Raw genomic sequence first — 72,089 nt, 5'->3', positions numbered from 1 at the left:
ATGCTAATGTCTGGAATAACAGGCATTTCTGTGAAGTAATTCTGGGTGAAATACGCAATGAGGAAGGATCTCTGAGGTGGTGGGTGATGGGTGGGGATAGAGGAAGGGGAGGTGAAATATTTTATATGAGATTTTATTGATTATTATTAAGGCAGCATGGTAACGCTGCAGGTCCAGGGGGCATGGGGTTGTGGGTGCAATCCATGCCTTGAGTTGTGTGTTCTCCCCATGTCTGTGCAGGCATCCAGGTTTCCTCCTGACACCCAACAATGTACATGATAGATGAATTGGCCATGCCACATTGCCCCTAGGTGTGAGTGTGTAAGAGAATGGTTGTGTGTGGTACTCTGTGATTGACTGGCAACCTGTCCAGAGGGGTATTTCTGTCTTGCACCAAATGATTCCGGGTAGGCTGCGGAACCCTACTGCTACCCTGAACAAGAAGAAGCTGATAAAAATAAATAAATAAAAATGGTTGGATGGGTGGTATGTAATCAAAAATCAGAGGACGTGCTGGCCAGTGGTCAGAATAGCAGGATGTGCTGTTGCAGTTTTGTATGCAAGCCTGTTTTATATGGTATCTTTGATTTTTAAATCCTAATTCCAACTTTTGACCTCAAAATAATGAGTTTTCCCTCGCTAAGTTAACGCTAATAGCGCTAATCTAACTAATGCCTGGCCCAGAATACAGGTTTCAAAAATCCAGCACTGCACGATCTGCCCTGAATGAAATACCACACACTTTCAGATCGTGCAAAACCTCACAGCAGTTTTTTCACAAACTGCTTCATTGTGGGAACAGGCGGAAGTCAAACTAGAGCTGTGTCTGAAACTGGGCCTTATTCACTGTCCCCTACATGCAAAAATCCAGATCACTGTTATAGGGCCTTCAGTTATGTCTGTGAGCTCATAGGTGTGTGACTGCAGGGTCAACAGGGCTTATACATAACACAACACAAGCTTGAGGTAAATGCACACACACATATATACATACATACATACATACACTATATGGTCAAAAGTATTGGGATATCTGCTTGTTCAGTGTTTTTTCTAATATCAAAAGAGTTAATGCTGCTTTTGTTGGAGTAACTGTCTCTACTGTCCAGGGAAGAAGGCTTTCTTCTACATTTGGGAGCATTGCTGTGAGGATTTGATTGCATTCAGCGACAAGAGCCTTAGTGAGGTCAGGGTGTTGGATGATCATCATCCCACCTTCATGTTTATCTGCTCCAGAGAGATATGTAGTCCTGTTCTATCGGCAGTACTTCTCTACAGGGACTAGCCAAGCTGTGTGTGTGCATTTGCACATCTGTGTCAGCAATGGGTGCACTTAAAGTAACTAAACGCATTCGTTAGAAGGGGTGTCCACAAATATTTGGACATGAGGTGAAGACATATATAAGTACACTGACAGTGTTTCAGGCAACATCGTGTTCCACACCAGAGATCTTCATTGCCTAAGATCACCCTGATATCGGCAGACCTTTTGCGCTTGATTTGTGAGAAGCGAATCGGCCTCAGAATCGGCCTGATTGTCATGGTGTGTGAGCCAGGCATTAGCAGATATACTAGTAGATGTGTATTATCTCAAATTAATTACTCTTACAGTTACTTTTTTAAGAACGGAAAACTATTTAGAGATAAAAAATACATTATTCTGATAAGTTATTATAATTAAATTATTCTGACATGCTCAGTCAAAATTATGAAAATATTATCTTAACAATAATTACATAAAAAATGTGTAGTATATCACTGCTGCAACAAGCTCCTATTTTGTTGGATGGACTGTTTAATGGCAAAAATAAGATAACAGTCTTAAACGGAGTGCATTTTATATTTAATATTAATATTGCGTTATTATAATCTCCTACCAGTATTTTTCACTTTGAGAAGAAAACTCCTTTAATGTGGATGAAATTATTTAACGTGACACAACCACTAGACGTCTAGAGCTGTGGCACCACATCATTAATTGCATCAATTGTCACCTTTTAAAGCCAAAACAGGGCGCTTGTCACAACGCAGGACCCTTTAGCCCTTTATCTTTAACCCCCTTAAACAGCATATGTCCTGCCGGTGGGCCGAAAGTGTTGTTAAAACTTATATTACCGAAGAACAGCCCCACCAGACTGCGCAGAAGCCCTTGTAGTTACTGAGGGTGTGATAAGTGATATGTCGAGTCATGCTTACGATGACCAGGGAACTGAAATGTCTGAGGGTAAAAAAAAAGTATATTTTTAATTCAGGTTAACTTTAGAACTTCTGCATTCCTTCGTAACTCTCTCTGCTGCAGATAGCATAAACTAACCTTCATTATATGAAGCTTTGAGCTGGTCTGATCATCTTTTACAACCTTATCAGTGCAGGCAGAGAAATAAACAAACAGGTTTGTACGTGCTGTGCATATCTCAGCAGCAACACAGTAACAGGGGATGTCAGAACCACTGCTGTAGGAACAGTCACAGCTACAGTGTGTTGATTTGTGAAGCACATTTAAGGCTATAATAAAAGCTATTCTCTTCAGGTGTTGTTATACAGACATCGCCTTATGATACTGTCTTGTGCTTTGTTTATGCAATATTTCAAACTTTTATATGCATACTCAATATTATCTATTTGTGTGTGTGTGGTGTTAGGAAAACCACTGTCTGCGGATAAAGATCCTGGGGGACTGTTACTACTGTGTGTCAGGCTTGCCTGAGCCCAGAGCGGACCATGCTCACTGCTGTGTGGAGATGGGCGTGGACATGATCGAGGCCATCTCGTAAGTCTGCTGTTTTTACTTGTACTTCGATTAATATTATTATATATATATATATATATATATATATATATATATATATATATATATATATATATATATATTATAAAAACATTTAAAATGATAATACATTATATATTAAACATTAAAATTTGTTTTTGTCTAAATGAATTTAATTAATTAATTAATTAATTAAATTACTTTATTGAATTTTACTATATGGTTATATATGATTGTAATCATTTCTAACGTTCCAAAATTGGTACAGTTCAATTTCCACCTTTAGATCAGTAAAACCGGGACAAAATCCTCCTGGGTTCAGAAAAACATAAGAGTCATTTCTGTAAATAAATAAAATGCAGTAAAAAGCTGCTTTTCAGCAGAGTATCTCAGCATCATCCTGACATTCTGATCTTCTTATTACACCCCCCTGCCCACCAGAGAAAGTCCTATAGTCAAAGCTGGCGAAACAGTAAAACATGACGGTGACTTCAGGAGAATATGGTGTTCTTGATACTGGAGAGCAGCTCAGCACCTCCAGACTCTGCTAGTTATGGAAATACGGGTTGCTGCGTGAACCAAACCTTGCAACCTTGGCTTTTCCTGTGTCAGTGTTCCGCAATGAGGTCAAATGTCATACGGCATATGATGAAACTAAATATTGAGGACAAACAAAGGTTCTGTGCAACTGACACTAGCTTTTGCTCTCTCCTCTCTCCTTTGTCTGCTCCCTCGAGAACAAACTAGACTACCTCCAGTACACTTAAGCTAAACACACATCAGGAGGGGAAGCACCGGCTTATTTTTTACCCATAATACTCAAGAAAGATAAACCTGGGGAACAAATGGGGGCAAAAAGCTAACCCGGCTACAGTGGCTTTAGAGGACAGGGAACACTATCCAGTATTTTGTAGTACAGTGTTAAAACTGTGCTACAATATGCAGCTCCTTTGAGCCATTAAAGTGCCGTAAATCAGCCAACAAATCAGAGCTGGTGTTTTTTTTGTTTTTTTTACAAACCTATTTATTTATCTGTGTTTTATTTTGAGGCAAAACAACAGGGTGGGAAATAGGCTTGTCTAAGTAAAGTCAAATATTCAAAATACTCAATAAATGCATTATTTGGCACCTTTAAACACATTTCTGCTAATAGAGATATGATTTTAATGTTATTATATACAAGTACTCTATTTTCCTGCTTTGTGTATGACATGTGTGTGTGTGTGTCTGTATGTGTGTGTTCGCAGCTTGGTGAGAGAGGTGACAGGAGTGAATGTGAATATGCGGGTGGGGATCCACAGCGGGCGTGTGCACTGCGGGGTGCTGGGATTGCGTAAATGGCAGTTTGATGTCTGGTCCAACGACGTCACATTGGCCAACCAGATGGAGGCTGGAGGCAAAGCAGGGTGAGCCTGAACACCATTCACCCAGAAAAGACCCACTGACACCACACAAGACTGTGAAGGATCATTCGGAACAGACTGACTGCTACAATACGTGCTCTTCTGCTTAACACTTCAGAATCACACACATAAATGTGTCCAATAGTTAGTGGGCATTTAGCTACTTTACGTTGCACTCTTCCTGTCTAGTCCCTATAGAGAAGTACTGCCAATAGAATAGAACTCTTTGGATAGGATGAACGTGAGCCGATTGGCACCATGCTGCCTAATGCCAGGTGTGGGCTAGAGGGGTAAAAAGTTTAGTGGAAGAACTGTGTTCTCTGGAATGATGGTGGTGCTCTATCTAATATTTTGGGATAAGTTGGGGAGATGGGGATGAGGTGTGGTGGTGATCATCAAACATCCTGACCTCACTAATACTCTTGCCAAAGACTGCAATCAAATCCTCACAGCAAATCCTCTAAAATCTAGTAGAAAGCCCTTTTCCCTGGACAGTGGACACAGTACTCCCAACAAAAGCAGGATCAACTTTTTAATACCCTTGATTTCAGAAGAAAATGAATGAGCAGGTGTCCCAGAATCTTTGTCCATATAGTGTTTATATAATATAGCGCTGCTGTCCAATGAAAACCATGTATCTCAATTTTTGTCCGTTTTTAGTTTTCTGCATGGTTTGAACCTTGTAGTTGCTCTACACTGTGTGAATGACCAGGAATAAGCTCTTATTTTACATGAACGTCTATTCAAAGTTAAGACCATGTTTATTTCTCTGGTAAAATCACCATTTTGGAGATACATGTTTGTCATTGGACGGCGAAGATAGACAATAGAGAATTGCTGCTGGTTTAATATGGTAGAATCTTACAATGTTCCTGCAGAAAATGATAAACTTGACCGGAATTATGTAAGGATGGAAATAAACAGTGCTTCAAAATTAGGGTGTAAGAAAGTATCACTATGTAGAAGTATTGCTATATTGAAGTATCGCGATATTATGCTTTGCAGTACTGTATCGATTATTAAAAACACTATCAATTCTTAATAAATAATTTATATGTAATGATTGGTGGTGGACAGTGGTTCAGTTTGTGTTGAAATCCAGACCACAGAGCAATGTAGTAGTCTGTCTTTAGATCCAACTGTTCTGATTGGATAAAAAGTCAACTTTTGGTTTCCCCAGATTTTATGCTAATAATGGTGTTTTTTAATACTATGATGGTTTTCTAAAATTTTATTCTATTTTATCACAATTTACAGAATCATGTACAAGTGATTTGTAACACGTACCGTATTGCCAGGTTCTTACCAATACACAACCCTACTATAAAGGGTTCTTTCAGCAATGCTAGAAATATTTTTTTTTTGAAGAATCTTTACATTTTTAAAGAATCTTTACATTTACTTCCTTAAACCTTTAAACGGTTCTTCACACATACATCTTATGTCTTTTCTTCTTCCTTTGTAGCACCTTTATATTTACGAGTGCAGATGAGTTAAAAAAGAAGAAAATAAGTTGTATCGATCGTTTGATGCTTTCTTCTTGAAATGCTGAATAAAACATCTGTAGTGTGTTGTGAATCTCCACAGACGCATCCACATCACCAAAGCTACACTACAGTATCTGAATGGAGACTACGAGGTGGAGCCGGGATTCGGAGGAGAAAGGAACGCGTACCTCAAAGACAACAACATAGAGACCTTCCTCGTACTCGGCTGCAGCCAGAAACGGGTCCGTTGAGACACCACATGTGAATGTGTCTAGGCTTTCTGACGTACAGGGGTCAGAGTGCTGGGTTGTTGATCAGAAAGTTGTGGGTTCAATACTCAGCTCTGCTAAGCTGCTACTGTTTCACCCCTGAGAAAGACTTTTACCTCTCTCTGCTCCAGGAATGCTGTAGCATAGCTGGCTCTGGTTTTCTGAGCTGGGATCTGAGAAAGCTTTGTTGTACTGTATAAGTGTATATCGCCGCTGTCACACAAACATAATCTTGTATCTACGTTGTTACTTTTCAACATAATGTAAATCTGGCAGTTGTTTTTTATATTTGTCCAAATTTAATGACAAATTGACCACTAAAAATGCTCCAAAATTACTAAGAATAAAACCTTTGGCATTGACTTCCATTGAATGATAAGAATGTTTCTGCCGTTTTAGAGGTACAAGGTTTTTGTCCAACAGTGATGATATGTTTAATGACAATAAAGGCATAGTATTTTATTTATATATATATATATATATATATATTTATTTATTTATTTATTTTTTTTTTGTATGGGATCATTTAAAAAAACATAGTATTGTTTGTATGATCTATTAAATTACAGTGTATACCCGTAGCGGCAGTGTGTAATTTGATTTCCCATGTTTGTGTGTGTGTGTATGTGTGCGCACCCTGCAGAAAGAGGAAAAGGCCATGATGGCTAAGATGCAGCGCGCCAGGGCCAACTCCACTGATGGGTTAATGCCCCGCTGGGTGCCTGACAGATCCTTCCCCAGGACCAAAGACTCCAAAGTCTTCAGGCAGATGGTAAACCCAACACAGGCACACACACTCTCACACACGTACACACTGTTGAATGATGTTTTCTCGTTTTGTAATAACAGAAGCAGAGGCAACAAGTCGTAATTGCATCAGCTCTGAGGCCGTTCCTAAGTGTGAATTACTTCTGCTGGTTGCTGGGTTTTATCAGCACTGGGACTGCTTTCCAACAGTGAGCTGAATCACAGTGACCAAAGCAATAACTCTGTTCAACCCACCCGTTTTTATATATTGCCTTTCTTCATACTTTTACTCCTTTACAGGAGAAAGAAAAAAACATTCTTAACTTTGAATAGAACTTAATAGAGCAAGATATTTATTTCCAGATATTTATTGGCCATTTAATAAGTACACACTATATATACACAGCTAAAAGCTACAAGATGTTCTTATTTTGACAGTAGTTGATATCTAAAAAGCTTGGTTCCAGGCTTCTCCTGTACACCCCCCAGTCCAGTACAGCGTGGACATGCTCAATTCCATCAGCAGCAGCATCAGCAGCTCACCTGATTTACCATCATTAGTGCCTAATGATGGTAAATCAGGTGAGCTGCTGATGCTGCTGCTGACCAGGTGTTGGAGGAGAACTCTAAATAATACTAGAACATTGGAGATGTTTTAATGAACACAGTGAAGGAAAAGCACGACTTTCTGTAGTAATATTATTAGTATTTATTCTAATGGTAATATTAAATATTATATTATTAATATAAAAAATAGACTTTTAAAATGTCATTTTATTGGTAATGGTGTATAGTGTATCACTTATGGCTATAGCCACTCATGGCTATACAGTCCATGTATAAAAATATAGTTATTTATATAGTTAATACCTATTTAGTCTACAGCAGTTTAGCTCCGCCCATTAATACAGAATGTATATGTTTAGATACATACATATATATGTAAATAAGCAAACAAAGAAACATGTTGCTGTATAATATGAATCACGGAACTGATTGCGTAACTATAACATGACTATATGAATGGCTTTGAAAGAAATGCTTTTGGCAGATTACAGCACTCACAGCAGATCCCTTAAGAACTTCAAAGATCTACAAGCTGTATGAATGAGAACAAAAACGAGGGAGTTACAGCTGAACCCCTGACTACACATAACATATACACAATATATACAGCCACTCTCACTGGACCACAGTGACGAAAACTGCAATTTGCAAACCCCTGCCTTAATATTTTAGTATTAGGTACTGAAAATCATAAATACATTCAGATGAAGCTTATTTTCTTACTCATATAGCTATATCACTACAGTCAAATGTGAGCAAATGTGACAGATGCGAGGCTCACAAATAATGACAAACTGTTTGACAGCTCAAGTAATTGCATAGCATTACTAGTAATTCTACAGCAAAATGAAAGCAGTCCCTCGACTTGAAGAAGTTAGCTGGTAGACTGTTCCATGATTTGAGGGTCTTTTGTTCTGCTGATTTTTAGACTTTTACTATGATACTCCACTGTGCTGAAGTCCTGTGTGTCTTTTTATCATTCACTATCTTTGCACTGGCCACTGTAACTAATCTCTGCGTCCCGCTTGTCCCTAGGGCATCGACGAGGCCTCCAGCAAAGACAAGTGAGTAGTGCTTTTATTAGTGCTACACCCCCCTCTCTCCGCACTCTGGCCCTGCTGTAGACGGCGGGTTAGATTTCTGGACTATTACTGTAGCGGGCCGTGGCTCTTTTGCACTGAGTCTACATGATCTGAATATTCATGTCTGGGGTTAAGACCAATAAAGCCTTCCTTTGTGCGGCTTCGTGCAGAGCCAAGCTGACTGCTATTAATAGTTAAATAGCTTTAGCAATATGTCAGAACACTGATGTGAACCACGCTGTGACATCACTGCCATACAGTGCGGGATCATGATTTGATCCCTCGCAGCTACATATGAAGCTGTTTCAGACAGCACCCTCTAAACCCTTGACTACAGGTGTGTGAGACCCATTACTTTCTCTTTGGGGTGTGTGTGTGTGTGGTCTGATTTTTGTAGCCGATGCGCTCAGGAGGCCCTGAACCCTGAGGATGAGGTAGACGAGTTCTTGGGACGTGCCATTGATGCCCGCAGCATCGACCAGCTACGCAAAGACCACGTCAAAAAGTTCCTGCTGACGTTCCAGACGCCGTTTCTGGAAAAAAAGGTCCATAAAAAGCCATAAGGACTATATGATTGAGATACTAATAAAAAGGAGATGCAAATGAGAATTCACTTGATTCAAAGAATCATTTTCACATGAATTAAATAAAATATAGTCTGATAGTTAAGTCTATATATAGTCTTTTAATTTAGTCTTTTAGTTAAGTCTATATATAGTTAGTGTTTTTAGTGTAAACGCTAATTGAGACTATTTTTGAGAAAATAATGTGTTTATTCACAAGTACCCAAGCAAACTACAAATTTAATGCATATGCTCATTCATATTGCTTTCTGTCTGTGGTGTTAATAGAAATTTCAGTGTACTTGTGTTACAGTGTGTAATGTTCAGTTGTGGTATAAAGAGGTGTAACGGTTTGTGTATTCGTACCGAACTGTCACACACGGTGCGAGCTGTTAGGGTAAATGTGGTTTATTTACAAGCACATGTGACAACCGGAAAACTTTAAGATGTACGCTGGATTTGCATGGTATTGTAGAAACTGTGGTGGTTTAGGAGTATAGCTGTGGTAACTGTAGTCTTGCTTGCCCCCCAAGCAAGTTTTGTAAAACTACAATGGCCTAGTTGTTGGTTTTAGGACTGTTTTTGAAGTTTGCTAGGAATGCCAAAGTCAGGCAGATAGCTTACGTTAGTTGTAGCAAAATAAGCTACTGAAGTCCAATACCTGTGGTAACTGTTATTAAATCATGAATGCAATGGAGAAACATGGACTACACAAACAGAGATGACAAGAGACTCCTGAGTGGCACAGCTGTCTAAATAGTGTCCGTAGCATCCGTGGCTGAGGATTACAGAGAGCAAGATTACCCTCACTTTTGCCAGGAGAGTAGGATAGCTAGCCAGTAGCCGATGGGACAAGATTAGTGCTCTCCTCCAAGCGTGCTGAGCTGTCCAATGAACTTCCATTACAGGAGCTGTCACCCTTCCAGAGGTGCTAGCATTCTGTGAGAGGAGAGTTAGTGGAAAAATGATTATTTCATTGTAATCTTGTTCATTTCCATGAAGTCCATGAAGTGGCTGTATTCATTAGTCTGTAGACCAGTAGTAGCAGTCAGGATTGGTTGAGGGATTACGGCAGGGTTTCTCAGTGGAATGCATGCTGGGTATTGTAGTGAGAGAACACTGATGAACGAACACCTACATTCTCTCAAATGAATGAAGCTGATTTATGCAATGCTGTGCTGCAGAATACTGCAAAACATGACAAACCACATACTGAACACTACAATGTAGGCAGGAATGACCCTTTACCATATGTGCCTGTATGCCCACAGTATTCTAAGAAGGTGGATGATCGTTTCGGGGGTTATGTGGCCTGTACCCTGCTGGTCTTTTTCTTCATTTGCTTCATTCAACTCACTGTATTCCCACAGTAAGTATATACAATCATAGCCAACGTTCATATATCAAGATATATAAACCTCACACATTTTGCATGCGTAATTATATTCTGTACCTTCTCTTTTGCAGCACGACGCTAATGCTTGGCATCTTCATCAGTGTCTTCGTCATTCTTGCCAACATCCTCTTCATATGTGCCATCTACTCCTGTGTTAAGGTTAGTCTTACACTGTTTCAGACAGTCATCAGTTAGTTTGACATTATTAGCTTTAAAATGCCACTATGATGGTCATGCTCCATGCTAGCAGAAGTCGGAGCCGGAGAGAGCACAATTTGCCTTGGGGGTGGGTAGGTATAGTCCTAATGAGTGGATTGGGTAATTGGCTATCTAAAATTGGGGAGAGAAAAAAAAGCTGATTTTGGCTTTTAAGTAACTGCTGACCGTTTTCCTCACATTTCTTTCCTGTTTCTTCTTTCTCAGCTCTTCCCCGTTGCCTTGTGGACAGTGTCGCAGAAGATAGTGGAGTCTCGTCTCAACAGCACTTTAGTGGGGGTCTTCGCTGTCCTACTTTTGTTCATCTCTGCTTTCGCCAACATGGTGGGCAATCCATGAGTCCCTGTTGTTCAGGGTTAGGACGGCTATTCCAGCGTTTATGGCTCGTGTTTGAAAATGATAGCAGCATAGATAGTAATTATCTGACTTTGGTTAGAGGGGAAATGCTCAGATGTAGTGCTACAAGCCTAATTAGTATTTAGTAGTCTAGAGTCTTACCAGATCTGCTGAAGATTTTAGCTTTCCTGGATTGGCTTTCTCAGGTCTTAACAGTAACACATATAACCCTAGAATTAAGCCAGTTCTTTCCCTCCTGATGTGAGTTTAGCTCCAGTTGGTTCAGCTGAGGCAGTTTGTTTTCGATGGAGAGAAGAGATGGTGAAAGGCTAGCATTAGCTTTTAGTCTAGCATAGATCCTTGCATGCAGAGTTTGAGCTCCCCTTCCATCCTTCTACCCTTTTGCGGAAACTGGCACAAGCAAAGCCGTGGGCTGGTTCTCATTGCAACCCGTATTCCCATAATTTTTTTTGGTTGGATTTAAATTTAGATTTTTGAATTTACTGCTGGATCAGGCATGCAGGTTGTGCAATGCTAATTGGTGGCTATAGGGTTTAATTGCTTATTAGCTGCAATAGCCTTGTAGCTTGATTGCTAAACTAAAAGATCAAGATTCAGGCACTAAACTAAGCAAAACAACGGACACATTGTGTTCATTTGTCTTTTTGAAGGATTACTGTGAAGTATAGTAATTTAACTCTACCGGCTTCTGATGAAGTTAATAAAATGCGGCTTTATCTTTTGGCAGCTTACGTGCGAGAGGGAGGGTGTGATTGAATGTGTCGCTGAGGAGCTGAACATCTCTGAGAGCGCTGTGACACTGTGTGTGCTGCACAACCTCACACACACAGCAGGGGACACACTAACTCTCTGTCCCAGCCAGAAAACACCCTGTCCTTTCCCTGAGGTCAGTGTATATGTGTAACTGAATGAGCATGTCAGTGTTAGCATGTCTTCTGTTTATCAGTCATATTTCTGCATTTATGTCTGAAAATGATCTCCAGGGTCTCTGCGTGTGCCTAACTGCTTTTGGTTGTGTTTGTTCTCCAGTACTTCACCTACAGTGTGCTGCTGACTCTGCTGGCCTGCTCTGTGTTCCTGCACATCAGCAGTATAGGCAAGCTGGCCCTGATGCTGCTCATTCAGCTCATCTTCCTGCTGCTGCTCGAGTGGCCTCTGGTGGTCCTGTATGATAACGCTGACCTATTGGTCACCGCCAATGCCCTGTGAGTTCTCCACTGGACCTGTTAACCCTTTAAGGGCCAATGTAAACAAGACAGGCCTTGTTACTCAGGCCTGTCTCTTAGTCAGACCTCTGTCTATGAAGGAGGGGATCAGCTTCCTAACTCAAAGCAGAAACAACACTGAGCTTTATTAAGTTTTCTCTTACAGTCATACATTCTGTTTTCACACTAAAACCTTATCGACTAGAACTGTGTTTTTGCACAAACCTGGAGGTACGATATATATCATGATACAGGGGTTATGATCTCGCGTAACCCCTGCAGGGTAATATATTGATTAAAATAAATTAAAAGAACTGCCCTCGTATAGAAACATCTGCATCTGCATACAGTCTTGACTTTTTATCCTATCAGAACAGTGAACTATTCATTTTGAATCAATACTGTGTTTTTGAGAATCGATACCTGTATTGCAAATTATAATATCACAATACTACGATGTATTATTTTTTTCTTATACCCCCAATATCGACCTTCAACCTCCATATTTTTAACTTTACGAGAGACGGAAAAAACCTTCCTAACTTTCATTGGAAATCAACATAAAAAGATTTCATTCCAAGTCATTTTGGAGCATTTCTATTGGTATAGGAAATTTTGTCTCAATGTAAATTGAGTCAAAATTTTAATTCTGTCAAAAAGTGGAAATAGAAGATAAAAGATTTTTCCTGACAGTGATGTTATGTTGTAAATTGGTCTGAAATTGCAAACTGCTTCCTGGTTTCTTAATACTGCTATTGAAATATCACCTAGAATATGATCTAACAAACCTACAAAACATTAGATTTCTATTTAATTTATTTATTTGTTGTGACTCTGGTAAAAAAGATCATATAATGCTTATAGTAAGCATTTACTAATTTAAACCACATTGTAATTTCCCAACAATATAAGGCATCTTCGTCTACCATATAAATAGGAAGACAGTGAAGACAGAAGCACACTAAAAGCTCCAATTACACTGCTGATCCATTTCGCAATGCCAGTGTATTTATGTACATTATATCTATTCAGCTCTTGTGGCAGCAGATTTAATCAAGCTCCAGTGCACATTGTGACAGTGTGTAAATATATTGCCAGACTGATATTTGGTTTGGGTTAGAAGACATGTTGTAAACACAGTGTTGGAGAACAATATTTTATTTGTTAATTCTCCACTGGCCTTAAGCTTTAGATATGGTCTTGCATTCATTGCTATAGTCACTGCAGTGTTAGAGAAACATGCAGTTTGGATGTGTTAAACTTAGCACATTAGAAAATGATAAATAGGCTGAATAGGCTGTAATTTTTTTCTATCATCACCATTTCTTTTGTCAATACTGAGACAATTGTGGGAAACTCATATCAATTTATGTTATGAGCAAGCTGATACACTATATGTCCAAATGTTTGTGGACACCGCTCTTAGAGCATGCATTCAGCAACTTTAAATTGCATTTATTGCTAAAATTGGGGACTCTGAAGCAGATAAACATGGACCTATTATGAACCTGTTGGCACCATGCCTAATGCCAGGAGTGGGCTAGAGGGATATATGCCCCCCAGTATTGAGCTGTGGAGCAGTGGAACTGTGTTCTCTGGAATGATGGTTGGTGCTCCATCCAGTACTTTTGGGATGAGTTGGGGAGTTGGGGATGAGGTGGGGTGGTGATCATCCAACATCCTGACCTCACTAATGCTCTTGTCGCTAAATGCAATCAAATCCTCACAGCAATTCTTCTCCAAAATATAGCAGAAAGCCTTCTTCTCTGGACAGTAGAGACAGTAAAATGTAATGCCCTTGATTTCAGAAGAAACAATGAATGAGCAGGTGTCCCAATACTTTTGTCCATATAGTGTATATTGTTCAGACCCTAGTTTTGCTGTGTTTCATGCTCTGCATGATTTTCAGTTCCTTTCTCTTAACAGACTCTTAACAGAGCCTCTGCTGTGTTCTTAGCTATGTGTGTGGGTGTTGGCGCGTGTGTGTGTGTTCTTTGTGGGTCATGTAGGCCACTAATGGGAGTATTTCTATTTTTGTATACAGGTCCGGTTTCAATGGAACACATTGGTAAGTTCATGACACCAGCTTTGATTGTGTGCTCTTGTGAAATATGGTTCAAAGTCAGAGCGACTGATAGAATGAGCCCAAGTCATTCTGCCTAACCTTGAGTCTAAATTTGTCTTAGCATTCATTGTCTTTCCCCTCCTAGAAACTCTGCACTTTTATACAAAGCCGTAAAACTGATTCTGAACAAAAGCAGAACAGACGTAAACTGTAACTGCATTGACTGTAAAGATAAACATGCAATATTCATTTTACTGCGTATCAGAGGCTTCTTCGGCTGCTGTTTTCCCTCTGAGAATATACGGCCTGTTTACTGTCTGTTCTTTATGTAGCCATGAGAGGATGAGTAAGGTGTCCCTGAAGGTGATGACTCCAGTAATCCTCACTGTGTTTGTGCTGGCGCTCTACTTGCATGCCCAGCAGGTGGAGTCCACTGCACGTCTGGATTTCCTGTGGAAACTTCAGGTACATCTCTCCTTGCCATTGGGAATTAGACTGTCCTGGAACTGTGAGTTAAGAATAGATATGGCACAATAGCTTTTTTTTTACCAATATTCTCAATACTGCTCAGACACCCTACTCTGACAGACCATAAAACCATAAAACATTTAGTTTTTTCCATAAGATGTTTAAATATTAAATATTTAAACTAAATTATATATTTTTTATATATAGGTGTTTTTCACATTTCTGCTACAGAATACAATGTAAGTTTTGTTTCCAGCACCTGCTGTTTATAAACAATGTACAGCCTACCCTATAAGTATGGTTAATTGATTTAAAAATTATGGATTCACCAATACCACTTTTTTCTTTCCGATAATGATACCAGATTTTCAAGTATCTGCCGATACTGAGTACCGATATCAACTCTCACTGAAATACTGGATAGACAGCTATAAATCCTAGAAAAAAGATATTTATATTGTTACACTTTTTATAGGTTTTACTTTTTTATATCTGATCCCAATAAGCTCATAAGCTTGAACAGCTGGTTATATATATATATATATATATATATATATATATATATATATATATATATATATATATATATATAAATGGCACAATGCAGAAATGTGCACGTACATAAGCATAATCTTGCTAGGCTCGAACAACAGCTTTTTAACTGGTGTTCACATTCACATTTCAGAGCAGTGAAAAAATGCCAGTTTGGAAACAAAAAGTGCTTATGCAGTCATTTCACATTCAGAATCAGAATCTCTTTATTTCACCAAGTATGTTACACATTCAAGTACACAACTTCAGTGTGTGGCCTTTAAACAAGCAGCTGAAACTCAGCTTCTCACTCAAAAACTAAAAAAACACTACATGGAAACAGAAAGTGCTAAAGTAAAGGTCTAGTAAATGTCGGTTCAAGGGTTATAACTGTTTATGACTGGCTTTTACGGATTATTTAAACGTTTGGTTTCAAAACAAAGTCTGCAGTCAAAAATGTTTGCAAATGTAAGCAAAAAATGTAGGACCTCAAAAAGCTTCATGGTATCGGATCTCTGTATTACTGATACCAATACTGTGTGTAAGAGCCAGTATCTGCGTTGATATTTGTATCGGTGCAACACTAATGAAAACAGTCACTAAAATTTGGGTAAATTGATTACAAACACATTTAATAAGAAAAATATGTTTTCAGTACATGAATATAGAAATACTTATGTGTGCATAAAAAATATAAAAACATGATTAATAAACAGAAACTGTCAAATATTCTACATGTGTTTTTGTCCACAAAGTGCAGCAATAAATATCAGGACGATAAAACTGAAATATATGTATATGATGTACCTGACTGATTAGTCTTTGTATAAAAACACCCTAAAATGACTGTTCTGAATTTGTATAGAGGAAAATGGGCTTTACTCACTTGAAGCTTAGTTAGAACAGCATGTTGAATTTTTTATTTATTTATTTATTTTTAGCAACCACTGTGGGTTGCTTATCTACATGGTCCTTGAATTACAGCCACCAAGCAGGCATTAAGCAGGAGCAGGAATGTAGGATTGAAGTGGAGTTATGAATAAATTTCATCTCTAACTTGTTCACATGCTGACGACAGGTCTGTGCAACCCACCACTACCCTGTCCTTCCCCTGTTAGCACTGTCATCTATCATTTCTGGGTCCACATATCAAGTAGGGGGATTGGTTTCCTACCACAAGCAGAAACCACCTGAACTCCAACCCAAAACACCTCTTCCGCCACTTCTTTCAGTCCCCTCCCAAATCATCTCCCTCCCAGTCATTTCAAACATTTAGTATTAACGTTTCTTTCATTGTACAAAAACATGGTCTTAGAAACTTGCTGGTGATTTTGTTAAGGGAACACAAGACAGGTGTTTTACTTGAATCTGTTTAACTACATAAAATGTCTATAGTTATAATTGACTCTGCATTAGATTGTACGTCACTCTCCTCTACTCTAAAGGAAGAAATCCAACAATATGACGGTTAAATTGTCTCCTGAAAAAACATAAATTGTGTAATTTTAGTAATACTACTCAGCTAGTTACTTATTTTTTGAGTATCATTAACCCCTTAAACAGCTTGTGTCCTGCCGGCAGGCCAAAAGTGTTATAACAAACTTCTGTTACCAGTGAATAGCCCCACCAGTTTGTACAAAAGTGCCTGTAGTAATAAGCCTTGCTGTGTGAAGGGGTTAGTTAACCTAGTTAACCTATTAAACGTTTTTACTGTATTTGTGTTTAGCTATATCTGTTCTCATTGAGTTTTTACAGTCACAAACACTGGGATAAATTATTGGAAGCCCCAGTTGTTGTAAGAATAGCCCCACCAGTTTGTACAGAGGTCCCTGTGGTTACTGAATAATACCCCTTAGTGTTTAATAAGCCTTGGGGTTAAGTATTGGCTTATGAGTCTAAAACCTCTGCACTGTACTGTGTTATCAACACAAACACAAAATCACTCAAAACACCTTACATCACTAAATGGATGTATTTTACTGTACTTTTTAACCCCTTACAGATCAGGAGCTTTCAGCAAGTCCCGGCTTGCATTCCTCACCTTTGTCAGTTTGCCTTGTTTTCCTCGCAATTCCTGAGAAATAGACCTGTGCAGTAAACGCAATGAGCCCAGGAATTTAAGGGGTTACTAAAGATGATGATGATGACGACTTATGATAATAAGTAAGCTTATCAGAGTTTTTGTAGCGTGTCATGGCCTGGTAGTCCTTATTTGAGGTGTGTGTGTGTGTGTGTGTGTGTGTGTGTGTGTGTGTGTGTGTGTGTGTGTGTGTGTGTGTGTGTGTGTTTTCTGTCGACAGGCTACTGAAGAGAAAGAGGAGATGGAGGAGCTGCAAGCCTACAACCGTCGTCTCCTTCACAACATCCTGCCTAAAGACGTGGCTGCCCACTTCCTGGCCAGAGAGCGTCGCAACGATGAGCTTTACTACCAGTCATGTGAGTGTGTGGCTGTGATGTTTGCCTCCATCAGTAACTTCTCTGAGTTCTACACAGAGCTGGAGGCTAATAATGAGGGCGTGGAGTGCCTGAGACTGCTCAACGAAATCATCGCTGACTTTGATGAGGTAAGAAGGTGAACTCAGGACGCAGTGGTTAGCTGAATTGACCGATGTGCTGATCAGACTCAGACTGATGCTCATATGTTGTTTTTGCTCAGGTGTTTGTTTTTAGGCTCTAATTCCTGTTCTTTTAGGATTCACATTTGAGTGAAGTAACGGTGTTGACATTGTTATTATCTCATTTTTATTATCTCAGCTTTGTCACATAATCTTTCATGTGTTTAGATCATCAGTGAGGATCAGTTCAAGCAGCTGGAGAAGATTAAAACAATAGGCAGTACTTATATGGCAGCGTCAGGGCTGAATGACTCCACGTATGACAGAGAGGGCCGCTCACACATCTTGGCACTGGCCGACTATGCTATGAGGCTCCGCGAGCAGATGAAGTACATCAACGAGCACTCCTTCAACAACTTCCAGATGAAGATCGGTCAGTAGCTCTCCTCAGTGTCTTTTCAGGTTGCAGTTGAAGTCCTCGTCTAAGACATTTAACACATTGTGTTTCTCTAATAATGGTGGTTAATGGTACATAAAGCATCATGATACAGCACTGCAGTTTCTTAGTGTGTGTAAGCCTAACCTCCTTACTGAAAAACTAGATGACCAAAAAAAAAAGAGACCAAAATGGCATTTTGGACCCGAATCCTTCAGTTTTAGCATACTTGGCAAAATGACAACATCATAATTCCTGAATACATTTTTATGACATACAGCACATTTGACCATACTTTTCTGAGATTTGATACTGGAACCAACCCAGTGCACCAATAGGACCACACTAAAACACTAAACGGGGATATTTATGTTTGTAATGAAATAAACAGTAAATCAGTATTCTGTCATTACTGACAATATTCACAATATACTCAGTAAAGTAGTGTGATGTCATTTAACAATGAAATTGCTTTATTGGCCATCATTCATTTGTAGTTTCTTATGGGGATGGGCATTATTATCTATATTCTATTAAATATATGTTATATTATATGTTCTATTTCATTCTGTTTTATTATTTTTAGTAACATTTTGTCATTACACAAAAACCTTGTATCTCCCTTTATGCTTTTTTCACATATTGGCATAATGTCAATCTGGCAGTTGTTTATTATGTTGTGTCAATGTAAATGTCATGAAGAACGGACCAATAGAAATGCTCTAAAATGACTTGGATTAAAATTTAAAAAGGGTTTTCATTCTTCTCTGTTAAGTTGCCTTTTTGGAGATACAAGATTTGTTGTGTGACCGCAAATCTATGAATAATAAAAAATGCAAAACAATGTACATCACAATAAATAAAAACAGAAGCATTAATATTACAATATTTATTTATCATGTACAGTTAGCACACAAGATGAGCTACACCTGATCATTGGGTGGGTTTATTGATTTAGTCATATTTAATTAACCTTCATAATGACGATTTGCATTTACGGCATTTACAGCATTTAGCAGACGCTCTTATCCAGAGCGACTTACAAGATATATGTATTACAGACGTGGGCCAATGTAGTGTTAGGAGTCTTGCCCAAGGACTCTTATTGGTGTAGCGCAGCATAGTAACCCAGACCGGGAATCGAACCCCAGTCTCCAACATGATTTGGTAGCTCACTGGCAGGTAGGGGTGTTATCTGTTGCGCCACACCAACCACCTACACTGTGCAAATTGTTCATCAGTTTTGTTTTGTTTTTTTGTTTGTTTGTTTTAATAATCCCATTTACTGCTCTGATGTTTTACCAGTACATAATGACATATGCGTGTGTCCTCATGTTTGGCTACATGGTATTGAAAATTTGATTTGATCTGCTTTTCTTCATTATAATAAACAGTCTGACAGATATTCAGTATAAACACACACAGTGAGCATGTATGTGTTCCACAGGTCTGAATATTGGGCCTGTGGTAGCTGGGGTCATCGGCGCTAGAAAGCCTCAGTACGACATCTGGGGAAACACAGTAAATGTGGCCAGTCGCATGGACAGCACTGGAGTGCCAGACTGCATTCAGGTACTATTTCTTTTAAATTTTAATAGATTTTAAATTATCATTCAGTGATCAAATAAAAATCCTCATTGTCAAAGCAGAATGGTTCAAAAATGGTTCAAAGAATTACCCCAACTATAAATCTGATCGTAGTATTTTCTGTAGGGAATTAAGGGTACAAAGTCATTTTAGGCAGCACAGATTACAAACAGTGATTTCATGCATGCAGGTGCACTGCCATCTGCTGTACTGTGAGTGCAATTACAATGCTACAATAATTTAAGATGCAGTCAAGATGAAGTTTTCTACAGTCAGAAATTGTTTAACTGCACATAAATGTGTTCAAACATTTTTTAACAATTGTGTCCAACGTCTGGCAACCTTTAACTACAATATCTAAACATTTCACAAATTGTTCATATTTTCTGAAATGTCACTTGGTATTCTGGTTTTCCCTACATATAGAACAAAAACATATAATATAATAATAACAATATAATAATAATATGACGTAATATAATATATTATGTGTGTGTGTGTTTTGAAAAATGTTTTATATTAACAACAATTTATTTTAGAATATTTGAACATCTCATGCATGTATGTTTAATAAAATAATATTAAATATAAATACAAATAAACTAAATTAAATTAAATTATATTTAATATAAATGTTTTTGAAAACATACTTAATAATCAACTGGAAAAAGGTTTTCTGGTTGATGTACTTACCTAAAGTACAGAGTTCTGCAGTTAATTCCATTTACTTCAGCATGGCCAGGCCTGAGTCGGCACTTCAGACTTTAGTTTCTAAAGTTTGAAAAACGACCTACACTCGAAAACTTGCTTTTAAATGGTTTAAAACTCCGCATAGATGGAAATTATGATTATATAGATTGGTATTTGTGTCAAAAGTGTTATTATAGCCCAAGGTTTACATCTATATATTGAAAACACAGCCTCTCTCAGTGAGTCAGTAAAAACATAATATGGAAAACAGAAAGTTTATCTTGTAGGATTTTTTCCCCTTAACACTAAATAATAAGACCATGAAAAAAGTGAAAAAATCTCTTGCTTATAAACACAAATTTGCTTTAGAAAAAAAACTAAAATATGAATCATTTGTGGAAATTTTGGATATTGTAGTAAGATTCAGCACAATTGCCAAAGCAAAATGTATTTCCGTCAAGTTTGAACACATTTATGTGCAGGAGCGCTAAATACACAGTTACACCACGCTGCTCTTACTGCTGGTGGTAAAATCCAGTGACTTCTCTTTCCCTGGAACTGATGATAATAGTCCTTTGTTTTCACAGGTGACCACTGACCTGTACCACGTGCTGGCCAACAAGGGCTACCAGTTGGAGTGCCGTGGCCTTGTCAAAGTGAAGGGGAAAGGAGAGATGACCACTTACTTTCTTAACAGTGGCCCATCGAGCAGTTAACACTGACCAAACACCTGCGGTTGCACTGAAACGACAGGGAGGAGGCAGTATGCTCTGAAGGGTACCTGAAGCGGACTTGCTGTTTCAGAGTATAACCACTGAGAAGCTCACGCTTGCGAGGGGCCTAGCGGTGGTCATCTATATTGTATTTGAAATATGCACACAGCGAGAACATGTTCTCATCCTCAGCTGCTCTCATAGACTGCCTGAAAGAGTGAGCTCCCTAAGCACTCTTGCCTTAGACGGAAATGACTTTGGAAGAGGCAGTTTTTCATTTTTGTGTTTTTGTTAGATGTCGTTCACCAAAATGTGGGTTCTTTATTTATTTTTGGGTTCGACTGATTTTTAAAGAAACACTTTAAAGGCAAAAACACAGAAATATAAATATGCAAAGATGAAGAATAAGAATGCAAATGACCAAAGAACAACAGCGTTTGATATAGGAACACTACATTCGCATTTGATTTGTCAGATGTCTGATTAACGTTTTCGCTTTTCTATGATTTTTGAAGACCTACGTTTTCTTTGACGGGCACTTAAAACTCTTTTCTCTCTTGCAACACACCATCAAGACTTCAGAGACCAGAGAGAGGCTGTAATCTGACATGGCCTGTCAGTCCTGTTGATGTTTTGAAGTGTTTTGAGGACTCTATGAAGTGAAGAAACTCTATGAAGGACAAGTGTTGGCTTTGGACCCAAGAAATGTATTTTATTCTTTATGATCTTATTGAACTTGTAAGTAAGTTAAGCGTGAGTGTGTGTGCAAGGGTGTGTTTATGTGTGTGAGAGGTCATTCTGTCATCTTTAAAGGGCATAACTGCTCACTGTGAGATTTCTATAATCTATGTGCAATTACTTTCTTGCCAAATTGACTGCTCCCAGGCATGTCTGACTTTTATTATCAATATTTCTACATGTACATACATATATATATATATATATTTTGTCTTCATTCCTCTTAAATGGTTTCATTTAGTCCCCTCTCACCAAACTTTAGAGTTTTATTCCAGTTCCTTGCTCCATTCCAAAAGAAATCGCTAGTAGAAGCAGAGCAGAGGTGCTGCTTAACAGCCTCGCAGTATGTCTCTTACTAACGTGTAGTTGCTGGTAGTAAACAGCTGTTGAAGTCACTAATGTAAAGTGTATAACTAGTAACTTAAACTAGTAAAGTAATAAGTAAATCTATTAAAGCGGCTCTCAAGTGCAGATCTTTAGTGTAGCACACAAGTAGAAAGGAACAGTTCAATAAAAAATCTCATTTACAACAGTTTTCTCTCCTTAAAACAAATGTAATCCATCAGCCAAGACATCCACTATACGGACAAAACTGCTCACTCATTGTTTCTTCCCAAATCAAGGGTATTAAAAAGAGTTTATTCTCATTTTGTTGACGTGACTTTCTCTACTGTCCAGGGAAGAAGGCTTTCTACTGGATTTTGAAGCATTGCTGTAAAGAGATGCGTTAGTGAGGTCAAGATGTTGGATGATGATCACCACCCCACCTCATCCCAGTAGTATTGGATGAAGCACCATCATTCCAGAGAACACAGTTCCACTGCTCCACAGCTCAGTGCTCAGCTTTCCACAAAAATGCTTATAGGCAAGTTTGTTCACTCGACAACCATATTTGCAATGTTGCTGGGCAGTTATTTCCAGTCAGACCAGACTTCTAGACTAAAATACTGCAAACTGAAGTTCAAATTACCAAATAATCACTGATCTGAAAAAAAAAAATCTGATAAAAACCTCATGAGTTTGTAGAGTTTTGTCTCAATAATGCTCAAAAAATGTGATTTTATTTAGCTTGTTCTGGATACTGCCCTGGATACACAGATCTCCACATCAAGGTGGGGGTTCCTACATGCATAACCAGCAAGCTGACTGGCCCATTTTGTTAAAAGGCATGACTTTATCCGTAATCCGGCACTATGTTGAGTGTCCAATTTTCAATATTTTCATTTTTTATACCCCTTTAGCCCACATCTGGCATTAGGCATGGTGCAAATTGGTTTATCAGGTTTGTATGCGCCAGAGAGTGCTATTCTATTTGCAGTACGTCTCCACAGGGACTAGACAATCCATGTCAGCAATTAATGCATTCGTTAGAATGGATGTCCACAAACATTTGAACATTTAGTGTATTTGGTGCCGGAGGTTTGCTACTTTAGATTTATCTGAATTGAATCTTGATCAGATTTTAGCCACATATGTTTACACTGGATAGTCAAATGCGTCTCCAGGTGGTCTCAGGTTGAAATCTGATGGACGCGTGGGACGGAATATGCAAATTTGCTTGTTATAATTATTATTTACATTTACATTTACGGCATTTAGCTGACGCTCTTATCCAGAGCGACTTACAAGGTTACTCGTATTACAGAGGGGGGCCAACGTAGTGTTAGGAGTCTTGCCCAAGGACTCTTATTGGTGTAGCACAGCATAGCCACCCAGACCAGGAATCAAACCCCAGCCTCCCACATGGTGTGGTAGCTCACTGGCAGGTAGTGGTGTTATCTGTTGCGCCACACCAACCACCAACCACCAATCTTGGCCTGGTCCAGATATAATCCCCATACTCAAGACGCATGAAGTGACCAGGTGTAAACGGGGTCTGTGAGACCCGAATCTACAGATCTGGAGTCCAGAAATTTAGATTGGACTAGGGTTGAATGGTGTCCACTTTTTTCGGTTTGCTCACAGGATTAAATCAATCATTCAAGAATGTTTAAACCATAAATCTCAATTACAAACATTAAACTGCTCTGAATCAGGAGAGAAGCTGGTTAGCATTAGCTTAGTTAGCAGCATAACAGTCTGCTCACCACAGAACTCCAGTCTGTCTGACTGAAACCCCACTTATAAACGTTTAGGCGAGAATGACTCGAGCGACTGGTGACTAATGCTCGCGCGGCTGCTGTTGTAAGGAAGGACAGGAAACTAAATTATTTTTTTTGTAGCCCACTTGCTCAGCTAACCTTTGCTTAACAAGCTCAGCTACAGCTCCACCGAGTATCAGACAGTCCAGTGCAGCTGCTGTTGACCACTAAAGTGGAGCGACTGGTGTCAGGTGGAGGAACAGAAAGAATAAATGAGAGATGGGTTCTGCTGTGTTTGGACTCGTAGCCGACTATCTAGTCCTAGATAAGTTAACTAGCAGGATAAACAACAGCACAGGCCGTGTTCCAGCTAACTGAGACTCAAATCACACAGGTTTAGAGAACAAAGGTGGTCTTAGGAGTGTTTTCAGTGAGCTTCCACAGCGCCCCCACCCTGTGTCTTTCTTTAATGCACATGGGGGAATGGGCTTCTTTGACCATGTGCTGGATGGACACTGGGCAGAAATCTAACACATCAGACATATTGTAATTCTGAAATACCGTCCTCATGTTGTACAGTATATCATATATTATGTATATTATACAGCCCAAGTCCAGATTGGACCTACATCCCCTGAAACTCCAGGACAAAACTAAAGAAGCAAACTTCAAACACCAAGCAGGTCTTCACTGGTCTACATTTGGGCTAAGAGAAAAGACCTGAAGTCTGGTTTCTCTGCAGACTATTCCTTTATATTGTAATGCAGTCTATCAGTGGAAGAGCTGGTTCATCAGTTCTGTAAAGTTTCGCCATCAGGACAGAATCAGCCTCGCTGGATTAGGCCTCCTGCAGTAGCTGTGTCTTTACAATAGTGCTTTTAAAAAGTGTTTCATGATCCATTCGATCTCTCACCATTGTACTCTGGTTTCCATGTCAGTGTAAGTCTACTGTCCTTTTCTCCTTTCATAAGAAACAAACTTCCCTTTTTAAGTTTAAACAGAAGGATATTTCCCCCCTAAACAGGATTAATCAAAGACTGAGTACTTTATTCCAGTGTGTTTATTCCAAACGGGATTTGTATGCTTTTTTTGTTGTGTCATGCTTATTTATGCATTTACCTACAAGGTAAATGATTTCATCACAGTTCACAGGATCTAAATGCTGTATACCAAACACTTCACCAAACACCTTATGAGATCAGATTCAGACGTGTAGCTACATCACTTCCACATTAACTGAAAGTGAATGACTGCCAAAAGTGAGCAAACTGTTGAGGTTCTGCCTTGTGGTTCGTCATGTGGAAATGATGTGCAAAAAATCAAGAGTGGGCCTATAGTAGTAAGCTATTGACAAAAGTACTGGGACAGCTGTGTGTTCACTGTTTCTTCCTAAATCAAGGGTATTAAAAAAAAAGTTTATCCTGCTTTTGTTGGAGTAACTGTCTCTACTGACCAGGGGAAAAGACTTTCTACTGGAACATTCAGGGATTTGACTGCATTCAGAGACAAGAGCATTAGTTAGGTCAGTGTGTTGTATGACCACCATCCTGTCTCTGTTACGGTGTGGTGTGGGGTATGGACTCAAGTGCAGTTAATTGATTTGTTTAAATTATACTGCCCTTTTTGGGGGGTTTTATTTTATGGTATGTGTAACAGATGGTAAACAGATTGGTGCTTGGTGAGACTGTGGCTGTGGTGGGGCTCAAACTCTTTACAGCTTGAACTCTTTCTCTTTAAACTTCAGCCTTTACCCACTGTTCCCAACTCAGAACCACTGTTACCGTTCGCCCCTCTGCAAAGGTGCGATGGGGAATTGTGTTTGGCTGGGTGTATTTATAACCTGCCACACAGGTGGGTCTGGTCAGCATTAATTACCGCTTGGGCTTCTGGGGCTTGGAGTTCTTTGCTCCAGCTCCACCAGCTTTCCTACTGTGCTGGCCAGGCCCCCTGCTGGTGGCTGACGGTACACGCTGCCTGCTCACAGCCTCATCCTAACTCATCCCAAAAGTATTGGTTCAAGCACCATCCATCATTCCACTGCCCCACAGCTCAATGCTGGGGTTTTTATACCCCTCTAGCCCACACCTGGAATTAGATGTGGTGCCAATTGGTGGGTTCAGAAGGGGTTCACAAACATTTGGCCATATTTGGACAGTGTATGTTCAGTATTTTATACAGCTCATTAATGGTCACTCATATTACTCCAAAGAGCTAGTGCTTTTGCTCTCTGCTCTGCTCTCTGGTATGGCTGGGTAGATCTGGATTAGATAAGCTTACACTTTTATTACGTAATTTTTTGTAGCCTGCTGAGTTTAAACATCTGTGGAAGACTAGGTATCAATAGTACTATAAACTAGCTACTGTAGGAGCCGTTGTAGGACTGTGGCAGTGTATGTGTGTGTGTGTGTGTGTGTGTGTGTGTGCGTGTGTGTGTGTGTGTGTGTGTGTGTGTGTGTTTGTGTGAGGTTGGGAGAGAGGTAAGTACTTCTAAACCTATTCAACTATATGCTAATGGAAATTATTACACAAACATTTACTTACTAAACACTAATAAATAGCATTAATACCCTATTAATGCCTTTATCAGCTTTTACATACCATTTTACTTTCATAGCAATAATAATAATAATAATAATAAACATTGATAATGCCTATTATAGGATTGTAGATGAGGTCACTGCTTGCAGAGAGTTGTGCAAATGGGGTAAATGTGAGGTTTGGCATCTTTTAGAATTCCAGTGTGAATTCCAGCCTCTCCACAGCCTGTCTGTTCATGCAGGAGGTGAAAACTCTGACTGTAGATTTGAGCGTGCTGATATGAAACAAGTCTGTCCTCAGAATTAAAAACAGGTCAATGATTTATCAGTAGGGGGCGCTATAAGACCGGAGTCTGTGCTGATTTCTAATGCAGCTCTATTTGGCTCTCAGAAGGTAGCCCGTGTAATTGACTGTTTATTACAGTTAATAAACATGAATTGGAATAATAACAACAACAACAACAACAACAACAACAACAATAATAATAATAATAATAATAATAATAATAATAAAATAATAATATTGGCAATTTAACAATTCATCAAAAACAAAATAGAAACTTACAGGGATAGTTGTTTAACATGCTATATATATATATATATATAGCAGAATATAATATATAATATAATATGTATAACATATTAGAAAAAACAAATGCCCATGATTAATAATAATAATAATAATAATAATAGATAGATAGATAGATTAGATTAGATATTAGATTTATTATTATTATTATTATTATTATTATTACTATTATTATTATTATTATTATTATTGCAATGTGTTTAATTGCAATGTGCAGGGTTTGTCTCTGGGCTTATTTTCTCTTAATTTTACATAGAAAATTGATCAACGCACATCATTTGACCAATGATGTCCCCAAACATAGACCTTATGTATTTAGGTATGTAATTATGTAGGTATGTATTTCCCTAAGCTATGTGGGTTTAACTTGACCAGGACAAAAACCATAGAGAACCTGAATGAACCGGTTGACTTTTTCCAGTTATGGTCAGTTAAACTAGATGTTCCTTTTGGTTCTGTGAGCACTACGGTATGAGCTTTACTGGGTAAATTACATGAATTAAACAGAGCCGTTATCAGTGCTGCTGGACCGTTTAGTGCGTGACTGACCCTGTGCATCCAGTGGGTCCTCAGTGTCAACATACTGTGCTGCCTGGGAGGGCTTGCTCAATAATGCATGCGCGTCATTAGAAACCAGAGAGGGCCCGTTAGTTCACTGTTATTTCCTGGGAAATGCGAGTCAGGGCGAGGTGATGACAGCCCTGTGCTTGGTGCACCTCACGTTACACACAGCAATCTTTGAAGATTGAGAGAGTCTTGCATAGATGAGCTGGATTAGATGATTTCTCATTCATTCATGCCATAAGACATATTTGGCCTATCTGGTTTAGGGGGCAATAACTTCAGACAATTGAGGAGTGCTAAGTGCATTATCCTCTCATGGCCTACTAGTGGCTTTTAGCCCTGAGCAGAGGCGTCACTGGTGTCACTTCTACTTGACCCAGAAGTCAGAGCCTCATCTTTTATTTAGGCTGGGATTTGCTGGCCATCACAGCATTGGCACTCCTGATACAGCGATACGGGTGGTTAATAACAGCTCAAACACACCATGCCCCTATTCTCAAACAAGTGGGCTTTGAATCTCACCGCTCTATCTGATCACAACTGTGTACGATGTTTTGTAAACAGGGTCCAGAACATTTGGGTCAGTTTAGCAATGTGGCTTGCAGTCAGCCAGGGGACGGCCATTGTGGTCATTTGAGCAGCTTGTTTTTAATAGGTAGTCTGTTCAGCACTAAATGAGTTTTGGGTTTCTGGTGGGTTTGGTTAATAGGAAACATCTCTCTGGTACACAGGCTTTTTATGTGCACAGGGGTCGTGAATGGTAAATTACAGCTGTCTAATGATTTAATATTTAAGCTTCTGTGTTCTTTTAATTCTGTGGGTTTCTTGAGATGCCACAGGCAAGTACAGACATGCCCTGGTCAAGACGCCAGATGATAAGCAGATGTGATGTGCTGCACCTGCCAGAAACAAACAAGCAGCTACTTAAACCTCCACTGACGGGCCTAGTGAAGATTCAGCGGGGTTTGAAGGGTTAATAAGTGTTAGAAACTCCTATACAGAAATCTGAGACATAAAAACCTCAAATAAATACATAATAAACAATATTCCAATAAATAATATTATATACTGTATATTATATAATACATTATTATTATTATTAATATTATTATTATTCCCATAGAGTTAACTGTTTAACAGTAATGTACACACAAATCAATATACACCACACAGACACACACACACAGTTCCTCAGCTCTTATGGGGAAAACTCCTCAGCTGCGGGGGAAGTTGGCAAGTCTGTTAACTTATAACTACATATTTCAGTTCTGATAACCACTGAATATTCAGAGATCAGTCTGGCGTTATAAATGAGCAGAAATAAAAAAAACATTTCATACATTTATTTTCACATCTTAGAAAAACAAACAGGGTCATACAAACGACAATGACCACAATGACCATAAAATAAACTCTGCAGCCTCTTACTTAGTCAACGCTGTCCATTTGGACATTGGTTAAACTGCAGCTCTGCTGATTTTTCAAACTTTCTACAGAACGAAGTGCTTGGAATATCCTTCCACCAGTGGTTTGGTGGAAATTGGTGGTGGAGGAGAATGGAACCAGGCATCACAGTAAGCTGCTACATGGAAAGATCAGTTAAAAAAGAGGACAGTTTGAGATGTCGCCTAGTTTGAGATGATATTTTGGGCAAAAAATAAATAAATAAAGAAATCCATGCAGGAACGAGAGGCGAAGTAGTCATTCCTCAATATTTCATATTTAATATTACTGTACAGTGTACTATTAAATCATGTAGTTTTGAACAATAAATAAATAAAGTGACTTGAGTGTACTGTAGACCCCTAGTTCCCATCACCACTACTGTAAATAGATCAGAGTTCGTGTGATTTTCTTTTTTAAATACTGAACTAATCTTTCAAGAATATTTACTAGAAAGCTTAAAGCTGGTCTCACATTGTTTTCCAGTGATGGTTCAATTACATTAGATATGTCTGATAGAAGTGTAGCAGTAAAACTAGTCCTGTAAAATTACCACTCACACAGTTTTTATGAAGATTCTGACAGTCACCAGTGTTTTCTTATTTGGGATTTGTTTGGTGGATTTAGGACAATGGGGTCCATCATTATTAGAACAGATAAGATGGGATAAGAGCAATTTCTGCACTTTAAAAGCAAGAACAAATTTAATACATTTCTTAAGATGTTGGTGAATTTGTTTGTTTTTGTTTAATGATGTTAAATCAAGGGCAAGAAATACATTTTTGGATGGAAATCTGATGGAAGTCGTTTGGAGGTGATTTCAGCTTGTAGAATGTAGTCTTTAGGGTAGAGTGGTCTCCTGCAAGTACATGCATGTGGTCTTTTCTTTTTTTTATAAAGATTTTATAAAGATTTGAAGAAGACACCCAGACACAAGTCTAAATGTAAGGACTTATTTAACTTATTTGTTTGCATTGTGAAAAACACTACACTCCTAAAAATGGTCCAATGTCCGAAAGGTGTACACAAAGGGTGTTTGTGAGTGATGCAATGGTTTTGGTTATTTGGTTAAAGAACCCATTTTTTTGTAAAAGAAATGGCTGAGTATGAAGTGGTTCTTTAAAGGTTCTTTAAGCCGTGAATAGCTCTTCACACTCATCACTTTTATAAACATGACTCTTTTTGAACCAAAAGTGGTTCTTTCACTGCATCACTTAAAGAACCTTTATTTTATTTTATTTTTTTTTAAGATTTTATAAGCCTATAAACATCAGCTGTGTGAGCTTATAAAAGGGCTATGGTTAATAATCTATTACTAATGTCACCCTCCTTAAAATGTGATATCAGATAAAAATGAATGTATAGAACTAGGACTAGAGTATGGAACTACATCAGTTTATTTAAAAAAGGCTGTTTCCAGATGTGGCTGTGGAGGAGGCTGTGATCACTGCTCCATGTTGTGAAGATCACTGTTGTATAGAGGCTGACTATATGTTGGAAACCTTTACTTCTGGTTTTGAGTGGATTAGAGAGTAAATTCCCAATGAGACTAACAAAACAGCAGGATCAGACAGACATCTCAGTCAGTCCCCTTCATTACACACACACACACTCCCTCAAACATGCGCCAGCCCACTCAGCACAGTATCTAGTGGCACAACACACTTTCAATTATTCATCAGCTTCTCATAGGCTGAAAAGAGGGAAAGATTCCTTTACCCGTCTATTATTCACAATGGAGTACTATGAGCCGATGTGTAACACCCATTACGAAACACATACACACACTTGCACACGCACACACTCTGCAACCATGGTTAGATGGACAAATGTGGGACCTTCACATTTACGTGTAGTGGAAATTAGTATAGCCTCAGTAATGAGCTTTTAGCTGTTATAATCAACTGGGTAGACATTGTCCGGTCCACAGGGGCACTGCCAGGGATTGTGGGCCCCATAAAAAAAATAAAAAAAAACATATTACACTGGGACCCACAAATCTAATAAGTCTGCCAAAATACTCAATTATTACATTTAGGGCCCCTGTCAATCACAAGCTCTACTAATCGCTCTAACGCCCCATATGCCGCCCCTGCTTGTCCATATACTGTTGCGTGTATGCAGTTACAGAGCTGGGCTGACAGTTTTGGAAATGGAAAGGAGGACGTGGAGAACATTGGTGGCTGGAAGTGTCGATCCCAAAGCACCCTAGACACCATTTGATCTTAAGTGCATGCATCTTAAGGAGTGGCACAACATGTCTAGATCACTGTGGTTAGATCAGCGCTGTCATATCTAAGGGCTTTCTTTTTTCCCCCAATTTGAAAATGCTCTTGGGTCACTGTTCTTCTATCGTACATTACACTCTTAAAGGAAAAAGCTTGTTATCTTGTAAATCATTTAGCAAAATGGCAAAAACACACCTGATTTATGATCCATCTATCCAACTTCTTATGCGCTTCTTCCTGGTTAGAAGCCTATATGGAATCAATCAGGCAGGAATACCTGCTGGAAGGGCTGCCAGTCTATCACAGATACCACACACAAGCATTTATTTACACACTCAAAACCCAGGGCCAATTTAGCATGGCCAATTAGCCTACCATGCTGAGGTTTCCCGTTCCGATCCAGTGACTCACAATCAGAGCTGATATTGGCATTTTTAAATGGATCGGTTATCAGATTCACTTCCGATCCTTGGCTTTGTTGTAGCAGAGTGCCACCTTCCACAGTGAGGACCTTCAAAACTGCCCTAAACATTTCATAAGGTTAATTTGTGAACTTAATTCAGTGAACAAAACAAAAACTGATAAATACATTTCCTCTATTGTCTCCACGAGACCCAGACGTCTAGCCATCACAGTTTGGCCCATGTCCAAGTGCCTTCGATTCTTACACTTGACCATTTTTCTGGCTTCAACACATCACCATTAAGAACTGACTGTTTACTTGCTGCCTCATATATCCACCCCTTGACAGGAACTTTTGGAATCAGATCATTAATGTTATTCACGTCACCTCACCTCAGTGGTGTTAATGTTATGGCTGATCAGTGTCAAGGACAATCACAATAATAACACCTTCTTAACATAAGGTGTACTAAAGACATCCTTTTCTATCTCTGTTAAGTTAGAATTTCAAACATACAAGGTGTTGTAACAGCAGTAGTGATACACTTTCCGAGAATCTTCTGAGGAACGGCGTCCATCGCTTAGTTAACTGGGCGTTTTTAACATTTGACATTTAACGTATAACCAAACGGCGCTCTGACAAAGGCTCTGGCTAACTGAACACTGCCCTCGCTCTGGGTGTTCAGTGAATACCCCAGCACTCAATGGCATATTCTTGTTTATTATCCAGCATCAAGGAATAACAATTGAAACGTCGCCTTTTGGCATCGACTGGCACAACTGATTGATGCCATTCAGCGACATTCATTCATAAACCGCAACGTGATACAGGCTTAAGAAAACAATGGGCGTCAGTCAGACCATGAGCAGATCATAAAGAAGCTCAAGTACAATCAACTTGGCTTAAGAGTAAATGATCAGAGAAGAGAGCAAGAGAAAGGGGGTAGAGAAATGTTGAGAGCTACGTCTAATTGCTTGCCTGGATAATCCTCCTGGAACAAAAGAGCTCATGTCCTGTACTCAGAAGATGTTCCTAATGGGTTCGGTTCTTTTGACTTTGACCCGAGTGTTCTTATGGTGTGCTTGTTTTGTGAAGTCATTGCACCTATAGCTTCAAATTTCTCAGTTGATCTTGATCAACTTCAGAGAATGCCTTCTTTAGAAGCTTTTTATTCCAATTTATATGAAAGTATAATTTATTCCTAATCAGAAAGCCCTGCTCTCCCTCCAGACCTGACCTAGTATCCGCTCATAATCATATTTCAAAAAGTAGTTTGACGACTGATGAGTTGAGTCAAATCAAGTAAGTCAGCCTTGTTTGGGACTTTTTTTGAGTGATTTCAACTTTACTACAGTCTAAACTTCTCACATTTATATCACCCCATATTAATGTGGCCAGTAAAACAGGTTAGGCTGAGCTTACCTGAAGAGCAGTGAAAGTAGGTTCCTCTTCATAAACTGAAACATGCCGGATTGTCACTCATTCTCCAGCCTCCCCCAAATTTAATCATAGCTTATTCCCATGACAGAGCGCTCCAACTTTCACTATCACAGTGGCCCAAGCCTGGGGGAATGAGGACTTCCCAACCACAGAGGGCCAAATCACCAGGATTCAAAGGCCCACAGATACTGAACAGCACTGCTACTCTGAAGCTGAGAAATTACACAAACAAATGAAAACTTATCAAAATGTTTATTAAATCAGATTAAAATTTAAGTTTAGCAACAAGAAATGTACTTGCTTTTGTACCTTATCATTCTTACTCAGACAGGAATGTAGGCAACTTGTGGCTGCAGAGTATCCTATCATGAAGAGACCATGAATTTGAATTTCAACAATGCCACAGTTCTCCATGGTCACAGGTCTAAGTGTAGGAAGTTCCCACACTACAATGCACTGTAAACTGAGTTTACTTAGGTGGAAAAAGATGGAAACCAATTGCCTCACTATATTAAGATTAATTACTAAGAAAATTAACAAATTAATTTCAGATTAGTATAAAAACTCGTTTAAACATAAACTGTTCATTCTTGCTTAAAGCACATTCTTAAAGTTACTGTATCTAACTAATATTTGCTAGAAGTTGCTATTTACATTCACAGTATTTGGCTGATGCTCTAATCCAGAGTGACTTCCCTCTGAATCAGGTTACACAAGAGAATGTAGTTAGGAGCCTTGCCCAAGGATTCTTACTGGTGTAGAGCGGTGCTTGCCTGGCCGCAAGGGAATTGAACCCCAGACTGTCACTGGGAAGGTGCTGTTGTGCTGTTGTTACTCATTTTAGTTGAACTTAGTTGTGTTTCTTTTCTTTACTTTAGATGTGAATAAATATTAGTATGATTAAAACTTGAGTCTGGAGAACTTTGGGCAAAGGTAAGTTGCCATAACCAAAAAAAAAGCTCTGCAGAAAATTGACTTCAAACCTCAAGCTGACCTAACTTTTCCATACACTCTGAATGCTTCTTAGCTTGGATGTGCAGTTCCAGGAATGGCCTTAAATTGTTGTAGAACCGTTACATTATGCAGAAGGTTCTTTAAACTTTAAACAGGCCCTTCACACTTGAGTTTTTAAATAACCATCAACTGAAGGGTTCTTCAGAGAACCAAATGGTCTCCTAACACATCAGCCCAAAAGAGCTCTCACCAACATCAGGTGTACTCGGGCAAGAGACGACCCCTGGTTTTAGGCCTGTGAGGTAACATGGAACTCCCACTTTAGATAGCACCTCTCTCCCTTTATCTGTCCTCTCTCTCTGTTTCTCTCTGTCTCTCTCTCTCTCTCTCTCTCCATATACACTACATGGAGAAAACTATGGGGACGCCTACTCATTCATTATTGCTTCTGAAATCAGGGGTATTAAAAAAGTAAGGAGTAACTGTCTCTACTGTTTAAGGAAGAAGGCTTTCTGCTAGATTTTGGAGGCGCATTGATGTAAGGATTTGATGTCAATGTCAACGTTAAGAGCATTAGTGAGGTCAGGATGTTGAATGATCACCACCCCATCTCATCCCCCTGAAGGGAGCACCATCATTCCAGAGAACACAGAATTGAGCCTCACCTCATCCCCAACTCATCCCAAAAGTACTGGCTGGAGCACCACCATCATTCCAGAAAACACTCTACTGCTCTACAACTCAATGTTGGGGGGTTTATACCCCCCTAGCCCACACCTGGGCATGGTGCGGATAGGTTCATGTTTATCTGCTGCAGAGAGTGATATTCTATTAGCAATACTACTGTACAGGGACTACACAAGCTGTGTGTCAGCAATGGGTGCAACGTAAAGTAGCTGAATGCATTCATGAGAGGGGGTGTCCACAAACATTTGGAAATATAGTGTATATCTCTGTTAACCAAAGTCCATCCTGAGTATTTCAGTTTTCTTATCAGACTTGTTGTGGAAGGTGGAGGGGAGCATGGGCAGGTTTAGGTCTGTGTCTCTGCGCTGGATAAACGTCCGTAACTGCACAGAGTTCCTTTTCCCCGTGTTTCCCGGGACACTAATGGACCCTCCTGTCACTCCGTTCCTCTTTTCCTTTGTGTGTCTCAGGCTCTTGATGACCAGAGCCTGCTGTCTTTGAGATGGAAACACTGGTGGCTTTGAACCGCTGACCAGAAAGGGGGAGGAGCCTGTGGCTGTCCCAGCGTGATGTTTAAGCCCCACCCAAGTTACTTTCCTAGGCGACACAGTTCCGTGACGCAGTCGTGGTAACGGGGAGGTTTGAGCTGTGGTTTCCATGGCGCTTAGGTGACGGACAGGGTGTGTCTTTTCCTCTATGGCCAACAGCAGGTCCTTAAAACGCTGCCCCGCTCTACTCTCCAAGTGCGTCCTTGGTGATACAGCCTTTTCTGAGTAGAACGTCTGCAGCTTCTCCAGCTTGTCGTCATGGTGATGTGTTAGGTCCTCTCGCGAATAGTTCTCAGAGTGTGTGACTCTAAGGTCGTGAGGTTTCTGTGGTGGTTTGGTGGTCTGGGAGTCCTTTTTAGTTTCTGCACTTACTGGAGCATCACAGGGGGTGGAGTCACACAACTTTGAGCCACTCCCTTCTCTGCAGGAGCATTTGGGGGGCGAGGCATGGACTAGCTCCCTCTCACCAAACACAGAGACTAAAACCCACACAAATACACATATAATGAATGAATAATAAGTACCTAGACATGTGAATAATAAGAGTGTTTAGAGGGATAACTGAGCAGTCAGAAGAGTGGACATCAAGAGTTACAGGCTTGAGCCTGTTTTATTACTGTATGTTTAGTAAAGTGCCATTACATTTAAGAAACAGTGACAACCAGAGATGGTAGAGTAGTCTAAAGCTATACTCAAATAAAATTACTGTAACTTTTGTGATATACTAGCCCAAGTAAAAGTATTATCCCAAAAACATCTTAAGAAGATGTGCAAGTACATGTACAGCTCAGAAAAACAGTTATATAGTTATATATATATAAACAAACACATACTTAAACAGAAGTATTATGATGATAAAATACTCAGGAAAGTACACATCCATCACATTACTTCCTGAGTACATGTAAAGTAAATGTAACTCACAGGAGTGGAAAGTACTTAAGTATTTGAGATTTAAGGCTATGATCACACAAACGGCTCAAACCTGAGTTTTAGTTTTTAAATGTGACCTATATCCAACTTTCGTCTGAACAGTTCACTCTGCTAAACTGATGTCGACTGAGGTCTCGGTTTTATCTTTGCCAGCATCAGGAGGTCCAGTGGCTGACAGCTGGGCTTATCACTAGGGAATGCGTTTGAGCTCGGTATAAAAAAGGCTATGTTAAGGCCACTTCTTTGGTTTGTGTCCTTTGCTTCTTTGAACTTTTAAGCTTTAAAGTTTTTTCTTTTCTTTTAACCCCTCAGTAGCGCCCCCTTGTGGTTGATTCAGCCATTGCTTTAGAAATTACGTCTTACATGGAGCTTTATATGAGCCATCTGATTTAGTTCGAACATCACCCTATATATTTATGAGGTGTGTTAAGTCCCTCACTTCTGTCGTCCTTTTTCCATTCTTCCCAGAGTGCATTTATACGTACAAGTCGCATGAATTCCGACCTGGCTGTTCAGACTGAATCACATTGCCACGTATCGGATTTTAATACCACATATGAAAGTGGCCTAAATCGTAATGTAAGTAAGTTACTTACTGTGTGGATTTGAGATTAGAACTTCACTCAAATAACTTTATATTACTTGTTACAAATCTTGTTACTGACTCAAATTTCTGTGAATTGGAATGTATTGGTTTTGTTAAACCATGCAGAGCTATTACTTACCTTTTAACATCACGGGAAACTACTTACTAGCCACATTTGGACCTACATTTTTATAAATTGTGAAATGCACTACATGATAAAATATCTAATTATATTATAGACTCATTAATTAATAGCTTCATTAAAAATCCTCCTCTGGGCCACTTTTATATCTATTACTTTAATTTTGGAAATACATTTAAATACATGTAGCTTTTAAGATAAAAATAAATTCTATGTAAGCAAACCTCTGACTGTGAAATTGAAAGTCTTTAGAGACGCTACCTTCAGGAAACAGCCCTTCTCTTGTCTCCATGCTAATTGCGAAGTTATCATCAATGAAGGTGTCCGCTAGTGGGGTGGATGGGGAAACTGCTCTGTTCCCCTCTGAGGTCGACTGCTTCTGTATGATGGCCTCCTCTGGTCTTCTCCTCCCACTCAGAGAATCTCTGTCCTGTGACTGGATGCGCTGAGTTTTACTGGACTGTCTGCGATTTCCTTCACTGGTAGTCACGTTCTGAGGAGACTTACAAAGAGATCATTTATGCACATAAACCCAGTAAAACAGTGGTGCCCAACCCTATCTAGCACACCTGGCCCAACTAATTAACTCATTACCAAGTCCTTACTAAGTTAAAATGGGTGTGACAAAGCAATGTATAGTGCCAGGCACTATACTTAGCAGGTGTCCAAATACTTTTGCCTTTTTTTCTTTTTAGTTTTTACTCTTTAAAATTTATCCCCTATCCTATTTATTGTTTAGTGTAATTTTCCTTTAGTTTAATACTGTAAATAATCTGTGTTCTGTGTTTTTGTTACTTGTCATACGTGTTGCTCTCACCAAGACAAATTCCTTGTATGTGTAACATACTTGGTGAAATAAAGAGATTCTGATTCTTTAAACATCCTTTACTAGATTACCTGCTGCTGACTCTTCGCTGGCGTGTTGTTCCTCTCGCTCCACACCGGCTTATTTTGGTTCCACTCACTGGTCTCCAGTCTCTGAAGGAAATGTGTCACAAATGATCTGAATATAAATCTGAAAGTGTGTGTGTGTGTGTGTGTGTGTGTGTGTGTGTGTGTGTTTGTGTGCACTGTAGATAGAGTAAGCTTGTTTTGGTATATTACCTTCATAGTCTTGGCTCCTTTCTGGTGCCTGATCAGTTTTTTCAGCAGTAGTTGGTAGGTAGCCAAGATGGCAGAGGGTTTGTTGTTGATCACAGTGTGGATGATGTCCGAAAGGCCGTAGCCAAGAGACTCGGTCATGTAGTTTAGCACTGATGAGTTCAGATCCTCAGGACGCAGTCTAAGCAAAGACATACAGTACATTTCCTACAACATACCCCAGAGTGCATACGGATACTTTGAAGACAGATTACTTTTTGTAAGTCTTGGTCAGTGAAATGCACCTGTTCTTGTAAGTCATAGTGTGTAGGGGCTTCTTGGCATAGCCCTCGTTAAGCCATTTCTCCTCCATGGCTGCTTTCACAGTAGGCCTTTTCAGTGGGTCTGGCTCCAACAGGGACAAAACAAACTGTACTGCACCTACAAACAGAGAATGAGCGATTAGTAGAATTTACAGCATTTTAATTTGATGTTAGTGAGGTCAGGATGTTGGAAGATCACAACCCTCCCTCATCCCTAACTCCCCAACCCCTCCCGAAAGTATTGAATAGAGTGCCATGCATCATTCCAGACAACACAGATCCACTGCTCCATAGCTCAATGCTGGGGGGCCTTGCATGAGGCATGGTGCCAATAGGTTTTGAATGCAAGGCGTGTAAGGGCGTGTACAAACATTCGGACATAGTGTATGTCTGATTGGAGCACATTAGACTCTATACAGATGACTGATGCATGCTAGCATGAAAACGTTGGTTGGAAAAGATGCTAATACAGTTAAACGACTGACGATTGACAAAGTAAGCTTGCCAACATGTGTGAGGCACCTGTGTTCCCTATTCATCAATATAATAATTAGACTAATCAATATCAATATCAATAATTAGACTAATCAGTAGCTTAATGTGCAATCTGGGGTGACTCAGGACATTTCTAGCCATTTTCTCATTTTCCAGAAGTTTCCATGACTGGAAAATTAGTCTACATTTACAGGGTTTCCAGATTTGACAAACTGCAAAGCCACTGAAGGTCTCCACGTGGTGTTTCTAATAAAATGGCCAACGTGTGTAGATATAATGAAGGAGTACCTACTGACCTTTCTCTCTCTCTTTCTCTCTCTCTTTCCCTCTCTAATGTCTACTGGCTTTAGCTGTCTTGCATCATGGCAGATCAGATTAAAGCGCCACACTCCTCTTTCTTACCACCGACGCCAGCCCAGGGGTGACCCAGGATCAGTGTGTCAGCTTGGCACTGCACATGAGGCTGTCTGTGTGTGTGTGAGAGAGTGTGTGGCCGGGCGAAGGTGTTGTTAGTGTCGGCAGACAGTGACGATCACATTTACCCATTCACTTAGGGTTCTACACCTGCACTCTGGGTGCAGACAAGGTCTGGTCTGTGAAAAACAGGCGTATCTGTTTACAGACATTTAAATGTCGGAGCAAATCTGACTGAATTCACGCCCAAAAGGAAAGCCTGGTATCTTTTCCAGAGCACCGTTAAGGCTTTGACGCGAAGGCCTGCTAAGAGTTCCTTTGTTCTTGTTGTTTTGTAGCATGGCTATCTATATTTCATGTGCTTCAGTGTTGTGCTGGAAAGACGTTCCTCATGGGCCGTTATGTAAAAGGTAGGGTGTGCGAGGGTGTGCCTGCATGATTGTGATTGCTAAATCTCCACTGTGACCTTATCAATATTTAATGCGCTGTATCAAATGATCAGATAATCACAGTGAAGAAGAACAGTTTGTAATGTACAGCTTCTCTCCACATCTTATCTCAGACACCCTCTCACTCTCTCAGTTTAGCCTGAGTGCATCTATATTTATTTAACTTTTTGAAGAATTTGTCAGTTGTTTTTTATATTGTGTTAAACAATGTCATGATAATTGAACCAATATAAATAAAAAAATAATTTGAAATATGTTTTTTACACTGACTTCCATTAAGAATGAGGTTTTTTCCTCCTCCTGTAAAGTTGCCATTTTGGAGATACAGGTTTTTTGAATGCCTTTGACAATGCACACAGTATAGAGATAAAAAAACATAAAAAAACATAAAAATCATAAGATCATCTCAGGTTTTTTTGCATTTAATTTAAACAGCCAGTTGTGCAAGTTGCAGTTTGAGTGAGAGAGGGAGAGAGAGGAGAAAGTGGAGGATTGGAGTTTTACTAGCAATACTCCTAACCACTACAGTTCCCACCATACCTTACGCAAATCCAGCGGCTTACAGGTTATAGTTTCTGGGTGACACACACGCTTGTGAAATGACCATATTTACCCTAATAGCACATGTGGCTGCATGCACCGAACCATGACCCCTTCACTGTGTCGGAAACAGCCCTGCTGGCTTCCTAAAATGCTAGTCCCTAATGCTAGTCCAGATTCTGCATTTAGTAAATGTATCAGCATCTATGTATCAGCAGGGCAGATATGCACCTGGAAAAGGTGGAATATTGGACCGACCTACAATTCCCATATTGGTGCATCCCTAATTCTTTTCATCTGCCAGTGTATATCATTAGTGATCCTTTCTGAAGATGAGTTCTGTCTACAGAGCTAACTGTAGTTACGTCCAATCACAGAGAGAAGTGATATTAAGAACTACACTATTAAAAATGAGTGATGCCATAGAAGAACCATGTTTTGTACCAGAGAGAATCATTTTTGTAAAAGAATTGTGAGTGTGAAGAACCTTTAAATGGGAAGGAATCTTTAGATCCACTTATTTAAGCCTCTACAATGTTCCTCTCACTCATCTCTTTTACAAGCATGTCTCTTTTTGGAACCAAAAGGGGTTCTTCTATGGCATAAATCAATAGACGCATTTAAGCACCTTTATTTGTAGACTGCACAGCTTTAAAAAATAGGTCAAATATATTAAATATCTAATGAAAATAGTATGAGTTGAGTTGAACACTTTTGGTTTCAAAAAGAACCATATTTGTGATAAAGATGTGTGAGTGTGAAGAACCTGTTAAAGATGTAAGGAGCCTTTTTCATTTGATTTAAAGGTTCTTGGGGTTAAAGGTTAATGGTTCCTTTTGGATAACCTTTTGTAGCCCCTTTATTTTTAAGAGTGTGAGGCGAGTTCTGCTGTGTGTATTACCTTTACTGATGTCAGAGGGAATAGTGCTGATTTCGCCATTGACCATTTTTTGATGAAGCTGTTTAATGTTGAAGGGCTCCACCGTGAAGGGTAGTGTGCCGGTCAGCATAGCAAACATACTGACTCCCCTACACCCACACACACACACAATTAATAATTTACATAATTATTATATTATATTGTACCTAATAACACGCTTCCATTTTAACTGCATTTAAAAACTGCACATTAAGACACACAGCTTGATTCTTAGTTCCTTAATGCTTAAATTTGCAGTGGCTAGTACCTATCAAAACAGCAAAGGAAGAACAGCTGGGTCAACTGGTGATATTACATGTATACCACAGTCTATACCCTAAACACTATATAGTCACACTTTTGTAGAGAGAAACTAGCAGCGACTGACTGATGTTAAACATGCACAGTTTCTGCACTGTGTTTATTTTGCTAATATACTGCTAATGTTTACATTATTTTTATTTATGTCACTCTCTGTCCCTACAAACAAACACACACACACACACACACACACACACTTATGATTTGTACTCACACAGACCATACATCCACTTTAGGGCCATACTTTCTGTGTGCCAGTAGCTCAGGGGCAGCATATGCTGGGCTTCCACACTGAGTGTTCAGCAGCTCCGGAGAGAGAGAGTCCACCTTCAGAGTGTTGCTCAGACCAAAGTCTGTCACATATACACACATAAAACACACACACACACACACACACACACAAACACATCATGTTAGGTGTTGCTGCCGCTGTTAGGTGTTCAGAATGGCTCATCAAACTGCATGCACTAATTACATTTTTTGACAGGTTGGTGGTTGTAATGTTATTTGTAGATAAATATTATATCTATATTAATAATTGGACCAACAAGCAATAATATGATACCTCATTCCATTCAAAATAATAGAAACTTAAGACCCCTTAAGACCTAAATTGGTGTCTAGTGTCTCTGTCCTGCTGACATGATGCTGCCACCCCCATGTTTTACTGTTGGTATGGTGTTTGTAGAGGAATCTACGGTATTTGGTTTGTATGTTTTGTATGTATTATGGTTTTGAATGTTGACCAAAACACTCTTACAATCACAAAATTATATCCGCTTTCTTTCAAGCGAACATCCCATTCAGGCCAGTTGTATGTAGGTGAATGACAAGTGTACTCTGGTGAAGTCCTCTGGTATAGCACCTTTAAAGTAAATACTAGCCTCTCTTTTCCAGGCAGTGCCTGGGCGGTTCAATGCAGCTTCCATTTTCTTACAATTGATCCAACTGTACTCTATCAGTGCTCAACAGCTTTTCCTGTCTTGTGCATGTCTTCTTTGGTCTTCAATTTTACAGCTTTCCTTCAAATTCACAGTCTCACTAATGGGACTTGAATTATGGTGGTCTTCTATACAGCAACATCCAAAACAAAGCCCTCGAACAACTGTCTTAGACCTATACACACAAAAACACACACTCACCAACAATCTTAATGTTGTTATGTTCATCTAGAAGGAAGTTCTCAATCTTTAGATCCCTGAAAAAGCAAAAAGGAAAACACAGTTAACTGACCTTCTATACACTATGTACTTGACACGAAGAGCACTGATTATCTGGTTATGTTGGTATCTGCCAAGGGGTGGAATCTACATATTAGGCAGCAATGAACAGTCAGTTCTTGAAAGAGATGCGAAGGAAATAAAGATGTGAGGCACTCTGGCAAGGATCAAACTGTGATTGCAAGACAACTGGGTCTGAGCATCTCCAAAACATCAAGCAGGTCTTGTGGGGAGTTTGCGCTACATGCAGTGGTAAGGATCTACCAAAAGTGGTCCAAGAAAGGACAAGAGGGGAACCAGCGACAGGGTCAAGGGCACCTAAGACTCACTGATGCCGTCCATGGAGGCCCCCCACTTCAGGACTTAAAGGATCTCCTGCTAACGTCATGGTGTCAGATCGCACAGGACACCTTCAGAGGTCTTGTGGAGTCCTTGCCACAACTGGTCAGATCTATTGTGGCAGTACATGGGGGACCTACTCAATATTAGACGGTTTTTAATATTGTGGCTAAAACCATCTGCACAATGTTTTATAAATAAAACAAATACTCCATACATACATATCTGTTTGTTTCTATTTTTAAAGACATTGGGCCAATGTCTTAGAACATACTGGGTGGCTTTCTCACCCCTCCCAAACCACATGCACACATACATGCTCTGTCAAAAGAATTTTAAAAGAAAAAAATCAGTTGAAAATTATATTTGAAATTTAGTCATACTTTGCATTATGAGGGGCTTAATACAACTATTTTAGTCTACATCATGATTCTACATCATTGTGAGTGTGTGTGGGAGAGAGAGTGTGAGAGTGTGTGGGTAAGAATGAGTTTACATAGGTTAGCAAACGTGGTTAAGGCTTTATCAGTGTCAAATCGACCAGCCTTTGGTTTACCCTCAACATACACCACTGTTACTATGGAGGACATCTGTGTACTGACCTGTCCTGCAGTGTGACTGGAACTTTCCCTTCATTCTGATGGATTTTCAGCCAAAAATGCAGTGTGTGTACGTATGTGTGTGTGTGTGTGTTTGTGTATGTGCACACACTTTGGTCAGAAGAGTTTCCTTATAGAACCAGGGACTCTCCGTCTCATTAAAGAGAGAGTGAGTGTGTATCTGATTTTTGCATTAAAGGCTTCATCGTGGGACTCCATTAGTGCGGAAGTGTGTGAATGATGTGTTAACCATAGCGGCAGAGAGTGATGAGGTCATCGAGAAGCTCAAAGTATTCCCACTCTGGCGCCCTGTGGAGCTCTTCTGCAAAAGCCAACAGCCTCATGCCCACACACACACTCATGCACATACACATTGCAGACAGAGTTCACACACACACACACACACTCACATATGCAGCACACTGCAAGACCTTACACTGTAGTTACTCCTTTTTCTCCTCTTTTTGTCTTCATCTAGTTTCTTATGAGTTCTTCACTCCTATTCTGTTATTCACTCCTATTTCATCACTCTCTGGTCTTTTTAATGCTGTTTGTTGAGGTTTTGTGACAATTTCTTACCCACTATCTATCCCATCAACCCCACTATCTAAGGTGACTATTACAGGACCACCACTGATCAAATATTATTCAGTACCTACTGAATCATTTACAACTGTTTTTGAATCATTTATTGTAGATGCAGAATAATTTACGACTGACTCATTTATAGTGCATATAGTATTATAACTGGTTGGTATGGTGCAACAGATAACACCACTACCTGCCAGTGAGCTCCCACACCATGTGGGCAACTGGGATTCGATTCCTGATCTGGGTGACTATGCTGTGCTACACCAATAAGAGTTCTTGGGCAAAACTCTGAACACTACATTTGCCCACCTCTGTAATATGAGAAATCTTATAAGTCGCTCAGGATAAGAGCGTCAGCTACATGCCGTGAATGTAAATGTAAATTTATAGTAGTAACTGAATCATTTATAGTAAATACAGAATAATTAATATGAATGATTAATATAATGAATGATTAATAAGTTACAGAATAATTTCTGACGGACTCCTTTATAGTGGATACAGAATTATTTTAATAGACACTGAATAACAGTATAACATATACTGTAGCAGTACTAGGGGCAGTGAGCACACACACACACAGAGTGCTGGGCAGCCAACTCCAGCACACGGGGAGCAGAGAAGGTGAAGGGCCTTGCTCAAGGGCCCAACAGTGGTAGCTTGCCGAGCCCAAGTATTGAACCCACAACCTTGTCAGCAATAGCTTGGAGCTCTAACTGTTGAGCCACCACTGCTCCACTTTTATTGAATAATATGTCTTCAAATTAAAACTTGAAATAAGCCTAGAGATCAAGGAGTTAATAAAGGGTTAGAAGGTGTCTAATACAAACTGTGCATGAAAAGGATGAGCCATAATGTCTGTATTTCAACAAGGTTCCTTTAAACTGATGGGTGGAAAACAGGGCAACTGACAAATGAGCTGCAGATGGAACAGCTACAGTCGGGATTTAAAAACCTACAGTTTGCACTTACACAGGCCAATAAGTGTTGATTCACAGTGGAATTATCTGGCAACTCGGTACGTTGTTCACGTTGTGAATTGAGACATCTGTCTTGTGCATGTTCATATGTGTATGCATCAGACATTACCTGTGCACTATGCCGTGTGTGTGCAGATGGTCGACGGCGGACAGTATCTGGCGTGTGTATCTGCGGACCTCTCTCTCCTCCAGGCGTTTGCGATCGCAAATGCGGTCCATCAGGTCCCCCCCAGAGCACAGCTCCATGGCCATATAGTAACAGTTCTCAGTCTCCAGCGTCTCCAGCAGCAGTACAATGTTGGGATGACGGATCATCTGGTGGATTCTCGGCTCACGCTTCATATTCTTCAACACGTACGAGTCCTGCCGTGCCTTTTTCTTATCGATCACTTTAATCGCCACCTGAAAGACAAAAAGACAAAAAGACAAGCAAGAAGATAAGCTGTGTGTATGTCTGAATTGTCTGACATACATACAAGAGAATACACTGTCCATGAGAACCTTGTCTTCTTCCAGAGTGATCAAGTCCATGCAGATGGAGTGTGTTGACTAGCTGATGGAGAGAGATGAATACTGAGCTTTCAGTAAACAGCATTCTGACAAAAGTGGCCTGTTGTCCAGGTGTGATAAGGCCAGGTGGTGGTGAAGGATAGGGCAACAATGGAGTGGTTGTGGTTTTATGCTTACTGGTGAAGGTCCAGTGTTGATTGTATGGAGCCCTTCACATGAGCCCTGACCAACCAGTCAAAGCACTTAGGCTTAGTGCAATAATGTGGTAGCCATTAAGACATGACTGAGAACTTGTTTGGCCCTGGAATGATGGTGGCTGATTTGAAGCAGATCGGCATCCTAGACCCTGGAAATGTTGAAGTCCTTGAAGACATCAGCTAGCTGGTGGTGGAGTACTGTTAGGCCTGGCAGTGGTACCAAAGTCAAATTAGGACCATTTCAAATTACTCTGAATAAAGACCAAAGCTGAGGGACTTCACATCACAGCGGAGGAGTTTGAAGAAGCCTTGGGCTCAGAGACTTTACATCATGTCTCATGTAAGACCCCTGTTGTGAGGTCCTTACATCATGGTCTAAGGACCTCACAACAAGTGTATTAAATGTGTAGACCTTGATATTGTACCTAATGTAGGAAAACCTTCTCATCATTCTCAAACAGCCAGTTGTCCTGAAACTTCTGAGAGGCAAAGGTAACCCCTTCTGATTTAGGCTCTTTATTGTGGAAGAGCTTCTTGTAAGTTCTGCACTTGTAGCCCTTAGGAGCTGTCTGGAGTATGTGGCAAGCCTGTGGGAATACACAGCCTTATAAATGAGCCAAGGGGCCCAGCACAGAACAAACTGAGCCCTTCCGGCATCTGTGAGTTCAACTGGCACTTCCAGCATTAAACAGCCATGAATCCACAATGTTGCTATACATCTGTGTTGCTATAGGTATGCAATATTAATGAAGGGTGATGGGCAGTTAAGGGCAGGGGGTAAAGACCCAAAGGCCAGAGAGGGAACTGATGTGCATGCTCTTCAATCAAACTCTTGGTCATTGCTATAGCAACGTAAACAGAGCGGTCAGAGAGGGCTCAGTGACCCATGCTAGATATGTGCGTGCACACACACAAGGATATATTGACCAGATTCAGTGACCCATAAAATAGCTGATCACCAAGGTGAGGTGAGACAGCATGAGGGAAAACATGTAAAGGACATAGCATACAAATTCATGCTAAATGTTTTACACACTCACACACACTCATTGGGCAGTAGTATGCATGAGAGGTGTTCTTAACCCCTTAACGCAGCAAGGCTCATCACACACTAATGTGTATTACTCAGTACATACAGGGACCACTGCACAAACTGGTGGGGCTGTTCTTTAGTAAGTGTTTGTCAAAGTTTGTAATAACACTTTGGGTCCGCTGGCGGTCCGCAGGCTGTTTAAGGGGTTAACTGACACTGTATATTTTGTGTAGATAAAGATATCCATTATCAGCTTTAGACACTGTGTAAAAAGTTGAGGAATACTGGAAAACCACTAGTGCGGGAAATCACTTACTTTATCACAATAAACCAAACTGGGTTAACTGGTTAAATGATAGAAAACACATTAAAAGTAAACCAGTTTGTGTGAACCATAGTCTAGTCTACCTCTGGCTAGTTTAACCAGACCCCCATCTCCCACCACCTCAATCCACTGCAATGCATAAAATAATGAGCCCTCAGAAGTCTAGACTGACCACAAGGTACAGTGTAATTACAGTGGCTGAGTGCCATCAACAGAGTCACTGCTTGGTCATTCGATCTTCCAGTTGGCCACAAATCTTCTTTACTGACCCTTACTCTGCCACACATTGATGGACTCAGAGTTGAATTTCACATTAAATTATATTTGTCAGAAATCCTTAATTTGCATCTAAACATCTAAATAAATACATAAATAATACACTCAGTCTCATGACTGAATCTGAAGAGTTTGAGGAATTTAAGCTGCAACACTTAAGAAATCTGCTGCCTTTCACAGCGTCGGTACGGTCTTGCGTTATTAATGCTTTGTGTATCAGCCATGAGGGTAGACAGAGTGTGTCTCGCCGTAAACTGAGAGACACACAGCATGAAATATGGATGACAGCTCTTCAACATAGCGATGAGTGGCACATCATGATGTGTGATGCTGCTGCTCTGATTGACAGGACTGTGTGTGTATGCTTTTTACTGTTTGTTAGCAATACTGTATTTCCCCCCAATTACCCAACCCACTCATCAGTAATTTTTCCCATCACATGCGATTCCCCACACTGGAAAGTGGAGGACAGACACATGCATTCTCCAACACATGCAGAACCACCAACCACCTCTTTTCAAACTGCCACCAATGCAACTGGCAACCCATGTCCTAGGAGGATTTGATGTGGGGGAAAAGTGCACCAATTGTGTATTCTCTGGCTCTGGCTGCTGATGACACCAGCGATCCACAGGTCACAGCGGCAGTGCCTTAGTCCGCTGGACTGCTCAGAGCCCCATTTTAACAGCAATAGCTGCAACCAAAGGCCTTCCAGCATGCACTGTGTATTTCAGGTCCTGCCACAAGATTTCAGTAGTGTTTAGGTCAAGGTTTTGATTGGGCAATTGATTGATTGGGCAATTGCAAATGTAATAATACCATTTTGTACCATTGATCAATAGCCTGGCTTCTGTGGTTTGGATCATTGTCTGGTTGCATGACCCAACTGCACTTCAGCTTTCACACATCACAATTTTTGTGACATCTAAACAAAACAATCAAATCAAAGCAAGTTTCTATATTTGGACTACTTGGATTGGGATTTGAGTGTGTGTGTGTGTGTGTGTGTGTGTGTGTGTGTGTGTCTCACCTTCTCCCCCGTGCTAATGTGCATTCCTTCCATCACTTTGGCGAAGGAGCCTTTGTTGATCATCTTGCCCACCAGGTAGCTACCCACACGCTTGGTGTGTGGAAAGTTTCTGACCAGATCTCTGGGCACCTTCCCCAAACAGGGGGGCACTGACTGCTCCAGCTCCCCCGAGTCCAACATCATGCTGTCCAGAGAGGTCTTGACTGCAGTTGGCATGGTGCCAACCTTTAAAAAACAGTGTGTTGATCAATGACACGCTTTTCTACGCTGTGGCTATTTTAACACATTTCGTGTCAGACGACAAGAGCTCAGCATATCTCTGACACACACTGTGTCATTACACCGCATCCTAACACACTAACACGCAGGCTGTCTTCCAAGTCTAACACTAAACGTCTTGTTCATAAGTGGACACACAGATGAGCTAAAAAATGTACACACTCTGTGTTGCCTTTAACCCATCTGTTAAAAGGTGCACCTGCACCTTTCACTTCCCAGCTACTGAAGGTGGTAAAACAGATGGAGGGATGGAGGAAAAGGAGGACAACAGACTGGACAGGTAAGAATGTCCTGGTGTCCCTCGTTTGTCTTCCTTCATTTCTCCTCTGATGTCACAAATCCAGTTCAATATTCGCTGTTGAGTCCTTCAGAAATGTCCAACATAGTCCTTCAGGATGAAGTTTCCTCCACGTGTTTTTCCTCAGTGTGTGGTCCTCTCCCACTCTCCCTCTCCCTCTCTCCCTCTCCCTCTCTCTCTCTCTCTCTAGGGGAAGGCTTCACTGTCAGTCCGGTTGGTTCGTGCACCCCTCATGTGCTTGTGTGCATGAGTGAGTGAGTGTGTGTGTGTGTGTGTGTGTGTTTGTGTGTGTCTGTGTGTGGTGGATAATTAACTGTATCTGGTCTCAGGTTAGTGCAGTCAGCCTAGAGTGCAGACAGGATATACTACACCATAATAACCCTCACCAACTCACTCACACACACTCACTCTCACACACAAACACACACACATATATATTCATAATGCTCCACATGTAATCCACCAACCCTTTAACAGTCCTGGATCCTCATTTTTTAACTTTTTTAGTCATTTAGTGTAAAATGCTCTTCTATGAGGCTTAGCTATGATGGCTGTTTACCCTAACTGGGCAACTCAACCGAGTGGTCACACATGCTTTGCGATAACACAGAGGTACATTTTATTGCCAGGTTTCTACCATTCAACAAAAATATAATTGTTAGAATTGTAAAAAAAACCCACAAAAAATTCATCATTATTTGTACGTCAATGTTTTGTGTAGCTTGTTAAAGTTTTAAGAGACGCATCAAGCGAATACACGTGTTATCTATTAGCTTTTAGGCAAGGAGATGACACCCAGTGGATAAAATGTGTTTTTCTGACATTTTATTACAGCAGTTTAATCTGTTTGGTCTACCATGCAATGTCTGTTAAAGGATTATTGTCCATATGTAAAAATGTAATAAATACACTTTGCATGCAAAGGTTTGGGCACATGTGGTCAAATTACATGTATTGTTGATTTTCTAAGCAAAACTAAGTGAAAAGGAATTGCCAGCATACAATACTAGCCGAACAATAATATTTATTCAGTTTTCTCCAATGTGATTCAAACATCCCAATGAAATACCAGCAACTTATCATCTGTTTTAACCTACCTCAGTATGAAAGTGTGTGAGTCTTTGTGAAATCAAATTCAGTTTGGCCACATGAGAATACTGATTTTTAAGGCAAAAAATTTGAAACTTGCTTGAGAAGTATAAAAACTAGAAATTATAACATTATATATATGAGCTCAGACGTTTGCCTTTGCAGTAGCAAGTTACCAACTTGCCAACACTATGTGGACAAAAGTATTGAGACGCCTGCTCATTCATTGTTTCTTCTGAAATCCAGGGTATTAAAAAATTATATATAGCATTTCTTGGAGTAACTGTCTCTACTGTCCTGGGAAGGCTTTCTACTAGACTTTGAAGCATTGCTGTGAGGATTTGATTGCATTCAGCAACAAAAGTGTTAGTGAGGTCAGAATGTTGGATGATCACCAACCCACCTCATCCCCAACTCCCCAACAAGTATTGGGTAGAGCACAAACCATCATTTCAATCCTGGGGGCTTTATATCTCTTTGGCATTAGGCATCATAGGTTCATGTTTATCTGTTTCAGAGAGTCCTATTTTATTGGCAGTACTTCCCTACAGGGACTAGACAAGCTGTGTGTGTATTTGCACATCAGTGTCAGAACCTGAAAGCATTATTTCAACTTACAATTCATTCAACCAAATAAACAAATTACGTTACCATCATTAGGGTAAAGCCTTACCATTTTTGTTGAGGAAACCTGCTTAAACTGCTGCCCATATGATAGGCTAACCTGGACATTAGCACACATAATTCCAAAGCTATCACAGAACAGAGACATTAAAAAATGACCACGAGGCAAAAAGGGACATTTTAAAAAGTGGAGAAGACATGTTCCCATTATCTCCATTCTAAATGATGCTTATACACACACACACACTCTCGCACCCACTGTCAGAGACAGCTGGTACAATCCTTTACATTCTGATAAAAATCTTTACCTCCCCCTCAACTTTCACCTTCTCTCTTGCACTCTCTCTCACTCTCTCTCTCTCTCAGTTGGATTAAACACCCTTTGAAGTTGATCTCTCCAGGCCTGATGAGCAGAATTTTTACATTTTTATGATTTTTGATGGGAGTTTTTGTCAGTGGTCACTACCTTTCACTGGGCAATGTGGCCAACAACAGCAACACACACTCTTTCATCTCGGCTTCCAGCAATGTAAAACCATTCTAATGACAAAAAGCAAACACAGTCCAGCTCTTCATATCAAGATCAAGAAATTAAGATGAAGTATAAAAACAAAAGTGTAATAAAAATATTAATTTAAATGTACAGTATATTGTCTGTATATTAAAGGGTCTGTGTGTGCGTCCACACGTCAGTCCCTCAATCTCATAACTACAGATTGTACACAATCATAGCAGCTACTGACTGATTTCTACTTATTGAATAATAAACTATAAAGGGGTTGTTCAGTGAAAATCAAGTGAACATGATTTCCCTTTTACCGCTTATGCAGGCAATCAGACAAGAATTGTTTACGACAAGAGATGCTAGGTTAATGTTGCTAACAAATATTGGTCACTAATATCATCTCACAAAAAACATAATTTAGTTGCTTGAAAAATCAATCCAGCTCAGCGGTCTAATGTCAGGGGAAGTCGTGGTCTAATGGTTAGAGAAGTAGGCTTGAGACCAGAAGGTCGCTGGTTCAAATACTACTGGCATGCAAGAATTGGGGTGGGGGGAGAGTAAAGGCTGTCTCATCCTCTGGCTAAAGTGCCCTTGAGCAAGGCACCTAACCTGCAACTGTTTCCTGGGCCTGTTGGTTGGCAGGAGTTGGCTGCCCACTGCTCCAGGGGTGTGTGTGCTCACTGCCCCAGTACACTAGTAGGTGTGTTTTTACCCCCACGGATGGGCTAAATGCGGCGGACAGATATGTACATTGTACAGCAACAAATCCTTGCACCTTTACCTTAATGTGCTATTGGCCTGGTAAGTTGGAATCCTGAGCCATGCTGCTTTGCCATCAGCAGCCAAGAGTGCACAATTGACTGTTCATGCTCATTCATAGTTTATTCAGATTTCAGATTTTGTTGCATTCAGCAACTAGAGGATTAGTGAGGTCAGAATGTTCAAAGATCACCTTATCCCCAATTCCCCAACTCCCAAAAGTATGGGACGGAAAATCAGCCTTCATTTAAGAGAACACAGTTCCTCTGCTCCACAGCTCAATGCTGGGGGGGCTTTATACCCCTCTAGCCCACGCTAAATGTGTTTATTAGAAAGGATGTCCACAAACATCTGGACAGATAGTGTAGATAGGCCTAATATTAATTGGCTGTTCTGAGGCAGAGAGCCCCTGAGACCAACAACAGGAGATGCATTTTGTCATGAGGGCGTGGCTTAAAATGTTTTATTTGACATATGACTGTGTCTGTATGTTGGGGGAGAGGGGGGCGTGGTCATGTTCCTGTTTCCTCACCAATCATTCACTCAATCCATTCAGCTGCTGGGAATACAGAGGAGCAGAGGGATGCAATCTGAGCTTCAGATACTACAACACACGCACACACACACACACACACACACACACACACACACACATACATAGTATGTTTTTTATATACACACGTTGTTATTTTTTTACATGCAGGAGCTCAACTATGATCTGGCATTTTCTATGCTGTGTGTATACGTGTGTGTGTGTGTGTGTGTGTGTGTGTGTGTGTGTGTGTATGGGGGCCTCAGCTTCATCAAACTTTTATATCCATGGTTCAAAGCAGTGAAGGAAGGAGAGCCAGAATACACATACACACACACACACACACACACACACACATAGCAAAAAAGTCTTGCGTTCATCCGCAAAAATGTGTTCCAGCCCGGAGGCTTTGGCGTAACACCATGCGGTCAAATTAATAGCCCTGAAAACCCCTGGTCCGCTTCCTGCTCTGTAAGAAACGAATCCCCAGCAATCCATTAAGGCATATTTTAACACCAAATAACTTCATAAAACCCCTCCGGACCCCCTCCGCACAGACACAGTCGCGTGATAATCTTTACGAGGCGCTTGCAGAGTAAAGTCGTACATCTGCAGGATTATCTCCATTCAACAAACACCTCTATTGCAAAGGTCATTTATGATGGTTCTGTGACTTTCGCTCTGCATCAGCTGCGCTCAGGTACAGTCCACAAGTAAAGCAGCTCTTTCAGCAGGGTCTGGAAGACAGGTATACGTCTTCTGAGAAGTTCAAGTGTTGACACACACCTATCAGCATCAGGTCCCAGGCCTATTTATGTTGCATCACTAATCCCTGGCTTCTTACTACACTCTTAAAAATAAAGGTGCTAAAGGGGGTTCTTTCAGCAATGCCACAGAAAAACCTTGTTTAGTTCCCTTAAGGAACCATGTTCGGATAAGATTTGTGTAAATCTGATGAACCTTTACATCACAGATGTCTTCGTGGTTCTTCTATGGCATCTCTCAAAGAACCCTTTATAGCACCTTTGTTTTTAGGTAGTGATGTCCCAATCCGATCAAGCAGAACAGGATCGGCGCCGATCCAGGCATATTTGAATGGATCAGATATTGGCTATGTTAATCCCAATCCAGTTCCAAGTCTGTGTTTTAACCAGTGTTCAGAGCGCCATCTGGTGTCCTGAAGACGCCATTAAGAGACATATTGTCCTGCTGGCTTCAGTAAGAGCTGAGTGTCTGTTTAGTGTGGAACCATTTTACTATCACTGAAACTCTCCGTTTTACCAGCAGGAGAACCGCACATTCACCCACCATAAACCAGTTATTTCACATCAGTAGACCAACAACAACAGGAAGTAATTCAAATGCAGTGTTGTAAAGGAGCTGGGAGCTGATTGGTCAGAAAGGAGAGTCAGACTGGATTATGATATTAAACACTATTAAACCATCATTTTAAGTAAGTCTCTACTAAACTAAACCAATAGAAATTGATACTAACAATAAAGGGATTTTACTGAACAGATTAATCAGGAGCTCATCTGATCTAAACTGCGTGGCTGTGAAAACAGCCTATGGGTATTTTATTACCAAAGAATAGCCCCACCAGTTTGTACAGAACCCCCTTTAGTGACTGAGTAATACACCCTAGTGTGTAATAAGCCTCGCTGCATTAGGGGGTGAAGAGACTCTGATCGGATCGAAGTGGCAAAATAACCTGATCGGGAAATCCCTGATTTTAGTCGGGACTGGAGGTGGAACAACAGGAAGTAAGTAACATCAAGGGAAAATCTTGTTTAGCTGGAAAGTATTCTTATTATTACTATTAGTATTGTTATAATTACTATAATAATAATATAAATATATAATTATTATGATTATCATTTAAAAATCTATATTTAAATACCTGGCTTTACTTTCAATAGTCCTCAAAATAAAAAAATGTAACAAAATGTGAAGAGCAACAGCTAAATTCAGATTATGTCAAAAAATGGGACCCCCTGTCCGGGACAGACTGAAACTGTTGCTTTGATTTTGCTGATGGTTTTTGCAGTGACAGTAGAACTCAGTCCGGTTCACTGTAGTACTGTCCAGGTACAAGCTGATGTACTGCTCATGTACAGGACGGCTATTGTAGAGATTCACAAAACAGATTACGGCTCTGAGCAGGTCATCAGCGGTCTGAAATTTCCTGTTCAGATCACTGATGACCTGCCTGGAACCTTAATCGGTTCTGTGATCTGAAGGATTTCACATTTCTGTCATTACTATTGAAGACCACATACTGAAGTGTTAAATGAAGTGTTGGCTGAATTTCCAGATGGCACAATTTCCCAGCTGGAGATGATAGTTTCCATCATTCTGTCTCTTTTTTTTGTCTCTCTCTGTCCGTCTTGCTTTCTTTGTAAGTTTAGAAGGTTTTGTTAAGCCACACTTCTTTTATGCTGATGAGGAGCACTCTAGTCCCCCTAGTGTACTGTTTATTTTTAATGACTAGATAACTGTTATGTGTTTATGGTTATTACAAACATAACACAAAACAGCATTTATTTTGTTACTCATGATTTATTGTTCAGGGTTTTTATGTGTGATTTATTTATCGATGTGATTTAGACATTTTTGCTGTAATATAAATTTAGTCTGTAGCTTTTTTTCATTGATTTAATTTTTTGCTTTTTAGAAATTTCTTTCGCTTTTGCAAATGATGTTATGCTGTACAGGATTGCCAGGGCACACACTGCCCTCTTGTGGTTGGCAAGAGGTTCTGCATCTTTTACACTTTGATGTTTCTTCCACATAAAAGTTGTACAAACTCAAAACCATACCTTGTATCTCCAAAACAATAACTTTACATGAGAAGGAAGCCTCTTCCTAACTATCAATGGAAGTCAGCGTACAAATATTTTATACCCAGTCAGTCATTTTGTAGCAATTTTTCTATTTTTTGAAATTTTGAATTTGAAATTTGGAACTCACACTCACGCACACACACACACACACACACACACACACACACATATATATATATATATATATATATATATATATATATATATATATATATATAGGGTAAAGGGGTGGATGTACTAGGCAGGAAGTGAACAGTCAGTACTTGAAGGTCATGTTGAGGTTAAACGCTGGAAAAATGATCAACCATAAGAATCTGAATCTTTGAGACTTTGAATCTGTGATGGCTGGACATTGGGTCAGAACATCTCCAAAAGTGCTACAAGAAGGGACAACTGGTGAACCAGGGACAGGGTCATGGGTCACCTAAGGCTCACTGATGTGATACATGGAGGCCCTTCAGAGGTCTTGTGGAGTCCATGCCTCAAATGGTCAGAGCTGTCCTGCAAAGTGGAGATGCAGAGCCACATCAGTTATTTGAAGTGCATCAGCCTTTATTTGAAATACTGGAGCAGTATGAAATCCTGGAAAGGCTCTCCTCCCAGATTTGGTTGGGCAGGGGAGTGCCAAGCTCCGCAACCCATGGGGGGAAGGCTTTCTAATAGATTATGGAGCATTGCTGTGAGGATTTGATTGCTTTTAGCAACAAGAGCGTTAGTGAGGTCAGGATGTTGGATGAACATCGCCCTACCTCATGCTCAACTCCCCAACTCATCACAAAAGTACTGGATGGAGCGCCAACCAATCAATGCTGGGGGCTTTATACCCCTCACCCCTCACACCTGGCATTAAGCGCTGTGCCAGTTGGTTCATGTTTATCTGCTCCAGAGAGAACTTTTCTGTTGGAATAGGACCCAAAACAGCTACAGTGACGTGATCAGTAAGTGTTTAGCAGAGAAAGAAGCTGCAGTGTGTGTGAATGTGTGTGTGTGTGTGTGTGTGTAAGTGTACCACATGCTCTAAACACCTACAATGTCATATCATGAGGATAATGGCTCCCCACAGGGAGCCAAAGCATGTGCCTGTACACAGTGTAGACATAGACAGTGCTTACGTCTGTGTGTCCTCATGTAGCCTTACACAGACACACACACACACACACACACACAGGTGCACACACATATACACAAAATCTCCATCTGGACATAGTGTGGCTCACACACACATGTCTAGAGTCATTTTTTTCCTCTGAGTGTGTGTGTGTGTGTGTGTGTGTTTTGTAAGGGCGTAGCAAGTTTGACTGCAGTTTAAATCTTAATTGCAACTAAACCTGCTACACACACATACACACACACACACACAACCACATAAACACACACAAGCGCACTGCAGGGTGATGACAGCCATGAAGTGAAGCAGTTGTTTCCTGAGAACCACCGCCAGATGTGTTACACACTGCACATTCTCTCTTTCTCTCTCTCTCTCTCTCTCTCTTTCTCTCTCTCTCTCTCTCTCTCTCTCTCTCTCTCTACTGTGACCCTGTGTGACTCTGTCATTACAGCAGTAACAGACACACACTGCTGAACAATGGTGAGTGAGGCAAGGGCAATATTACAGGACATGTGCAGCAGGATCAAACATGTGTGTGCGTGTGTGTGTGTGTGTAGTGTGATGCAGAAATTGTGTGTGTTAATTACTGTGTGCTAATGAAAGGCTGTGTAACTGTGACCAACTCAAACTGCCAAACTGCCACGCTCGCCTCACAGCTCGTAAATTGCACACCTTCCAAAGGATGTGGGCTGATGTGTGAGTGTGTGTATGAGTGTGTGTGTGTGTGTGTGTGTGTGTATGTGTATGTGTGTGTGCATGTAAGCTGGGAGCACAGAGTTCAGAGCCCAAATCAACAGAGTGTCGGGCATTTGTTGGGCCGGGCAGTGGACAGAGATGTGTATTAGATGGCCGTTTAACTCTTTACATAATTTAACCCTTTAAAGCAGACGCTTTACTGGAGGTTCGGAAATCCGATTGGCTGAATCATGGCCGAAGCCGCTGTAGATGAGCTCTCACATCAGTTGAGTTATGTATTAAAGTGCAAAGCTAATAGAAACCATTATGTTTTTCTGCAATCACGGCCTACTGCAAAGATACTACTTTGGCAGGATAAGTGTTTATTCTGATTAGACTTAACCCTTTAACGTCCAACACCTCAGAACAGAACAGAACTGATCCACAGTGATGGATTTTCTGTTTTCTGTTGAGTAAAGCAGTTCAAATTATGGTGTAGGGTAGTGGGTAACAAAACTGCATTTCCCATGGCAGACTAGGGTTCAAGTCCCCGGCTGTGCAAGCACACCACAATACACCAAGAAGAGTCTTTGAGTAAGACCCCTAACACTACATTCTCTTACCTGTGTAACACGATTCAGCTGTAAGTCACGCTGTATAAGAGCATCAGCCAAACAGCATAAATGTAAATGAAAATAAAATAAAACAATATGACAAACCTTTAATGTGATTACAACAAAAAATGATCAATTTGTGTTTAGAAAAACCCAGAGAAAATATATTGACCACATTGATATATTGGGTTATTATTGATTACAATATATTTATATATTCTAATCAATGAATGTACTCTAAATTGGTTATTAAAAACAAATTTAGCAGAATTAGAGAGATTAATTGTACATTTATTTGGGTAAAACCATTACTATGACTTACTTAAACTTTTGAATGTATTTTTTGGTCATATCTGTGACCTTTGTCATACCTGTGACCTTTGTCATACCTGTGACCTATCATCACACTTTGGCCTCCTGAAGTGTATTGCTTGATTGAGTTATTCTATAATTACCATTGGATAAATATGTCAGTTATGTTGATAATTGACTATTTATATATTGATGCACATAAAAAACTCCAAAATACATGTTTATGGTGTTTGATGTGCATGAATATATAAATAATCAATTGTTGCATTTCTAGCTCTTGGGCTCCCCTACAGTACTATAGGACATGCTTTCCATGTGCATTTTACAAGCTGAGAGATACAGAAGTGGCATCTGGAGTAAATCATTTGGACGGACACGGTTATATCTAAAGTTACACCGATCAGTCATAACAGTAGTACCTTAAGTGCCTGATATCAAGTAGGTCGCCACAACAAATCTGACCATTTGAGGCATGGACTCCACAAGACCTCTGAAGGTGTCCTGTGGTATCCGACACCAAGGACTTAAGCTGCTGATGTCCTGTAAGTCCTGTAAGTTGTGAGGTGAGGTTGTCAGGCCTCTATGGATCGCATCACTAAGCCTTAGGTGCACCTGACCCTGGAGCACTGATAGGTACTGACCACACTTTATACCAAAAAAACTCCACAAGACCTGCCTTTTTTTTTTCTTTTTTTTTTTGGAGATGTCCTGGTGTGGTCGCCTAGCCATCAAAGTCTGACCCTTTTCAAAGTGGCTCAGATCCTTATGCATGCCCTATGATTTTTCCTGCTTCCAACACATCAACTTCTTAGAACTGACTGTTGACACTTGCTGTATATATCTTATATATATATATATATATATATATATATCTTCACCCCTTGACAGACGCCCCTGTAGATAAAGCTAATCAGTGATTTTCACTTCACCTGTTAGTGATGCTAATGTTCTGGCTGATCTTGTTATTGCGCAGTTTAGGGCAGCACTGACAGAGATAAGGGGGACGGAGGTGTCGACAGGCAAGAAGTGAACCACATCAGACGTTTTTAAGAAAGCAAGACTCAGCTCTTTTGCTGGTTACACCCCTTCTGCTATCTTTAATGTTTGTTACTTTTATTGTCTTTATTATCCCCTTAAAACCCATTAGACACACACACACACACACATAAGCAGATGGTTTCACTCACTCCCCTGGCATATAGGGAAACTCCCAGAATTCCCTGGCATCCCCTGCCTTCCCTGTGGTGGCATTCTGAACCATCAAAGCCAACTGGGGGACAAAAGTGTACATGTGGTAACCAGAGGGTGGCACTTAAATGGTTTGTAATAGACTTGTTATACTGATCTGGGAGCAGTTTTGCTGTGTGCCTTGCATTGATTTAGACAGGGATGGAAAAGGGCACAAAAACCTGTGATTTAAGCAACAGTGTTGCTGTTGTAGATACTTGTTGGATGTAGTCAACCCAATCTGAATTCTTGTTATGTTTGTTATGAAATAATGATAAAAAATTGGATTGGACGGTATCCATGATTTTTTACCGGGAAGGGGGATGGGTTCAGTATAATTTCATCCTGCCTTATTCCAAAACCGAAAAAGTGACTAAATGCAACGTTCAGTTTGCTCACAGGGTTTTAAATCAATCAATAAATGTTTAAAACCATCAATCTGATCATTACAAACATTACAACTGCTCTGAATCAGGAGAGAGAAGCTGGTTAGCATTAGCTTAGTTAGCAGCATATCAGTCTGCTCACCACAGAACAAACTCCAGATCTGTAGCCCCCTCGCTAACCTAGCCTTTGCTTAACTAGCTCAGCTATCACAGATTTAGGGGATAGGGCCTCAAACCTGAGAGCACAAGTTTGAGTGAACGGTCTTACGAGTGTTTCCCACTGTTTCAGACATATTGAGTAGATTCATCTAGTAGTCTGTCAGTCGAACTTAGGGTCTCTAAATGTGCAACTACATCAACAGTGGGCATCAGTAGGCATCCACAGTGCCCCCACTCTGCTTTCTTAAATGCACATGGGGGAATGAGCTTATTTGGTACTAGATAGACACAGGACGATTCGATGTACATGTCGTAAATGATGTTCTCATTTTGGGATATTGCAAATCTTTATAAATATCACTGTATTACCGTTATACTGACTAAGCTTACATATACAATATATATATATATATATATAGTATAGTAATATATATATATATATATATATATATATATATATATATATATATATATATATATATATTTATATATTTATATATATATATAGTTCAGGAAAAAAATGTATTACTTTGTAATGTTATTTAAAGCTAAATTAACTAAACTGAAGGCTTGACTGAAAATATACAGTCAAAGTCAAAGTAATCATAAATACTTAAATACTAAAAACTAAAAAAAACGAGCCATTTAAGGGATAAATTGTAAATGCAATGCTTCTATATAAAAACATGATGAAAAACTAAATTCAACATTGGGGAAAAAAAGGATCCCACTATTGTTATGCATCAACAAACCCTGTTTTAGGTTGGAAACATTTGTATCTTGTGACAATTTTACAGGAATTCTACCATAATTTTTACTGGTTCCTACAAGAGTCTTATCCTATAAGAGTGAACTGATCAAGGACTATAGTTTACTGCCAGATAGTGAGGCATAAATAAAATATATAAAAAAGTAGCTACATGAGAGTAACTTGCACCTCAACACTGAGGAAAGGGCTTTGGTTGATGGGAAAGAAGTTGTTTGATCAGCAGGAAACATCACTGTGTTGTTGGAAGTAGCAGATATGGGCCTAATGTTTAGTCCATTCAGCCACACTTGTAGTGGACTTCTGCTGCGTAGGGCAAATGCACATAAACAGCATCATGTAACTGAGATTTACAACACTGATGAGATTATCATCAGAGAGAGCTTGTTGTTGAGAACTTCAGTTGGCAGCTGACTGGCAGCTACAGAACTTGTCAAAGCGTTTCTCATTAGAGGCTTTTCTGCTGCACATTCTTCAGAAACAAATCAAAATAAGGAGTCTTCACGTCTCTGTAGGAAACTCTCTTCAAAAGGGAGAGAGAAATAAAACTGCAGTGGCCACAGAACCGTGTCCTGTACTTCACCATGGTTTTGATGAATTGGAGCAGCGCTGAGGCCCTACATGCTAGGGAGTTTTTTCTTTAATTTATTTAACGGCCGTCCTGTCCCTGATTAGCAGCAAGCTGGGAATAAAGCATTCTTCAGCCTAACGACTTTCTCTAAAAACATTATCAGGAAAAAAAATCCACTTCTCTCCATGGACACAATTATTGTAAATTCACAATTATATGATTCTAATTTTTCCCCCCTTTTTGAACACACATACTTTTTTTAACCACAGCACCAGTGATTTCCTGCTCATATGGCTGTCCATACACCCAAAGTCAACAGCAGAAACATCATAGGGCAGAATAGATGTGTTTTATGGAAAGGGTGTTATATTAAGTTTAATAGTGCTGCGCGGTGGGCTAATGGCTGCCTTTGGCTTCCCTCCTGAAGCTGAATTGGAGGGGTGGGTTTGGAGGGATGCCCCTGCCTGTGTGCGAGAGAGAGAGAGAGTACGATACAGATGAAGAAAGACAGACAGGGAAACTGGAACCAGAGAGCTGAAGTGTGTGGATGCTGGGTAAGAAGTGGGTCAGCAATTTTATTCTTAAAATAAAGAAACAAATAAAACCTCAAACCAGACGTCTTTTTAGCCAGTAACGGATTCATGACCTCATTTTTATTATTTAAGTTGTTTTTAAAGCTTACAAGTAGCAGAAAATGACATTTTAATTGGCATTCTCACAAAACTTACAGAAACAGCTGAGCAAAGTGCAAACAAGTGGCTCAGAAAGGAAAAGGAAAATTTAGTGTTTTTGTTTACTTTGCAGCGGTAACTACAATTTCCTTTGAGTTTAACAAAGTTTCTATCGATCGATCTGTCCGTCTGTCCGTTTTTCCGTACTACCTAGCTACCTAGCAACTAGACGGGTAAGATAAAAACAAGTTTATTCATTTAACTTATAAATTTATTTAATCTAGACAACACTTCTATATAAATAAATAAGTGAATATAAGTTTTATTTTATATATCTACCTATTGCATCAAATGTAAGCTAATTTCATTGATAGATAGACAGATAGACAGATAGATAGATAGATAGATAGATAGATAGACAGACAGACAGATTGATAGACAGACAGATTTTAAGGGTACATGTGGCCCCCTATCGAGTTCCTCAGCGGAACTGAGTACTATCAATCTGTCTCATTTTAATCCCCCTGATTCCTGGAGAAGAAATGCTTGTTCAATGCAACTGTAGTTATCCCATTTTCTAGAATGAGATTACATGCATTGGAAAAACACACTCCAGCCCTTAAGGTCAGAGGAACATGTGTGACACAGGTCAGATCAGAGCTAGCATAAAGCTCTCTTTCCCTACGCTTCTAGCTGCAGTTTATTAATGACTGCGTTTATCCATCGTGTGACCTCTGACCTCTGGTTTACGCGCCCTGGGCTTTGGGGCCCGCGTGTGTGAATGGCCGATAATGGGCTATAATATATTGCACCATAGCTTGCTCTTAATTGAGAGGCCATTTTAAAGGAGCATTAAGGCATGGTAATAAAATATTCCTCTTTACCATGCCAAGCACGTCCCTTTAAGGGCCTCTCTCACCCTCACCCTCCTTTATTTATGGAGAATTTATAAATTATTAAGGAAAAAAACCTGAAATGCTCTGCTGAATGCCTGGCTTCTGTTCTGCATCTTTCTCCCTCTCTCTCCCTCCCTCTCTCTCTGTCTCTCTCTCTCTCTCTCTCTCTCGCTCTCAACTCCCCTTTTTTCTCTTCTTTAACTAACCTGCATAATCATGTCAGAAGTGCTCTGAAATGAAGTGCTAAGTGTTGGGTTTTATTGAAAGGAAACAGACTGGAACAACACGTGTGTTTTGCTAGGCCTGTTAAGGCTGCGCTCGCCGCTCCTCAGGCCAAATTCTTTCTTATGAATTACTACCTGCTTTCTGATGACTCCTCACTAACACACTGATGCCCGCTGAGAGGGAGCGGGAGAAAATATGTGTGCATTTGCTTGTGCGTGGGCCTGAGACGATTGTGTGTGTTTGTGTGCGCGTGTGTGTGCGCGTGCTGTGGAGAGGGTTTATTAAAATCACTAAAGCATCCCAGTGTGAACAAAAAATCTGGTCTCAATTTTTGCAATATTTCTGCTCTTTTCATTTGGATATTAAATCTGTTGCCAGACTTAACAGCAATGATGCGAGTGGGCCCCCGCGCCAGCGAACAAAAGAATTTATATTTACAATAAAAGCTACTTTTACAGTGAATGTGTGCAGGATGTGTGAACGGAATGGAACAGCAGATGCCGTCTAATGTCTGGTGTGAAATGAAAGCTGAATGGGTTGTGCTGCATTTACAAACACTGCCCAACGCCCCAAAAACAATGCTCCTACTTTTTTCATGCTCTGCTTGTATTGTTTGTAGATGGCATAAAGTTGCCCACCAGCATGGATAGAATGTTTGTGGACACCCCTTCTAATGAATGCATTCAGCTACTTTTAAGCTGCACCCATTGCTGACAAAGATGTGCAAAGGCACACACACACACAGCTTGTGTAGTCTCTGTAGAGAAGCACTGACAATAGGATAGGACTCTGGAGCAGATACACACTAATGCCTAATGCCAGGCATAGGCTAGAAGGTGGAGCTGTGGAGCAGTGCTTTCTTGGCTCCACAGAGTTAGGGATGAGGTGGGTTGGTGATTATCCAACATCCTAAGCTCACTAACGCTCTTGTGTCTGAATGCAATCAAATCCTCACAGCAATGCTCCATAATCTAGTAGAAAGCTTTCGTCCTTGGACCATAGAGACAGTTACTCTTACACTTGAGTTCAAAAGAAACAATAAATGAGCATGTGTCCAAATACTTTTGTCTTTTTTGTGTATGTAACTGTACTGTACATCACAAAAATAATAGAATATAAAAATAAAGGCTGTCCTGTAGCTAAGTTTCTGTATATGGCCTGTATGGAGCAGTGAGGGAGCAGCATGTTTTGAAACTTTACCAGCGTTTGCATTTTACATCATAATGTGATTTTCCGTGTTATGGGCCCTTTAAGTCATGTGGGCCCAACATATGGGCCCTTAGGGTTTTAATAAAGTCATTGGGTGAAAGAGTGATGAAACCACAGCACAGTTTGAAGGGGCATGGGAAAGGACGAACACAATGCCCACCACCCTCCTCCCCCTTACATCCGCTCTCTCTCGCTCGCGCACTCTCTCTCTCTCGCTCTCTCTCGCGTTGTGAATGGGCATGGTGATGTGAGATCAAAACAGAACCAGATGGGCACAAAGATGGCAGTGCCACACTAGAAAATATAGGGAATAGAAGCTAACTGTGGGTTAGCCAACTGGCTAATCTGTATTTAGAGTCACAGAGAACATTCTCTTTTTCTCCTCTAACTGTTTTTGTGTGTGCGTGTGTGTGTGTGTAGGAGAGAGAGAGAGTGTGTGTGTGTGTGTGTGTGTGTTTCTACTTTTTTCCTTTTTTTCTCTGTGCTATGTCGTTAATGGCACACCTCATTCGCCAGCTAGAATTAGCCAATTAAAAGAGATGTGTGTTTAACTGAGTCCATTTTCAGTGGCCTGCTTCCAGCTCCCACAAAGACAATCCTGTGTTTGTGCGAGTGCGAACGTGCGTGTGTGTATGTACAGGCGTGTGTGTACGGAATGGGGATTTGCACCTCACTAATGATGTGTGAGTTTAATACAAGTCGCTGTTTTCAGCATCACATGCAGCAGGTTAACGCCTTCTCCACCATCGCAGGCCATAATATGGCTTTGTTTACGAGGAGGAAGTGGAGGATTTTAAAGAGACTTCTTTTTCAAACGGTCCACCCACCCAAGACCCAAACCTGAGCGCGCTGAGACCCACAGAGGAAGAGTCCGGCCTTTATATAAAGCACTAAAGAGCAGGACCTTAAGCTCCTGGTTAATTGGAATATAAACCAAAGGGTACAACTACTGTAGGCCTTCTTTTTCCACAGGTCTGTGCACACAGCATTAGCAGGTTCTACTGTCAATAACATCTCACCTGTAAAAAGCTAAATTCAGAAAGTCCTGGAGAGAAGGCCTAGTATTAAAGGAAAATTCCAATATTTTCTCTGCATCACTTTTTTCCTGCTACTTTTATAGTGTTTTATAACTCTGTTGGTGGTTTTTTGGCAAACTGTGTGCTGTAAAGTCAGATGTGGCACAGAAATGACCTTTTACAGGCTTCCAAAGAGAACAGAATATATAGAACAAGACAGCAAAACTACTTTGAGAAGTTCTAATATGTCCCTTATGTATAGTGCAATATTCCTCAACATTGATGTTATTGTTTCCATCTTCTGGTGAGGCCTGAAAAAGACCACAATATCTGCAGTCTTAAAGCTTCCTTCAGGCTGGGCGGAGGAAGGTGGAGGGACACAGGTGACTGGAGCTAACACTGTCAAGCTAAACGCAAAATGTTTTTCTAACTTTATGCTAAGAGGGAAGTGTTGTTGTTGTGTTTTTTTGTGGTCATGCAAGTCCCGTTCAATCCTGAAAAATTGCTATGGCCAACTGGAGATTAAAATGCAATAATAATGTAATAAAAAAAGCACACATTTTACAAAAACAAATGACAATATTTTAAATTTGTTTACTATAGAAATCACAATTATTAAACAATTATTTCTACATGGCCATTTCACTACATTTTTCTGCAAAAAGCAAAACTGTATGTTTTTATATATGTTTGTATATTTTATATATTATATATTTTTATAATTTGTGAAATCACTATTTTATTATATCTAACTACAAAAAACAGTCATTTACTACATTTGTAATGAACAATTTATAATTTTACCACAACATTTTCCCAAATTCACAAAATATACTACATTTTTACTACAAAAATGACAATTTTACTTTGAAAACTAGAAAAACTACATCATTTTGGACAAATAAATTGGAATTATCCTTTTCTTTATTAATTAAACTTTTCTCCAACACCTGGTTTTGTAAATCAGGGCTTAATGATGGTAAATCAGGTGAGCTGCTGCTGCTGCTGATGGAACTGAGCACATCCACGCTGTGCTGGCTGGACTGGGGGGCGTCCAGGAGAAACCTGGAACCAGGCTTTGTTCTTCAGACTAGCTTTTAAAAGCTCTACTTTCTTCAGAATGAGAAGCTCTAGTTCCTTTTTACTGTGTTCATGTTTACCTGCATCTGTTGTAACGAAATCTGGAGTTTCTTCAGTAAAAACACTCTTATTACTGAGAGACATGGTTTAAATAATGTGTTTAGGTGCCTAAAACCTCTGCACTGTAAATCAAGATATATGGTAACGTTTCGACTGCAGTCCAACTAGCTAAGCTGAATTAGGTTGAGTTGGGTTGGCATAAAACATCATTAGTTTAGGCATGAGTGTTGTCAGTAACGAGGAGGCGTGGTTCCACTCCACCAATCGCATGCTTTACTTTGGTGCCTCCTGCTGATTTATAATGTGCAGGCTGTGATGTGGCTGTTTTAGCAGGCTATAACTTGCTCCAGACACACACACATACTCTCTCTCTCTCTCTCTCTCTCTCTCTCTCTCTCTCTTTGTCTGTCTCTCTCTCTCTCTCTCTCTCTCTCTCTCAGCTCCACCTGGCTGCTTTGTAGTTTCTCACTCTTCCTGTGCAGGACAGGAGTGAAAATGAAGGCAGTTTAGCATCATGCTGTTGTAATGAACACCTGGCCCTCAGAGATTCGTAGAGTCTGCATGTGTTTGTTTGAACCCAGCCCATGTTCTGACTAATGTGAACAACAAAGGGAGACTAATTGGTCTAGTTAGGGACCCTAATTAACCCTTACAAGTCTAGTATTTTATGGTCATTACAAAATAACAGATTTAATAGCATAGTTAAGCAATTAATTACAATTAGATTATATCCACATTCGGTATGTTTATTTCTGTTTTTAATTACTAATAAGAAATACTAATTACTAAAATGAAACATCTCATAATTACTGTAAAAACTTTAATATTAATAGCAATAACTGTGACTTATGAGGGTTAAATATTGCTAAGGCTTAAAGTTAAATATGCTAATGGGGGTTTTCGAACTGGTCTTCTGGGAACCCCAGATGGTCCAGATTTTTGCTTTATCCCTATATTCTGCAAGTTAGGTTGGAGCAGAGAATCCGGACCATCCGAGGACCAGTTAGAAACCACTGGTTTAGGGATATGAATTAGGCGTAAGTTATAACTTTCAAAATACTTTTCTCGTAAAAGACGTGGTGGCAGCTGATGCTGTCGGTTGAGCTGAGAAAGAGCAGCAGGACCAAAATAAAAAATAAAAAAAATAACTGGAAAGACAGGAGTTCAGGCACTGTGTTTTGAAAGTGCTATGCTAGTGTTAACGTGCTAATCTGTTATTTAGCTGCTCCAGATGTATCAGGGTGGGCATCATGTGGGGAAGCTGGAGGATTAATACCAGCCAAAGCCCCCCTTTAACTTTCTGCACTGAGGGGCTATGTCTGCCTTAAATGTTGGCTTTGCAGAGGAGATTAGCTCCGGAGATCAAGGTTTCTGCTTTGAGCATTGTCCTCTTCATGTTGACCAAGGCAACCTGCAAACTGAGGTAGTTAAACTGTGAACAGTCATGTAAGCTGTTTCAAGTTTGAAAAGCTTGAGTAACCATTTGTTACTTCAATGAGTTATAATATGTAGTTCCTTTTCACCATATGTCCAGAATTTGGAGACACCTGCTCATCAAACGTAGAGAGTCTCTACTCTTCTGGCAAAGATGTTGGGACACTACTGTGAGAATATGCTTGCTTGCTAGCTCCCAGAGCATTAGTGAGCTCAGGTAGTGATGTAGAATGATCAGTTCTGGATCACAAACTCTACTCCAACTAACTCCCCAAACGTACTGGATGGTGCACCGCCATTCCAGAAAAGGCAGTTCGACTGGTCCACAGCCTAATGCAGAGGGCTTTATACCCCTCTAGATGATGCTTGGCATTATGTCTGTTGACCTGATAACATTAGCACCACCTGCTTCATATTGTGTAGATCCCCCTTGTGTCACCACAACAGATCAGAGTATTCGAGGCATGGAGTCCACAAGACCTCTAAAGGTGTCCTGTATTATCTGGCAGATCTCTTAAATCCTGTAAGTTGTGAGGTTGGGACTCCACAAATCGCATCAATAAGCTTTAGCTGCCCATGACCCTATAACCCGTTCACAGATGGTTTCTTTCTTAAACCCCCTTTGGAAGGGACTGACTATTTCAGACCAGGAGCAGCCCACAAGACCTGGGAAGCATCAGGTCTCCAGCTCCACCGCACCAGCTAACAGACGCCTGTGTCGGCCAACATTACCTTAAAAGTAATAAGGGGAGAGAGAACCATCTACACACCCGGAGAGAACACAGACAGTTGTGGGACCCTCAGAGTTTTGGACTCTGGCCGCTGATGGCAAAGTAGCATGACTCTGGAATCGACTTGCGACCTCCGGGACATGGTGGTAGTGCATTAGACCACTGAGTCACTCAGACCCCAGTTTAGAGATGTTGTGTCACAGTCGTCTAGCCTTCACAATCTGGTCCTTGGCAAAGTTGTTTCAGATTCTTATGCTTGCCCATTTTTCCTTCTTGTAACACATGACCTTCAAGAACTGACTGTTCACTTGCTGCCTAGTATATATGCCACTGTAGGTGAAGATAATCAATGCTTTTCACTTCACCTGTCAGTGGTGTTAATGTTATGGCTGATCAGTGAATTTTATATTCTGCACAGCTTCTACACCTCACTATTCATGTTGAAGCCACAGGTCTCAGATCAGTGTGGTTCCTGCACTGCAGATCAACATTTCACTCACCCTTAGAGTACATAAGCCAACATCAGAGCCCCCCCGTTGCCCTCTGCTGTGTTTGAAGTGCAGCCTCCATCTCTTTTCCTCCGTCCCTCACTCCGGCTCTCTGTTTTCTCTCTTTTCCTCAGATTCTGCCTCTCGGTTTCTTCATTTCATGGAGCTGATTTTAATTTGGGACTTCCTCCACAGGGAGAAGACAGCAAAGAAAGACAGGCACAGGGAATGTGTGTGTATGTGAGTGTGTGTAAAAAAAAGGAAGACAAGCAGAGAGCAAGAAAGAGAAAGAGAGAGAGAGAGAGAGAGAGAGAGAGAGAGAGAGAGAGTTATCTAAATAAACCCCAGGGTGCAGAGACTTACTCTGCAGGTGTAGAGGCCAAGGAGCATGGACCACACACACACACAAACACACACACACACACACTCCACAGGCAATTACTGCACTGTATGCGAATATTCATTTTAACATAATGACCGCCATGCGCCAAATGGATAAAACATCTCTCTCTCTTACACACACACACACACACAACCATCACCACACTGCTCCACCCTCTCACCCCCTCTTTCTCTGTGAAGTTCAGACCATCATGCATGAGTGGTCAGAACAAGGCAAGGCCAGGTCGAGTTTGGGGGAGGTTGGGGGGATCCCACTGGAGAGCAAATTAGAATCGACTGCTTCAAGAGCTGCTTAAATGTCTTATGTTTTACTGCTCCTTTCTTTTACAGAGCTGTTGACAAAAAAGAAGAAAGGGAGGGAAAAGTGCAAAGCTGAAGGCCAGAAGTAATTCCGCGCAGACGTTTTACGATGGAAACTTCAGTGAACGGCAATTTCAAAGCTCAGTCTGCGCAGAAATATATAGATATGTATTTATTTGCTCCATCCAAAAAGGGTTCATTTTCATTTTACACTGGAAATGAACTGAACTATCTCTCGCTGTCCCTTTAATCCTCACTGTCGGCCTTATATGACCCATTATTATTATTATTATTATTATCATTCTGGGCGCACACACACATTCTGGGCACAGTCTTAAAAAGTTTGTAAAAATAACTGTTCTGACCCTCTGCCTATCCTGGGTTCTAATGAGTTGTAGTTGTGCTATGTTCTGTCCATGGGTGCAGCTGACTGAGGACACAGTTGGCCAGGGGACTTGTTGTACTCGGGCACACAGGGCACTCTGCTTGACTAATGATAATTTTTGTACATTGTAAAATGTACTCAAAATATTAAGGGATATCAGTTTAAAATACTGCTCTACGAGAAACATGAGTAAATCTGACCCATCCTAGAAAGAGAAATAATAATTGTCTCACTAATGTACAATTTAATTGAAATCAAGACTATGGTTTGATTTAGCAGTTAACCTTTAAAGCAGCATTATGGCAGAACTGGTATTGTACAACACCACTGCAGTAAATACAAATCACACTTAGAGCTCCCCCTCATGGACAGCTGTACACATACATTTACTGACAAGCGAAAGTGAAAGAAGCATGTGGACTGAGAGTAATATTACAGGACTTTACACTAACATGACTCAGGTCTCATGCTTCACCAAAGCTCCATAGTGCAGTAGCAGCGTTTCGGCCTAGTAGCAGTTCCTGCCCTTCTCCCTGTTACAGTCAGTGGAGAATCAACATGACATATTTTAAAGCTAGAAAAACATTTTCAATTTATGTTTTAAAAATAATATATATATATTTGCCATTTATGAAATTGACCAATGAACATATTTTATTTAAAAAATGTAAATACATTTGTTTTATTTCCTGGTTTAATTATCATACTGCAGCTTTACTGTGTATCTGTACCTATTAAACTTGCTTTTATTTAATATATATAATGTATAAAAAAGCATAACTTTAACATGTTGCATATGTGTATTTAATATATAGGCAATATATCCTGAAATACAGTTTAGTGTGTGAAATGTATTTTGTAATGAAATGTAATGTATTTGAAATGTATAAAAAACATGTCCATCTACATTTACATTTACATTTACGGCATTTAGCAGACGCTCTTATCCAGAGCGACTTACAAAGTGCTTTGCTATTTACCCAAGAAAAGCCTTAGCTAGTTAGAATAGGCTAATAAATCTATGATTTTCCAGATGGGATAATGATATTATTCACAATGAAGAAACTTCTGTTAGCTTCTAGAAGTTCTATTAAAAACTAAAGAATGAAACGTGGGACACCAAGCATGTTTCGGATGATTGATTACACGTGGGGTAAAGGGAAAACTGTAAATTTCATTTTCGATGAACCATTCCTTTAACCTGTGTAGACAAACCGATCAGAGGAGACAGGTACATGTTCACTGTGGCCTTCACATAAAGCCCTGAATGTAAGGGTATAAGCAGCTGAGTCTATGAGTGTGTCATAAAGGACGGTCAGCAACATCTGCGCTCGGAACAGTGAACATTAAAGATCAAAGATTTCAGCGTATGACATGATTCACGGCTACAGTAAAACTGAGGGACAGCTGATGATGCAATTGTGTGATTTCATAGTGCCATTAAAACCCGTCTGTTTTCACTGCCTGCGCCTGGGTTCTAACGCCTGGGACTCCACTCCATCTGGATTCTTCCATCCTCGTCGTTACTGGAAGATTGACGAGAGGTGACAGATTCTGACAGTGAGGTTTTAGTTACTGGCTCTAAGCTCTAGGTCGCTTTCTGATATGGAATATTTTATCGTTTTACTGAGGAGGAGGAATTGAATGTGGTCTTTTGATTGCTCTGACAGAAGGTTCCAAAAATGTGTTTGTTCTTTACTGCGCTCTAGACCTGTGTAACACTGTAATGCTGTAAACAGTGTTAGACTCTGGAGATCTGCTCTGGTGCAGTGGTTCCCAATCCAGGTCCTGAAGCAGCTCTGCTTTGTATATTTGGATACCTGTTCA

General features: G+C 40.1%; 2 protein-coding genes across 2 annotated transcripts in view; one reads left to right on the top strand and one right to left on the bottom strand.

Annotated features, from left to right (window-relative positions):
• Positions 1-22,489, top strand: part of adcy6b (adenylate cyclase 6b) — a 69,042-nt gene extending 46,553 nt beyond the window's left edge. Inside the window, exons 7-23 of the mRNA XM_072697498.1 lie at positions 2,643-2,770; positions 4,015-4,173; positions 5,758-5,899; positions 6,570-6,698; positions 8,276-8,304; positions 8,720-8,867; positions 10,157-10,254; positions 10,353-10,440; positions 10,705-10,821; positions 11,582-11,740; positions 11,884-12,059; positions 14,104-14,127; positions 14,457-14,589; positions 17,424-17,687; positions 17,907-18,111; positions 19,562-19,686; positions 20,979-22,489. Of these exons, the coding sequence (XP_072553599.1) occupies positions 2,643-2,770; positions 4,015-4,173; positions 5,758-5,899; positions 6,570-6,698; positions 8,276-8,304; positions 8,720-8,867; positions 10,157-10,254; positions 10,353-10,440; positions 10,705-10,821; positions 11,582-11,740; positions 11,884-12,059; positions 14,104-14,127; positions 14,457-14,589; positions 17,424-17,687; positions 17,907-18,111; positions 19,562-19,686; positions 20,979-21,107 (2,253 nt within the window). The 3' untranslated portion in view covers positions 21,108-22,489. The remainder of the gene's footprint in view (positions 1-2,642; positions 2,771-4,014; positions 4,174-5,757; positions 5,900-6,569; positions 6,699-8,275; positions 8,305-8,719; positions 8,868-10,156; positions 10,255-10,352; positions 10,441-10,704; positions 10,822-11,581; positions 11,741-11,883; positions 12,060-14,103; positions 14,128-14,456; positions 14,590-17,423; positions 17,688-17,906; positions 18,112-19,561; positions 19,687-20,978) is intronic.
• A 12,512-nt stretch (positions 22,490-35,001) lies between these two features.
• LOC140577357 (uncharacterized) lies at positions 35,002-48,834 on the bottom strand. The gene is made up of 10 exons (XM_072697294.1): positions 48,619-48,834; positions 45,357-45,649; positions 42,661-42,716; positions 41,733-41,871; positions 41,180-41,307; positions 38,363-38,498; positions 38,082-38,259; positions 37,875-37,955; positions 37,239-37,479; positions 35,002-35,795 (listed from the first exon to the last, which is right to left on the bottom strand). Exons 1-10 carry the CDS (start codon positions 48,832-48,834, stop codon positions 35,038-35,040), a joined length of 2,226 nt encoding a protein of 741 aa, XP_072553395.1. The 3' UTR covers positions 35,002-35,037.
• Between the last annotated feature and the right edge of the window lie 23,255 nt (positions 48,835-72,089).

Source organism: Salminus brasiliensis, chromosome 14, assembly GCF_030463535.1.
Source record: "Salminus brasiliensis chromosome 14, fSalBra1.hap2, whole genome shotgun sequence".
NCBI lineage: Eukaryota > Metazoa > Chordata > Actinopteri > Characiformes > Bryconidae > Salminus > Salminus brasiliensis.
Note: the sequence above shows the minus strand (reverse complement) of the source record. Positions and strands in the feature narration are given on the sequence as shown.

What these genes read in the sequence shown, in the direction of transcription:
- LOC140577357 (XM_072697294.1), bottom strand. Translation starts at nt 48,834, where the DNA reads ATGCCAACTGCAGTCAAGACCTCTCTGGACAGCATGATGTTGGACTCG. An exon ending in ACTATGACTTACAAGAACAG is followed by an intron (nt 38,260 to 38,362) that starts GTGCATTTCACT and finishes GTCTTTGCTTAG; the next exon opens with ACTGCGTCCTGAGGATCTGA. An exon ending in AAGGAGCCAAGACTATGAAG is followed by an intron (nt 37,956 to 38,081) that starts GTAATATACCAA and finishes CATTTCCTTCAG; the next exon opens with AGACTGGAGACCAGTGAGTG.